Below are 72,089 nucleotides of genomic sequence, written 5' to 3'. Positions count from 1 at the left end.
TGACTAAGAAATAATTCTCAAAATATTGATAATTGAATGCTAATGATTACCAGGCGAAAGTAAAGACTTTATGGAGCAAATAATAGATACATGAAAACTGGAAATTACAAATGAAGGGCAACACATAGAAGAAGCACACACACACACACACACACACACACACACACACACACACACACACACACACATATATATATATATAAATTAACTCATTTTTTCCCTCTGATTTTGACCTTAATAGGATTAAAAATTAAGACATTTCATGCAAATGTAATATGCACAAACTGCAGCACGATATCTGAGGTGTGTTATAGGTATATTACCTCTCCACTTCCTCGATAATCTTGATTTTGCCTACACAGTATATATATATATATATATATATATATATATATATATATATATATATATATATATATATATACTGTGTAGGCAAAATCAAGACTTCAAAACAAGGTGTTGATGGCAACAAAAAGTGTATTTCATTTTACGTTACAATTGTTTCCATGTCCAGTTCGACAATTTCAAGCATATCGTTTGGAATTTTTCAAAAACTAGCATTGGAAACAATTGTAACGTAAAATGTTTTTGTTGCCATCAACACCTTGTTTTGAAGTCTTGATTTTGCCTACACAATATATTAATGCTCAATTATGAAATGTGATAATTTTGTAGCTTACTTCTTAAGTCAACCATTTTTGGCTTAAAACCCATTCGTAAATGAAAATTTACTGAATTTCACGAACTCAGTATATTACATACAAGTCCATATATATATATATATATATATATATATATATATATATATATATATATATATATATATTTATATATAATGACCGCCAAATTTATGGAGTGTTTTTTATTTTCGTAACAGAGTCTGTCTTTAAACATCTACAAAAAATCAGATAATTACCTAATCAATTAAACAATTTCACCAATTAACTAGTAAAGAATGCACTTTGTATGCGTGTAACGTTTTTTCATATTTGTTTTATAAATATATTTTTGGGGACTTCATACTCTCCTTCCCCATTTGTCCCTTGTCTGACCCCTTAAAGTCCTAGCGATCCATAGGACACAATCATTTTGTGATAGGAGGGTGAATGAGTGTCGAAAAACAAAAACAAAAAAATCACAGAGTTCCTTCGATATCGACGGTTGAAATTCGAAATTTTAATGTGTTTAATTTTTTTAATCTTTTGCGTTCTGAAGTGTGAAATTAATTGAATATGTTATCAATAATTATCATCTTTCAGATTAGGATAAAAATATTTTTTTTGCGAAAACTTTAAAATAGGCATAATTTTAAATCTTTAAAAATAAATTAAAAATTTTATTTTACAATGTGCAAATTTTCCATGTACCACTACATAAAGAATGCTTTAAAGAATCGATACCAAAATAAATAAATAAATAAATAAATAAAAACAGGAAGTGAAAATGATAGGTATATATTATGTTACGATAAGTCTATATTACATTACGTGAGATTTTTTCAAGATACGGTAGCCCGTTACGGTTTACAAAAAGTTGTTATCTCCGTTTTTGAGACATGTGTTGCAATATTTTGGGTTCTATAATGGGGTATGATCCCACACAGTCAGACGATTCTATTTATAAACGATGCTGCTAAGAACTGACGAATCAAATTAATTCACGTTCTGCTACCAGCCAATCAGAAACCAGAATTGCTTCATAAATATTAAACCTTTTCTGGAACAATTTCACATGTTCTTTCCCGGGTTTCGACACGGTAAGAATATTTTGTTCTGTGGAACTGTCTACTACAAACAAGTCACCTCCCAGGATTTGTGTGTAACAGCGAATCATCTGAAACTGTTCTGAAACTCAAAATGACTTACACTTCTAGATTTCCGTAGATGATGGTTATGACATCCCAACAAGGTGCATCCCTCCAGAGGGTCACCAAAAAACGACCCTTTTAAGGGTCACCAAATTCTAATGAAAGTCTTTGTCAACTTGATTTATGCAATAATGGATTGGGGAAAACACAGCATGATCTAGTTTATGGATAAAGAGTGTGGTTCGTTAATTAATATGGATAAAGAGTGTGGTTCATTAATTAATATGGATAAAGAGTGTGGTTCATTAATTAATATGGATAAAGAGTGTGGCTCATTAATTAATATGGATAAAGAGTGTGGCTCATTAATTAGAAAATAAGAAAGGAAAAATGATTTTAATCATGAAATTAAAAACTGACTAAAAGTGATGTTAAAACAGAAATATTATGCCAAAAATTTATGTTTGATATAAAAATAGTAAAAAATCAGTTTTTCGTTACTTTTATCAAGTATTAGGAAAAATTTAAAGCTTGATTAATCAATTATTATGAAGGAAAAATTATAAAACTAAAAATAATATTTTACCATAAATGGCGTTTGTATTTATAATCTAATTTAATTATTTAAAACATGTATTTGCCTGTCTAGTTACGTTAAAAGTCATGAAATTGCTTAAACAAATATTTAGACCCGACTGTATTTCCATACCTAAAATCCAAGATGGCGGCGGTAGGAAAAATGTACGAGTTCATGATAACAAATGCAATTATTAGAATTTATTAAAATATCAGGTAATTATATTCTAATATTTTTGCATATTCTTATAGCCAATGATAATACATTTTATTTAGACATAAAAAGTTAGTTTAATTAATTCGAAAACCTTTAAAAATATATTTTTATGTTTTATTTACATTCTGCGAAGACTGGGTTAAACGTGTTCTTTTTGAAAATTTAAAACTTAAATTCTATTAAAAATTATAGAAAAGTATTATATTATTCTGCTTTTAACATAATTAACAACAGGGGTTTATCTTTCTGATAAAACCAAAAGTTATTAAGAAATAACGGATGTTCATTAATTTTAATAAGCTTTAGAAAAGGCAGTCTTCGATCGATTTGTGATCACTATTTCTCTCTCTCTCTCTCTCTCTCTCTCTCTCTCTCTCTATATATATATATATATATATATATATATATATATATATATATATTGATTACGTCCCCAAAATATGGGCGATTTTCTAAGGAAAAAATCTCCAAGGTTGGAGACGCTATTAACCGTATTATCGTCTAAAAAATCAACACACACACACACACACACACACACACACACACACACACACACACACACACACACACACACACACACACATATATATATATACCTTGAATTGTCTAATATATCTAATATATGCGTGCGAATCGTGCGTTTATTAGTTATTAATTCTTTTTATTCTCGCTGCCTAGAGGAAAAGAGACAAATGGAGGCAAAAGTGGTTCCGTAACTGGGTTCTCATCTCTCGAGCGCAGGAATTGTCACCTCCTACACTGATGATTGCGTAAGCATGAAACATTAGTGTCTGTACTTATAAAAGAATAATTAATTTTTACTTACAAATATATATATATATATATATATATATATATATATATATATATATATATATATATATAAAGGTATACTAGGTTTGATGGCTATTATGTATCGACCACGATAGACAGATAGATATATAGATGCACCCAATTAAATGGAAGTAAAGTAAATGGACGGGGCGAGACATTTAAAAGAGACTCAGAAAATAAGAAAAGAAAAAGAGACAGCAAATGAAAAAGAAATGGAAATAATGAATGCCACCACGAAACATGGCGTCACACGGACAATTATTCAAGAAGAAAGCAAGTCATCATATTCTCTTTCTTTTGTTTTTGCCATTTTTTGTTACCGTGGCAGCCCTTCAATTAATTTATTTTTCTTTTAAGAGCTGGTGGCGAATTTCTGAAAGGTACAATCAGTTGTCAAAGTGTCAATCCACACGGTATGACTATCAGCCAAATTTCATGCACTTGACGCCTTGGAAAAAGGAAATCTCGCTAGACTTGCGCCCCCACCTCTTCCAACTAGCCTTCTGTGGCACACACAGATACATTAATAGATACAATTGTCCTCGAAATATTATCGTTTAATCTGGAAATAAATATCGAAAAACATTCCCTCCTGGAGTCAGATTGTCATCAACATTTGGTATGTTTTTCAGCATATGAATTACTGCTAAAAACTGTTGCGTGGCCTTTAGTTATTTGGCAGCCATTTTAGACGCCATCTTGGATTTTTAATTTTAATTTTTTTTTATCGAAATCGAACCAGACACGGCGTGAAGCTACTTAATATAAGGAACTAACAAGAACGAAATATGATTATCTCAAAGACAGGAGATTTCTATAGACTTTAGTCTGGAAAATACCAAGGTTAAATGTAGGCGGCACATCGGTGACCAAGAAGGGAGTTCCACAATCTTGTATTTCTTGGAAAGAAGCTACTGGAATAGGAAGTTGTATTAAAATGACATATAAAACAGCGAATGGATGAAGATCACTATACCAACGGGTAAAATGAACTAAAACAAACACTTCTGAAGAATACATGCAATGATAGTATTTATAGAAACTACTTAAATAGCAACATATCTTTTAAGCTATTTTAATGCTATCTATATGAGCCATTAAAAACATCAGTTGGCCATCTTGTATATCTTGTATATGGTGTCAAAAATAAATGGAAAAGATTTTTGAGGTGTGTATTTACTTTAATTTTTCAATTTTCCTATAATTTTGTTCTAGATGAGAATGGGAAATCCTATCCGATGTGAGAAATTCGCCCACTGTCTCATATATTACAATCGAGAGATCTTTTTTTAATATTATAACCACATGCAAAAGGTGCAATTGTTTGTAGCTCTCTTGCATTTGTTTCATGGAGTATATTTGCCAGGTAGATTTTGAAATAGTTTTCCATGAGTCGAGTTTCTCCTATAATTACTAGAAGGATGGGGATTCTCCTAAGATTTCAGTTTCTCTTTATATCTTACACAAGATCTATGTAACGTGGTCGTAACATTTTAACACGGACCCAACACCGTGTACGAAAGTCTCGCAAAGAAATAAAGAAAATTCATTTAACTCGAGTTTTTTTTTTCAGTTGAAGTAAAATTCATTTGTTATCGGTCCACACTAAGCCGCCTTACACGTATTTCCTAAGCCAGCAACATTATAGTAGCCTTATTGCTTTTCATCTCTGTGAGTCAACAGTTTTTTTTTAGTCAACTGTAAGGCGTGTAATTCGTTTAACAGTTCACGGCCGCTCGGAAATGTAGCAAAAATCCATAGGATTAGCGCGTCTTTCATGTGCTTAAAAATCGCTCTCACATAGTGCTGATACTTCCTTATTCTCTGTCATTGCTGATCCTTGGCTATGATATCACCTCACTCTACGGCCTAGTCATTTACATATGTGAGGTACTGCTGTTGCTATATACATGTCAGTATCTTCATTACAATTTAGATATTTCGTTATCTTTTCCCTCTCAGCTCTGTTTAACCCAACAGGTTACCAGGACACTAGTTTCAATTAAGGTTGCGACTTTCTTCCTCTTGTCTCATATCACAAGGTCAGGCTTAGTAGTTTCATTATCGAGCTGCGTTGTTGTAGGAAGTGCATAGTTATAGTGAATTGTATATGATCTATTCGCAACTGTTGTTTCTGGTACATGTGTAACGTGATGTTAGTGTTACTGTTAAACTGTGTCGCTGCAGTCTGGCACCATCGCAAAGGAATACGAAAATCTAACTCGGCATTTTTAAAAGTGCAAATAAAACACATTTCATCATTTTTCCAAAGTCTCTTCCCACACAGGTGTGCTTTTCTCACCTGGCGACAAGCAGCTAGTGTTTTCTCGGTCTAGATTATCATACACATATATTGCCCGGTTCGCACTTTGCCTCTCTTCCGACTATGTAGAGTATTTTTCTCTTCTTTTCTTGTGATGCAAGCTCGCACACACTTGCTAATTTGCATACGTGCTTTAACGGCTGCTGCTGCTAATACCCTCGTTAGCCAGCTACCCTTCGGCTGCTGCTGATATTTTCACACGCGCTCTGTTACATATGTTGCTGCCGTATTTCATATTCAACTTTTAATCATAATTTATCCATAATCAATATTTTTCTAGAGATCAGTATAATCACGTTGGCACACCGGTTCTCATTCGATAATCGAAGATAATTAACGTCAAGATTGGTTTATAGCAGATAGGTGATTATTTGTGAACACATGAAGCTTTATATTGAGAAATGATGACACCTATTTGCGGAAAAGTGAAAAGAACCCCCCCCCCCTAAAAACTAACGTCGTTATAAGCATATCGCTTGAATTAGTTACACGATCGACATGGAACTGCTTTTGAACATAAACATGGACCCATGTATGAGAATGATCTTTTTAAGTTTATATGTTAGATATTGGGATCCTATGCCAGTAAATAGCAATTATGTAAACTAGTATAAATTTGGGAGAAGTGAAATAGACCCACCAGCGACTAACATGATTGAGGCAGGGTTTTAAAGCTCAACTCCCTAAAGAAATGAGCTAGAAACTTAAGTGTAGGGGATGATTTCGCGGCGCACTATGTTTACGGCTTTTATGATAACGCCGTTCACTTTCGAATCTTTTCAACACTAACTCTATTCCCATTCCTTCACCCGCTCTCCGAGTGTAGATGCCTCCAATGTGTGATCAATTCCATATCTCTTTATATCCTCCTTCAAACAATCCTTATATCTCCTCTGCTTTTCATCTTTCTAGCTCCCACATGTAGTTATAAATAAAACATTTTCTTAGATGTCGCTGGTTGCGCATCCTTCCAATGTAATCAACGACTTTTAACAAAGTTTCTATACTATAGCAACTGGGTCTTTTTCCCCCGGACATTGATGTTGTCAAACTTGATGTTGTCCCCATTGAGAACTGAGCCTTCAACCTCCAGAAGAGTGTAATTTACAATTAAATTTCATCAAGTAACTTATCTATAACGCTGCATAGTTTGACAGAAAGATTCCCGAGTTCGACAGAAAGATTGTCAAGCTTGACATGATACACTCGAAGAAGGTCGCTGTTTACATCGACCGAAATGTTTTAAAAATTATACTCACTAGTGACTGCCAAAATTCACCACAGAATTACCCCCCTATATGTAACACGATGTAACTTTATTATGAATTAATATTATCAATATAACTTTTGTACCATTTACAAGAATGGCAAAATAAACTAGTAATAATTAAAAAAAAAATTCTCATCGTACGAAAATAATGAAATTGCGAGACGAAAATCTGGTTTCATAATTGGCGCTTTAAAATAACGTTCCCATGTAGTAGACATTCCGAAAGTGAAAACATACCCGTGTTTAATAAATCTAGCAAAAATCAACTAATGGTCAGATTTTCGCGAAATTTTCGATATTATCCATTTTAGAATGAAATTACATATAAAATGAAGTTTCCGTAAAATATATGAGAGGAAATATTTTAGTGCGTGTCTCCCCATACTTATTTTTTTCGAAATTCGAACAAAATATATTTAAATCTATCGAAATTTCTATTTATTATGAAACATAAGAGTTCAAATAAGTAAAAAATATTTATTTTTTAAAAGTTTAAATATACGTATTGAAAAAGAACCTTACCTTGAAGTTGCAATTAAAAAATTGATATAAATATAATATTATTATGCTTTTTTTTAAATACCGTTTTTTTCTAATTAATATATATTATAATCAGTTGAATTGCCAGGAAAAAGTAACTTCTTAAAAATTAAGTGATTTTTAAAAAATTAAAACGATTAAAATGGCATTATTTCAAAATGTCCGCTACAACATCGATTTTTTAATTAATTGTGAAAAGTTTTTTTTTTTTTAAATATAAAGTTATAATATAAACATGACTCTTGCTACATATTACTATTGCGTTAAAATCCAGTTTTTGTACATGCACTGCGATATTCTTGTATGTCTTGTTTATGAAATAAAATACAGAAGCCGGGACTGAACAAAAATGATTGATTGAAAACATTCACTTCCGCAGTTGCGTTCGCCATTCTAAAACTTCACAGTTTAACTCGATTATTCTGTTGGTGTTTACTAAAAAGTAACCAAATTATTAATTAAAAGTAAGTAATTAAATTATTTTTTTAATTTTTTTTCTTGTGTCTTACGTTTAATTTTAAAGTTTATTAAACTTTTTTTTTTCCAATTTTAGATACTTTAAAAACGCGTTAACGTTTGTTTTTAATTTTAGTAGAAATGAACTGGTCGGAGGCACCAAACTGGTAAAAAGGAAAATTATTCCCAAGTAGCATTCAGGGGTGGAAAAATGGTCTTTCGTATAAATAATTTAAATCGTTCCAAAGTATCGAAAACTTAAATCAACAAATAACGTGTGTAGTGAACTAACAAACTATTTTATTGTCACTTCTGCTCTTCCGTAGATGTCAAAAAAGTCACGTAACATTTTATTTTTGTGTTATGTTTTCTACCCCCCTCCCTGAAAAACAGATTTTACTTAATTGTTTGTAACGATAATAGTGAATCCTTTTTTTACATTTCGATAATTTAATCTCTAAGTAAACTATTTGAATGTAAAATAAATTCTTATTAAATTAAATTACAGTAGTAAATAATAGTTAAAAAAATCGTTCGCCGTAGCTCGCATCAAGCACATCAATTGATGCCGTCAAAAGATCATGTGTACATTTTGGAAAAGTTCACATAAACATGGTAGTGCCTAATACTCAGAAAGAAAATAGTACTCCGAAATAATCCAAATATACGATCACGTTCAATAAAACTAGGACACCTGTTGCGAAAAAGTTCCACATTTCTATAGTTCAAATCAGTAGATGATTATATTAAATAGAGCGCTATAGAAATGGATTAAGCAAATAAATCAAACACAAACTTATGTTGCAATTATTTGGGACTTTTGAAATTATTAATGTTTATTTGACTCGAGTGTTAGTGTTTAATATGCACCCCAATACTGTTAATGCTGACGTTATTGCAAAAGAGCTGGTATGACTTTAACTCAGCTTGCCCATTTTGTAGTCGCATCGGTAAATATTACCTCGATCAAATCTCCACATGTTCGACAGACAGATTAGGTTTTTGCGTTAAAGTTGCCGATTTCGTTAAGTACAATACAACCTGGGATCCTGAAGTCATGATAAAATGCTGATAAAGGTGGGTGTGTCATTCTCTCCAGCCTATACGCCGTCCTGTTCCCCACCCTATTTCCTACTGAGTACGCTGGGTCGAGAAGGGGCAGAGATGGTTGACTGACAGCTCTCTCTATTATTATCTCTTCTTGTCCCCACATCCACTCCTGTCACACTTGGTGTGTCAAGTGATTGCATCACAGTCGTAAAAAAGCGATCATAGGCTGGCTTTCCGCTCCCCTAGAAACAAACATCTCCACCCTCCACGGACATTGGCATCAGTGTTCGAGGATTGACGAGCTCCGAACCGAGGAAAAAAATTTGGAGCAGAAAGGGGTAAACAAATAATAATAATAATAATAATAATAATAATAATAATAATAATAATAATAATAATAACAACAACAACAACAATAGTAATAACAACAACAACAACAAAAACAACAACAACAACAATAATAATAACAACAACAAAAATAATAATGATAAAAATAAAAATAACAACCTCGCCCTAGGGTTTATTTTCCGGCCCGACACCCAACCCCGTACGGTTTATTCTTACATTGGATCCGAAGACGAGGACATGCCCCAAACATTTTCTCAACGTTTCCCATTAAGGAAAAAAATTGCTCTTAAAATCATCCAAGCAAAAACCAGGTTTCCATTTCGGCATATTTTCTTACCAAAACACAGGACTGCTTGCGACTTTTCCTTCTTAATCTAATCTACCTATCCTCTGTTCCCCGTTCTCTCCTTATATACATATATATATATATATATATATATATATATATATATATATATATATATATATATATATATATACGTTTACATAAAAGGCACTTTGTGTGCGTATGTATGTGTGTGTGTGTGCGAGAAAGAGAGAGAGAGAGAGAGAGAGAGAGAGAGAGAGAGAGAGAGAGAGAGAGTTCCATATGAACTCCGAAACGGATAAGTTTTTTTTGTATACATTTCAGAAAAAAATATTTTATGTGCCTGGGAGTGTTCTTAGATAAGTTTTGTATCTGACTGCCCCCCGATACATGTCGACAATCGATAATCGGGAAAATCCGATTTAGGAAAGAACATCTATGAAATTCAAATAGGCAAATAAAATCTCATAGCTTAAAGGGAAATAACTAAACAGTACACGATATTCCTAAATAGAAAACAATTCTATTACTAATTTTAATAAAACATTTAGAACTAAACACACACACACACACACATATATGTGTGTGAAAATATGTTTTTTAATTATATTTCACCTTTTATTTATACCAATCCTTAAATTTATGAAGCTCACTATAATTACATTAGCATATAACAAATAAATGACTAAAGTCTATATTGCAAATTTCAAGATATTGAAAGATCTTACAATTAATTCCTTTAAGTACGTTGACATAGACAATTCTTGGCAGCACCTGTTGCGTAACAAAAATCATTTAATTATTATATCAATCAATGATTTTATTCTGCCCTTAACTCATCAGAAGAAGCAACACATATCAATTCATCAAAAGAAAATAAATGCATATGGCCATGATTACAATATCCGAAAAGTGAGAGAAGATGCAATGACCTTATATTTTTTTTCTTAATGGAAACTTCTCTCCCAATTTTCGGATTTTGTAATCATGCCCATATGTATTCATTCATTTTTTACTGTTAGAGTTTGGAATTTCTTCCCTGTTTCTTGCCTCCATGACTGTGAGAAGTTGCAGAACGGTAAAGGTAATATCTCGCTGCTCAACTTCCTACATAATGTTTATGCAGACATGATCCCAATTTGTAGCCTCTAAAGTGACAATACGCCGTCTTTTGGTTGAATAATGAAATAAAAATATATTAATCTGTAATGGCTTTCCAAAAAATTAACATGTCGTTCTTCGCGCGATAAGTAAGGATTACTAACCAAACATCTTAATTTGGTATTTGTACTGCAACCCTAAAGATTTTCTAGGCAACAAGCATCTCGATATCGATCAAGGCTCTTCCGCATTGGAAAATATACTGCTAAAAATGTGGCAGTTAAACTTTATTAGATTAATTTCTTTCTTCACTGTCTAATTTCTAGCAACTTACACCTAAAGGTGTAGGTTGCTTGAAATATATTATTTGTTATTAATATATAGTATTCATTTCTCTTATATTTGGCGGTCCTTCAGTTGCAAAATTATATAGAAGCTAGTTGTAAAGTCCAATTAAAATTCAAACCAAGAAAAAAAAATCATCTACTGTGAGGGTTATTTAATACTAACAGACCGCCCGCCGTAGCCCGGTCGTAAAGTACGCATAACTATTATATTTTAATGCATACAGTAACTGAGACATGTGCATGCGAGTAATATGTTTTTCTAAACAGTTCACTTCTTGTAAGTAAAATATTACTCGAGCTGAGATCGAAACCGAAAACTAAGGACGGTGAGTCAAGTACGATAATTACTAGACCAGCTTGACATGATCTTTAAAAGTGTTTTCAAACTTACTTATACTTAACATAAGGAATCTGTCACGTCAACGATTCACACATACTCATTCGTGAAACAGTTGAAAAACAGATAAAACTCAGATAAATCCCACATACGAATTTTTGAACTGTGACCCCTTAGTGATTAAATTTTTTTTCATATGTGTTAATACCCTATATTATTACATTATACATATACTAAATTTCAAGTCTATAGATAAAAATTCGTTGAGTATATAGGTTGAGAAGTGTCCCCACACACATTCTCACTTTTATAGATATATAGATATGATTTTTTTCTTTTTATGCTTTTTTTATGTTCTGTGTTCAAATCAAGATGAATATTTCAAATTTTCTTAAATATAATAAAATATGTCAAACAAATGTTTTCTTTATGATGATTAAGAGGAGTTTCGGCACCTTGCGACGTTAAACTGCCCGGAGGATTCCGACGGTAGTACGGTTCCTGTACTGCATAGATATCATGTTATCAAATCGATACTGTGTCATCATGTAAACCAAATTCGATCATGCCGCTAAACATTTGAGAAGTCCTTAAATCGGATTGCAAACATAAATCATTACAGAGTCAATACAATTTTACGTTTATGTCATATCATTTTCATTCATTATTAATATAAATTATTATTTTAAGTTATATTTAAAAGATGCAAAGTCAGTATTAGAAACTTAAGTTTAAAATAGCTCAAGATTAGGGTTTATAAATTATAAATTATAAATTATAAATTAGAAATCAGAAATTAAAAATTATAAATTATAAATTATAAATCAGAAATTAAAAATTAAAAATTATAAATTATAAATCAGAAATTAAAAATTAGAAATTAGAAATTAAAAATCAGAAATTAGAAATTATAAATTATAAATTATAAATCAGAAAATAAAAATTAAAAATTATAAATTATAAATCAGAAATTAAAAATTAGAAATTAGAAATTATAAATCAGAAATTAAAAATTAAAAATTATAAATTATAAATCAGAAATTAGAAATTATAAATTATGAATCAGAAATCAGAAATTAGATATTAGAAATTAGAAATCAGAAATTAGAAATTAAAAATTATAAATTATAAATCAGAAATTAAAAATTAAAAATTATAAATTATAAATCAGAAATTAAAAATTAAAAATTATAAATTATAAATCAGAAATTAAAAATTAGAAATTAGAAATTAGAAATCAGAAATTAGAAATTAGAAATTAGAAATCAGAAATCAGAAATTAGAAATTAGAAATTATAGTTAAAAAATTAGTTATTTTTATGATAATAGAGGTCAACCAATAATGAAGTAGTGACAATTTAAGATGAAGCATTTTTAAAAAATTAGAGTTAGGCTATACCTAATGTAACAAAGTTTCTAAACCATAAACACCTGACTCACAAACAAAACACATATAAGCCGAAAAAAATATGTAAATAACGTTGGTAAGCTATATATAAGTGATATAATTAGAACCATAATAATCAATAAAATGATATGATATCATCATCATCATCATCATCATCATCATCATCATCATCATCATCATCATCAACTGCTATGGCTCTCCATCTCTCTCTCTCCTTGTTTCGAGGCATTCATGAATTCATTGTTGCCTATAATTTTTGATACTACCCAGTAATTCAGACTGTCACCCTATGTTTCTCGCTCTCGTCCTCTGCTTCTTCTACCCACGATCTTTCCTGTCAAGCTAATCTGTTCTATTCCACTTTTTCTGCAGACATGGCTCATGAATCTCGTTTGTCTTTTTCGTACTGTTCTTATTAGAGATCTTTCTATGGTTGCCATTTCTAATACTTCTTGGTTTGTTTTCTTTTCTGTCTTCAAAATTCTCCTGAGGAACCAAGTTTCAATTGCTTCTAGTCTCTTCCTGGTGCTGTTAGTAATTGCCCAGCACTCACAACCGTATCATAGAAAAGACCATATATACGTTTGGAGTACTTTGAATTCGGTGTCTATTTTTATTCTTCTGTTGGTCATGATGATACTCTATTGAAGGTGACTATAATAATATGCAATATAAATCTTACCTGTCTGTTTAAATGTATGTGTGTATGTTTGTATGTCTATTTAAAACTTTCCACAGAGGCGATGGATTTTCACTAGATCAGTATCGTTTTGAAGCTCGGGCCTTCGGACGACAAATATCGAAACATTGGCTAAAACATTAATTCCTTCACCCTCAACTGGGCTTTTTCTACAAGGAGAGGTCGCTTTTTTCGCAAATATTTTCGAAAGTCATACCCCTCTTTTCGGATGACAAGCCTTAATTTAAACCTTCGTCACTTCCGGTTTGGCGATGGACTCATCGGCAAAGACGTCACGTTTTTTTTTCATTTCTTTTCTTCCTTCGCTGTACGGGTTCGAGCCTGCCTGCCTGCCTACTAACACTTTTTTTTTTGTTTAACAGACACCTCCAAACATCCGGGCAACGCCGGGAAATACGTAAAATACCAACGTTTAAAATAAATATCATTAAAAAAGGGGATAAATAAATATCTGAAACATGTTAATACAACAGACATTTTAAATGCCCCTCAGTCGGATTTTCATTGTTTTAAGCAATTATTACCTGCCTTTGAATATCTGAAATTGTTTATTGTCGCCATTGTTCATAATGTGACTATCAAAATCCAAGAAGTGAAAAAGACACAATAGAAAAAATACAATTTAAACAATAAAATTTACACCCTCAAATGTTCTCCCTAGTAAATGATATCGTCCCGAACCACGAATTACTAATCACATAAAAATCACTAATCCTGATCCCATCAGTTCATCCCTTTATTCTCCCTCTTAAAGAAAAAAAACATTATTTTCCCATTGATTTTATATCACATTTTATCCCCGATGAATAAATCTCGCCCCTGAACCCTAGCGCATCTGGGATCCATTTTTTTTACTTCTTGCTTACACACGAAACCGCAACTCCCCATGGCCAACATGCCTCTCCATATACGTGTCACCCTTACCCCCCCCACGCTTTAAAAAGGCCGTTTCCGACGAGCGAAACTGCAACCTTATTAATCCATCATAAAACGCTCTCTGTTTTCCCCTCCATTGCTTTCGAAAATCTAATCGTTTATACATTGACGTAGAATGATCGTGATTAGATAGAAACTCAGCCTGCCCTTGTACGAGTCTGTGGTTGGCGCAGGGGACGCAGCGTTTTCTTGAGACGCCATCAAAACGTCATCAAGACGTCATCAAAACAATAGGGGAGACATTGTTCATTTTGGAGATGCACCTCTATGGTAAAGATTAGGAGAGAGTTAAAAGATGTTTAGTTTAACAAAATTCCATTAATCTTTTAGTTTTGTTTGGTTGCTTTGTTTTACGGCATATCAATTCTTTTCGGGTTATTTAATGCCGAATCGAGTTATTTTGGAAATATTCATGTTACATCCAGTTATTTTGTAGAAGGTTTTTATTCTTCAAGCTCTTTGTATCTTCAATCACTAGCTTGTAGTGTTTGGTTTGGTTGTTTTATAGTGGATTTTATCGTTTTTGTACTTTACCCTGCAGAACATGAATGAGTTTTGCAATGACAGAAGGAAAAGGGTTACAGTATTAATGTTTGGTACATTTTAAGTTAGGAAACCAGTCAGGAAGCGGGGGAAGATCGAAACAGAAAGGGGAAATGGGAAGAAGGAAAAGGCGGAAGAGGTTGGTCGTTGTTTTTGTTTTCGGTTTTGCAGAACATAATAAAGTTTTGCAAAAGAAAGTAGAAAAACAGAAAGCATCAATGGTAGATGCATTTCGTTTCAGGAACCCAATATCTTCAGACAGCCTGATCTCGTAGCAGCAGTCATTAAACTGTTAAGCAAAAATTCATTTAAAAAACAAAACAAAAAAAAACAACATAAAAAAAAAAAAAAAATTGATTATACGAAAAATCAAAAATCAAATTACCACCGATAATTTTCCTGATTGTATATTAGGTTCTATAATAATACTTTTATTAGTAAAAAAACGAAATATGTTTTAATTTCACTCCAGTCATCTCCAAAAAAAATGCGGGAGTGCCTCAGGGGTCTATCGTTGGACATCTATTGTTCTTAATATTCATTAATGACCTCCCCGACAAAACTGCCTCTGAGATGGGCATATATGCTGATGGCACCACACTCTATAGCCGGTATGACAGGAAAACAAATGAACACATATCTAAAGAAATGGCAAAAACGCTAGAGGATGACCTCCAATTTGTAGTGGAATGGGGACAAAAATGGATAGTCACATTCAATGCTGCCAAGACTAAACTGGTTTCCTTCAATAATTACAAGAAACTTTCTCTGCCACCAATAGCAATGGCCAGTGACTCTTTATCTGAGAGTACATCTTTCAAACTGCTTGACCTAACGTTCACAGGAAACATGAGTTAGAACAATTACATTGAAAGCATTAGCAGGGCCGCTGCGAAGAAGGTAGGCTCTACGGTGCTAGAAAACTACTAACACCCGAAAGTATGCTGTACCTCTATAAGGCCACCATTCGCCCATGTATGGAGTATTGCTGTCACATTTGCGCCGGTGCATCTGCTACTAGTCTCTCGCTCCTAGACAAGTTCAAAAGAGAGTCGCCAATATGATAGGCCCTGAACTGGCATCTAAGCTTCTGCGTCTCTCCCATTGACGAAACGTTGCATCTCTCTACCTTTTCTACAAGTACCACGACGTAGACACCCTCGACAAACCCGACAGGCAGCTAAATACACCCCCACACAGTAGAGATCCCTAGATGTAAAAGGTCTTTCGACTGCATTAGTTTCTTCTACAGAACCGCTAGACTCTGGAATTCCATTCCAGGTCCCTGCTTCCCCAACTGTACTGAGATGCAGAAGTTCAAGTGTAACGTGAACCGACATCTTGCTGTCCAAATCCCAACATGGTGTCCCAGTAGTTGTTGCCCTTGATAGTTGCCCCCTACACCAAAGTGGCATTGTGCCTTGTTTGGGGTGAAAAAAAAACAAAAAACAAAAAAACAAAAAACAAAAAAACAAAAACAAATATCTCAACGAATCTTGCGCTTTCCTGACTGCTGGAAAATTGCTTCTGTGTTACCAGTTGACATGAATTATGGACGAAATTATATATATATATATATATATATATATATATATATATATATATATATATATATATATATATTGTATTGTAAGAAATTCCATTAGAACCGCCATCTTTCTTGTTTTCATTAGAGCCTACACAGTTCTAGTAGCCGGTACGTGATTGGTTAATTTTGAATCAGTCAAGTGAATTACTTGGCACCCTTTTTTGTATCATGCTTTTATTTTTCAGTCCACGTACAGAACTATAATTATACACACACGCATACACAATCATATGTGTACACCCACGCACACACACATATACACACGCACACACGCGCGCACATACACATACATACGTTTAATTTCTAGTTGTTTGTTTAGTTAAGAGAAATGCGTGTAAGTGTATTTTGTGTTTTGCCTATTTATGTGTATAATTATGGAGAGATGTTTAAGGCGGGGTTAAACTTTGTTATGAAATTTTTTTCTTGAGTTAGCAAGTAGAAGTAGTTGTCAGTTTGGAAGATGGGCATTATCTCGAATCTGCCTCCACTGCATGCGTGTATATGTTGTGATACATGTAGGTGTCTATTTTCCGCGATTTTGATGTTGGATCGGTGTAGGGCTACTCTATTACTAAGGTTTTTTGTAGCGCCTATGTAGGATTTATCGCATGCTGGACATTTTATTATATAGATTACGTTTTTTATATATCATCTGTTATCTATGCTACATCTTGTTTGTATGTATACGTGCACTTATGTTTGGGTGACCGAATCCATGTATGCATATGTGCATGGATTGGAAAGGAAACTTCAACCAATATATACATAAGGTGGGATGTATGAATATGTATGTGTGTGTGTGTGTGTGTGACTGTGAGTGCATGTGCCCATATATATATATATATATATATATATATATATATGGGTGGATGAGTGTATACACATCCGTATGTGTGTGTGTATTGATATATATATATATATATATATATATATATATATATATACATATGTATGCACATGTATGAGTGGGTAAATGTGTTCGTGTGAATATGGATATACGCGTATGTGTGAGCCCCTGCATATGTCTGTGTGTGTGTGCATGTGTGTGTGTATGTGTATGTGCCTACATAGTATGTGGATATTTGTGAGTGTATGTGCACATACATATATGTGTGTACATGTGTGTGTATGTGCGTGTATGTGTGTGTATATATATCTTCTACCTATTCTCCATCTTACTTGTGTGTGTGTAGATGCGTGTACGTATGTCTGAATGATTAAGCGCATATATACATGCGTGTTTTGGTTGGAAAAAAAAAGTTTATATATATATATATATATATATATATATATAAAATAAAAAATAAAAAAATAAAAATAATTGTTAGCGGTGGATGTATGCGAGTACGTGTGTGGGTGTGTGGGTGGGTATGTATATGTGTATATATGTATGCTCCTACATATATTTCTATGTATGTACGTGTGTGTATGTGTGTGTGCCTGCGTACGTGTGCGTGTGCATGTGTACATGTACATGAATATATATGTATGCGTATGTGATTGTGTGTGAGTGTATGCTATACATGGGGAAAGAAAGTCTTTAAAAAGAACCCTAAAGAAGCCATAAAAACCTTCACCATATGGACTAAAAAACACTCTTTGAAACTAACTTTGACCGGTCACAGTGAACAACTTACAGTTGGAGACAGGATGTCTAAACACTGAACACACGCATCGCACCACTATGAAAAACATATTTAATATCAGCGGAGGCATATCTACAAACTCCCATTTTAAAGAAAAACTTTTTACGAAAATATCTGAAGAGAGCACACCCTAAGCTCGAAACGCGTTATAAAAATATTTTAAAATAAAAATATGATGAAAACCTTTAAAAAAACCCACAATTGTTGATGGCTACACTCTTTTAAATATATATATATATATATATATATATATATATATATATATATATATATATATACCTTATATATATATATATATATACCTTATATATATATATATATACCTTATATATATATATATTACCTTATATATATATATATATATATATATATATATATATATATATATAAGGTAAAATTAAAGCCAAGAACAATGCGAGATTTATTTTTTTATATAGAGTAAAACTCTAAACAACAGTAATTTTTTTTTTCTGTTGTCTCGGCCAGACAAAGTTTGCACTCATGAAGAACACTCTTCCGCTGTCTTCTCTTGAAAAAGGACTAATAAGTCTGAAATATATTGAGATCTATAACACCATTGGATACAACAGAAAAAAAAAATTACTGTTGTTTAGAGTTTTACTCTATATAAAATAAAAATCTCGCATTGTTCTTGGCTTTAATTTTACCTTATAATTTTCTTCAACAATGCTTCAAGCAAACGACAACCTACTTATATATATATATATATATATATATATATATATATATATATATATATATATAAGGAACAAAGCTAGTTATGTGTTAATCAATGTTTTCTTTATTTCTAGACTGAATGAGATTAAGAAAACAAAAACACCAGTACAAATATTTGAAAATATTTTCATGTGCAAAGTGTGACGCTGTTCTATTTCAGAAACGGAAAAAGACGTTGGAAATTTAAAAAAAAGGAGGAGATCTTGCGTTGTTAAAGAGAGAGAGAGAGAGAGAGAGAGAGAGAGAGAGAGAGAGAGAGAGAGATTTTTTTTAATAAGGTCATATAGTCGTTAATATCTTTTTTAAGAGATATGGACGCAAAGGAAGTCTCTAAGTAAAGACAAAACGTTGATGAACACAACTCGGTTTGTGCCTTTTTTATTTCTCTATTTTGTTGGAATACTATTTCTATTTTCTAATGTTCTCATCATATATATATATATATATATATATATATATATATATGTGTATGCATATATATGTGTGTGTGTATGTATATATATATGTGTGTATAAATATAGGGCTACTTAATTTAATCACATGAATTACTATACGAAAGTATAAATTTATGCGTAAACATTAAGTATTTACTTCAACAGTGCTAAATATGTAGGTATAGCTAGGTAGTAAGTTATAAACTTGCCACATATATTTTATAGCTTACTATATATATATATATATATATATATATATACATATATATATATATATATATATATATATATATATATATATATAAAGTAATAGCGTTCATATGTTTGTCTGTGTGTACAACTCCTTATGATCAAAGAAATATAAAGTGTCTATAGTGTGCATTTACACCTCTCCTGGTAAAGAAATATTTATGCCCATTGTAGGATACTTATGTCAAAGGGGACATTTTTTGCGTAACTTCTAGATATAGCATTCTTCACGTCACATATACATCGACTGAGTTATGGTTATCAGCATCTCAGATTAAATTAAATCATTTTAAATAATTAGCTGGGTTATATTACTTATTCGACATAATAGCCTCGTTAATACTGTACTATTTAAAAATATAATTTAAAATCTAATTATTTAGTTTATTTTCATTTCAATTTATATTTTATTTAACTTAAATTTACTTATTACTATCGTAAATCTGAAACTTTTTAATTTTTATACCAGAAAACCAGGGAGAATAACTGATAATTTAATTCTTTGAGCACGTTATTAAATATTTTCTTTAACAGATTTGGTTTCATTTCGAAATATTCTTCTAAGCTGAATTATTATTTTTATTTTTAATTCGGAGGGTTTTTTTTTCGCTTATTCTTAATTTTTAAGTAGCCTTTTGGTACTCATGCAGAGAGTGATCCAGACGTAACTCAGAGTTCACCCGGCTTTCTCCGGAACATGACGCCAACAGTTGGAGTAAACCGAGCGTCGCTGAGGAAATAAAGCCGAGCGTCGCCGATAAAAGCATAACAAGAAAAGAAAACCTATCTTAAATTTTAAATTTTATTAACTGTAAAGAAAAATGTTATAATATTTTTGTTTTGTTTTGTTTTTGCTATGTATATATATATTTTAAGTAAATAATGTTAAAGATTTTTGGTCAATGTCAAGTTTCTTTCCAACTCCTCAAAAGACTTTAAAATGACGACTTTTATAGGTTTTCGGTAGTGCTGAAAACGAATATCACATTTTAATTTGGGCCATGATATGAAGAAATTACTATAGAACTTGTATAGTTCTTAACAGGTGCTTCTGTTACATGATAAGGGCTGTCCCCTGTTCATGTAAGTATAAAAATAGAGAGATTAGTTAAAATGAAAATAAGAGAAAGCAGAAATCGAACCCTGGACATAAGTTTTAAAGAACAATAGGTTTAAATGGAATGTCCAGTAAATTGTTAATTCGGATGAAATAAATAATAAATAAACTATTCAATTGTTAAAAGAATGTGGATAATAAAATATGGGTTAAATAAATTAGATAGGTTAAATTCCTTTGTGGAAACAAAACAAGAAAAAATAGCTTATTGGGAAATCAATGTCGGAAACGTGCAAAGTCGCGCATGTTGAAACACGTGAATTTTGCTCACGTGGCCGGGATGCATGGATTTCTCAATATAGGAAGTGGGAGTTAGTTGGTCGAGGAGGCTGTCAGGGAGACAGTCAGGGGAGACAGTCAGGGGAGATGTCAGTGAGAAAACTCAGAGACAGGCGGACGTCTGAAGCGAGACGTCACTTCAGAAACTAAAATGTGAAACTTTGAATTCTTAATGAGGAAATCACGACCGGTCGTAAGGAAATAAATTCATCATATGTTTTGTGATAAAGCTCATCTTTGTGTTTGTGATTTCTACAAAAAGGTAAATTGTATTGTTATTATATGTCTGTGTTATAAAATGTCATTACATACACGTCTCGACATCTCATATCCACAATGTGAATCTACATCATATCTACACTAAGACTGTCTGAACACTATCTCATCATTCTAAGAGCTTTCTTCATATCTACACGTCTAAGTAATGAACATTTAAGATATAGGAATAGTTATGAACGAACAATCTCTCTTACAACAACATCTCTCTCTCTAAAGATACAACATCATATGTAATAAGACAAGAACTCTCACTAAGACTCATATCTTTACTAATAAGAACTCACGTAACATACGCGCACAAGTGGTATCGTCTAATACTAATAATAATAACTATATAACACTTCTGTAGTTTAATTAACCGTTTTTCCGTAAGTAACGTGCCGACATTAACCATTAAATCAGAATCGTTTAATATTTCACATAAATTCTGTTTACATTAGGGGGCTTCACAGCCCCCTAATGTAAACAGAATTTTTGTGAAATATTTAACTGCTGAAGCACCTGTTAACAACTATACAAGTTGTATAATGAAAAAAAAGTATGTTTTTGTAAATTTACTGACAGTATAATTAGCGTCCTAAATTATGAGATGAAAAGATGAACGAATCTTAGTAAAAACTAAAAAAAGAAATTACTAGGTGACCAGAAAGTGGGTGCTCATTTTACGCTTGATTTATATTGGAAAGTGATCCCCCACTTTTTGAAAAAAAAATTCTTCATATCATGAAAACTACTTATCTACTCCAAATTTAAACGTGATAATCGTTTTCAGCACAACCGAAAACCTATAAAAATGTTTTTTGAGGAGTGTGAAAGAAACATGACAGTGACCGATTTTTTTGTTCGAGAAAAGTTTCGAGAAAAGCATAAATGATGTGGATCGTAGTCTGTGGTCACTCGTAAATAAACGTACCAACTTAACCGGATGTTCAATCGCCAAATGACACATACAAAGTGTTTAAACAAATCAATGCACAGCCAGTCTTAACGCATTCTTCAGTTCAAAAGAAAATACTTTTAAAATTAATTTTTAGGTAATACCCCCCCCATAGTAATACTAACAGTAAACGTTTTTCGAGCCTACAAATTTATTTAAAAGCCCAAACATCTTTTTCTTCCAAAAAAAGTAGACACAAAAGATGAAAAACACAGAAATGGCAGAGGAAAATTTCTTCTTCGCTGCAAGAACCGAATACGCTATCATAAAACTTACAACCAAAAACTAGCAGGAAAATATCGTCGATAAAAAAAATTAATTACATTCATAAATATTTCATTTATTATATTTTTAATTCCTAATCTAACTCTAAAATTTGACCATTCTCTTTCAAAGCTTATATTTAGGGATGTTTTTTTATCCTACGTCCACAAAATCAACAGATATTAGACTGGCCCCTGTTGATTTTGCGGTGGGAGTTTATTTCTCTACAGTTCTAAGAGGTTCAACCACCCAGGCTTTGTCTTCTCTCTTTGAGAAGGGGTTAGTTTATTGCTAATCGCTTTAGGCGACCTCACCGGGAAATGCAGACGGGGCTGCTCAGGCACTTTTTGTAGGCTAGAGTGCCCCTCCTCTGAGGCGCTGACTTCTCAATCCCACTTTCCAACCCTAGTGTCTCAGTTCTTGCAGTGGGAGAGAACTAAACCACTTAAAAGCTAATATTTTGTTATATACTAGCAGGGCGCCCGGCATTGCCCGATCGTAAAATACGCTTAAATATGATATTTGGATTAATGCTGATTTCATACTTATTATTGTGTTATATTGGACCCAATATATAGCAATGATTTAAAAAGTTTTAAAAAAAAAATGACTCGTGCGCCACTACTGAGAATCGAAATCAAAACTTTTAGCTCTCGATTTATTTTTGCCTTTGCCGTTAATGACTGAGCTATAAAAACATGTTTGCTGCAAGGCTAAAAATTAAAACATGAACCAATAACTATTACGTTATGTATAATGCCGGCCATTGACTTTCACCTGGCAAATTTCATTTTTTTTTTTAATTTTCACACTTTTGTATCGATTTTTCCTGGGCTAAAACCCAAATATAAAGTTTCGCATAGGTTCAAATACATTACATATGAGGTTTCATGTCTGTAGACCAAAAACTCTACGAGGAGTTTAGTAGGCAAATTTTTTAAACAAAAATATATACGTATACATAAGTATATATGGAAAGATTTTTGTATTTACTGTAAACTTTTTATCAAATATTACGTAAGTATAAATCATGTAGATATCTGCATGAAATTAATTACGCGTAAAAGTTAACTAAAGATGATCATTCCATAAGAAAACTGAAAAAAACTAATAGGGAAGTAATTAAAATGAATGTTTGAGAAAATATTCAAATTAACTAGACCTTTTGCTAGTGAATGCAATTTCACGACCCATATATAAGAAAGTTGTATTTTCCTAGTAATTGTCTGTACTTTTGAGATGAGGTGTTTTCATTTATTGAGATTGTCGAACTAACTTCCTCATCTTGGTTGTTATAGTCACAACGTTTCGGCCGTTTTGCCCTCCGGACTTCATCAGGTGTTTTGTATCGAACTAGTCCTAGTGACATATGGCCGAGTGGTCCTAGACGTTGTATCAAAGTTTACAGTTACCCAAACGTGCTGAGTTCAATTCTGTACGAAGGCAGTGAAAAGTAACATTCAAAACAGAGAATCAGCAACTATGTCCCAGAGCGTAGCTGGAGTCCGAACACGGTACCCCCGTAATAATAATAAAGGGTTGGGTTCGAGACTCCTAACAAACGGTTCACCAGTTCGATACAAAACACCTGATGAAGGCCGGAGGGCAAAACAGCCGGAACGTTGTGACTATAACAACCAAGATGAGGAAGTCAGTCCGACAATCTTCTAAATAAGTAGGAAAAAAAGCGAGTTTCATATGAATACATAAAAAAATTGTAGGACTATAGATACCGTTAACTTTAAACTTCGAATACATTGGATTGTTTGCCTTCACTTGCGTGGACGTTGACCGATTGTGTTTTAATATTCCAGTAAATGGCTTTTGAAAGATGTCATAAGTCTGAATAAACCAAACCAAACAACCAATATAATTGTTTTTCTTTTTTAATTTTTTCCCCTGCCAAGTGGTCTTGTCAAGGAAAAAATGACCGTACTGAACGACTCCTACGGTAGAAATCAGATTAAGCAAGTGCCGAATTCCACGCACTTCCGGCTTAAAGCGATACTAAATTAAACTTGACAACGTTTAGTACACTTTCCCCCAAAAACTATTAATACGGCATTGCGTTCAGTGACTGAGTTCTAAGCAGGTTATTTCCAAGGATACAATTACAGCCCACATCACATTAGAAAAAAAGTGAACTGAGTTATTGAGACAGAATCCAAAACATTTGGCGAATGATTTATCTTTTCAAATCTGTTACGACATAAAATACATCAGTGGATTGCAATGTACAAGACAAATTCGGCTTTATATAACGTAGTTCAGCATCATGTTTTTAGAAAAGAATTTTACGAATAGACCCAAAAAGAGGTAATAAAAATTGATTACAAAAAAAAAAAAAAAAAAAAAAAAAATCAATAATTAAATACATTCGGTGAACGTTAATTATATGAGGTTACACGATATGAGCAGGCACCTATTTGTATCTTCGCTGGTGGTTTATATATGCACACACATCTATATATGCATCTATCTATCTATCTATCTATCTATCTATATATATATATATATATATATATACAGAGGTATATGTATCTATGTACAGATATATTTATATGCGCATTATATATATATGTACATATATATATATATATGCATATACATATGTATGCATGTATGTATACAAACATGTATTTTTACAAGGCCTGTGTGTTGTATTCATCAAGACATGGACATTCTATCAAAGACACATTAAATAGCTTGAACCATTTCACCAGAAATGCTTGCATTTCCTAAGGACCGTTTTAATAAATTCACGTACTTGTGCATAATTTAAACACGACGTAACTCAACGTCCCATCGGGGTTGCTCGGTGCACAACGTTGACAGCCGACCTCCGCCGATTCTGAAAGTCTGCTGCTAAAAAGAAAATTAAAGAAACATGTAAACATAATAATTAAAACAGACAATAAACAAATAAGAAACCAAGAAACAACGACCTACAGTAAGAAGTTCTTTTTAAAAATGTTTTGTAATATAATACGTTTTTTTTGTTACTGTAATTGGCTTTGTGCGTTGGTATAATGAAAAGTTCAAAACAAAAGAGATAAGCAAATTTTTATTTTATTTTACTTTTTGTGTGACAATTGACAAAACTTTTTTGTTTAATAAAAAGATTAATCAATTATGTTCTATTTAAAGGCTGGTTCTTAAAATAGAGGGGCGTCTATCTCGAAAGCCGTTCTTAACATGGGGAGGTTGGATGGTGTTTTTTCCAGAAAGCAGTTAATTTTGATAGCCGCTCTTAACATGGGGAGGTTGAGGGGCATTGCGTACGCGCGCATCTCCACCAACATCCATTTTTCTCATATCTTCTTTTGGCGATGATGCCATTCTCGCAAAAGGAAACGCAGGTTCTTTTTTTTTTTTTTTTTTTTTTTATAACAGCAATTAATTATGTTTGTCCTTGACAATATGAGAATGATTGTTCCGTCGTCAGCAATTAGTTTTCCAAACTGGATATGTTCATTATTTATGTACACTTTTCACAAAAGGGTTGTTACAGATGTGTGCTGCTCAGTAAATTTACTGATTTTTATTTCCATCCAGTTGTTATCTCGAACAGTTCGTCTGCTACTTCGCAGTGCATTAATTGACTGATCAACGTCTTATGTCACATTACAATCACTCCCGATTGCACGACGTCATGTTCCGAGCAAAGCCGATCGGATGCTGAGTTACGCCTGGTTCAAATTATGCACGAGTACCAAATTCACAATGGTTAAAATTTAAAGTGTTGTATAATTATTTCTAAAAATATAAAAAAATACAATAACACTCCAAAAGAAAAAAAATATATATTATCTTCCGCCAGACCGTTGAAATAAGTGCATATGTACCAAAAAGGTATTTTTTTAAATATCGTATTCAGCTACATCCATAACAAGCAGCACTAGATTAAACGTTTTTGTTATTGTCGCGACCTAGTAATCACGCGATTAATATTTTACCAGATGAAAAATTGGGAGGCAAAAAAGTCACGAGAACCAAGACCGTATTTACATTGTCCACAAATAAGTAGTTTTCCGATTAAAAAAATCATTCTCGATTACCTACGTTATTTATGAACTATTTGCGTTTACATAAAAAAACGCAATATTATTGTATGCGAATAGGTAGATTTTAGAATATTAATCAATATAACTTTATTTTTTAATATTAGAATAAAACACTCAGTTGGTTAAAATCAAGGTGATTAAGCAAAGAGTTATTTTATAGAAACTACAGTTGCGAAATTAGTAAACTAAAAAAATATTTTTCTTGCATACATATTTGTTAACTATTTGTGTTATAAAAAGACTAATCTATATAATTATAAAACTCAAATGACCTTGTAACGGGCGTTGTAACCCAACATCCGGTTTACGGATTCCAGTTGCGCATGCGTACATAAACATAAACCCATAACAGCGTAAAAAAATAAACACAAATCACTGGACCGGTTTCGTTTGAACAAACGGCCGTCCTTAGAAAAGCGAATATCTTAAATCCCTATATGTAAAATGAACTCATTTTTCCCCTTTGATTTTGACCTTAATGAGATTAAAAATCAAGACATTTCATGCTAATGTAGTATGCACAAACTGCAGCACTATATTTGAGGTGTGTTATAGGCTTATTACCTCTCCACATCCTTGATAATCGTAGATTCCTATATTTTTTCTGCTGAGAGTTCACTGCCAAAATCTGTTAAAATCAAGTAGTAAAATCTTTTTTCTCTTATAAATTCCTCCTTCCCCACCACCACTTACACCGTTGCGGGATCATTCACAAGGGACAGTTACGAAGGAACGCCGGCTTGGGTTTTCTTTACTTCGTAGTTGCTTAAAAAAAACTGGAATGGAATTTTAACGTTTTAACCCTTTCGTTCTATGCTTTCAACTGGGTGAAACGCACCATGGACTTAACCGAACCGAAGGGTTATTTATGCCATTGTTTTTCGCTTTATTTCGTTTTGTAGTTGATTAAAAAAACTGGAATGGAATTTTAACGTTCTTTTGTTTTTCCGATTTCTTTCTTAAAGAAGTTTTACGTTTGTTCGCAGTTTTTTTTTGGATTTGGCCGTTTTTTTTTAAAGAAGTTTTTTCATATTTAAACAGGGTTATTACTTCGCTTATTCTGTACTTTAACCCCCTCCACTTACACACACACCTCCAAACAACAGATCAACGCCGGGTACCCCCGATAGTTTATTGAATAAAAAACTTCAAGATATGGGAAGCAAACGTAAAACGTGATTACAAATAATAAGTATAATCATCATATTCTGCTTCATATATACGATATATATTATATTAAATAATCAACGCGACAATAAAACGTATTGTTTTACTGTGTACGTTTTCAGCGTCACCATTCTTTTTTCGCGTTTAAATTATCCAAATAAACAATTGTTAATACTTTCTCCTTCTTTTTTTGCATCGTCCATTTCCGTATTGTGTTTAAGTTATTTCAACACAATTTGCTTACAAATAAATCTACTTTAAGCCGTTGACAACGATAAAAACATTTTACAACGGCGACTTACCCATCGCCTTCCACTTTTTAAAATTTATTTTCCATTTTTAAATACACCTTTCTTAAAATCATTCATACACTACCGACATAAATAAATAACCCCAAAATATATTTTTTTAAATTGCGTTACAAATAAAAAATCAATGCGACAATTAAACATAAACTACAGAGCATGGTGTCATCAGCAAATACTTTTACTTCGGCGACAATTTTATCAGGGAGGTCATTTCTGAATATCAGAAATAATAAAAGCCCAAAGATCGGACCCTGTAGCACAACCGCATTTATATAATGTTGTTTTGACGTACGACCACCAAGGACAGCCTAGATTTTACTCTTAACTAAAACTGATAGGTTATATTAAGTAATCGTTTAGTAATACCATATACTTTAATTTTCATGAGAAGACCTTCGTATCAGACCCTGTCGAAGGCTTTAGATTATGTCAAGTGTTATCGCCTAGCCTCCCTTGCTTTATCTAGTGCGTTGTGTATAGTTCAGAGATTAGAGTTAGGATAGCTGCAGTAGAATGAGTTAGCTAAATCCATAGTGTCAGGCGCAAAATTTTAGGGGTGGACAACTACTTAATTGATTAAGGACTGATATCCAATTTATTTATCATGGTAGAAACAAACATACGAAGGTATATATTATTGTGCGGCGTTCGTTAGAATCGATATTATTATTTTATATATAAGGTTATATGTTTTTGATATTTATATGTATAGATTCGCATCCGAATAAACAAACCTTCCATTATGAATGTTTAGAACACAGCCTAAAGGGTAGTAATGTGGGCTGTATTAGTTTAATTCAATTCAAAGCGTTGAAATGTGATGTCTGTGAAATTTAAACGATAAGAAATCGACACCAGTGAATAAATATTTCCCAAATGTCAATTTCTTTGCAGTATTTGAAAGATTTTTAGATGACAGAATAACGACACAACCTCCCATTTATTTGTGTGTGCGTCCATGTGTGTGTCTGTGTGAGCGAGTTCGTTCTCTATCGACTCCGAAACAGCTGGGCTGATTTTTTTTTTTTGAAATTGCGCACAAATGTACTTTAAGTGTCTGGAAGTGTACTTAAATGAATTTTCTATCGGAATGTCTATGATAAGTATGAAAAATCGATAAACGAATAAATCTGATTATAGAAGAAAGTTTGATTTTAACCAACGTTAATTTTAATTTAAGAAGTTTTATCATCACACAAACAGAAGTGCTATACGTATAAAATCAACAGAAGGTTCTTTGATATGACAGGGACGCGTTCGAAATGAATGTTTCTATTTAGAGCACAATTAAAACATTATACTTGACTTTTTCATTTTAAACAAAACAAGCAATTATAAAAAGTAATTTTATGAATGCAATAATAGGTTCTCTACAGTGCAATGTAGACTACAATGTCTTTTGGACATAGTCATTGCGGAGAGGCATGTGGAGTTTCTTTCCTGTCTACCACGGTCGGCCACCGACGAGAGGAATCAATCAATAAATTTGATTTAAAAATGGTCGATTTAATCGATTTTGCAGACAATGAAATGTATTGGAAGTGTGAAATATCCTTTGGTTCGAATTCAATTCCGGGAAACGCCGGGTTTCCCTGATAGTAACAGTAAAGATGCGGAGAAAACTAAACAAAAAAAAGTATACTAAAAGTAAAAATGAACAACATAAATTTGGATATGTTAATTGATACTGGCAGTGAAATTACAAATCTACAAAAGAACGCATAAAAAAAAAAAAAAACTTTACGAAAGAGAAATTTACAACTTCGCCAATTTTATTGACCTGGTATAAATATTTCAATGCACTATAAAAATTCTTTGAAGTTAGAAGATAAATTTGAACTAATACTATAATGGTCACAATTTGTGAAAAGAACCACGACTTTATTGGAAACGGTGTAATTTACGTAAATATTTATCAGAAGTAATAAAAATAAATTTTCAAGTTAAAAATCTATGCAGCGAGTTTAAATTAAAAGAAAATGTGAGTCTTATTTATTATGAAACACGAAAATTACCAGTGCCTTTATTATCATTGGAAGCCACAAAATGACGAAAAGTACAGGGTGGAACGATAAAGTTGTCGCCCTAAAAAACAACACTACAGTTTTAATTTAAAACTTTGATTCAATAAATCAAATCAGATAATTTGATTATGTAGTGTAGCTGACATCTATTCATTATAGCCGCCTTCAGCCTCAATCATCGCCTCGATACGTGATCGAAACTGGGAGCATGCCCTTTTCCACAAGCACCGGCTGGAGCTCGGCGAATACTCTATAAATACTCCGTGGATGGCGGCGATCAGGCTGGCTTTGATGTTGTGAGAGGTCATGTTGGTCATGTTCTCGACATATAATCAAGCGAAGTAGTCCAGCGGGTTCAGGCCAATGAGAGAAAAGGTACAAAATCGTAGAACTCCTTCTGAAGTCAAGCCTGGGTCTATTTGGACTCGTGGGCAGGCGCCGAGTCCTACTGCGATACCCAGGTTCTACCAGCGGCCACCTGATTGCACCAGAAGATCACCACACCCTTCAGCACATCCAGATACACTTTGGTGTTGACTTATAAGCCGACTTGAGATGTGAAGAAGCATGGTGTAACCTTTACTTGTGACCACACCAAAGACCATTACCGTTGTCGGAAACTTTGTTTTCATTACCCTGGCCACAACCCGAACAATTACAAAAGAGCTCGTTAAGCAAAAACACTCCGCGCTATTTAATAATACTTGTCCGAATGAAAACATACTGCCTAAATACAATAGATATATATATATATATATACACATATATATATATATATATATATATGTGTGTGTGTGTGTGTGTATATATATGTATGTATATATACGTATATATATATATATATATATATATATATATATATATATATATATATATCTATGAAGTGTGGCCACCAGCAATTGTAATGTTTTTTATACTTGTGTTATTTGATATTATCCTTTTTCAAATTATTGAAATAATTTTTTGAAATAAGGTTTAGTTTAATATAATAACTTTCAAAAATCCAAAAATCAATTCTCCTTAGTTGTTAAGTAATCACATTTCAAAAGGAAAATTATTACAATATTTTTTCGTTTGCATCAAACAAATCAACAACATTATTTCTTTGCTCATTTTCATTGTTCTATTGGAAGGTTTTCTAATTAAAAAAATGGGAGATTATATATATATATCTTTTTATCTATATAAATTGTTAATTATATATTACGATTTGTGTATACAGACTGATTTACATTTCAAGTAAATGATATATAAATAAGAGGCTTTACTTTGGGAACACCTCTCGTACGTTTGTCATATTTTTACGTAACGTAGAAGATGTTTGACATTGTTTACTAAAAATTTCAGCTGCACTAAATATAATATAAAGTTCCGATGAATATCAACATTTAAACGCTGTGTTAAACCTATAAAGGTAATTCAAAACGAATTCCTAGTTAAGGTTATGCTTAATCGCAAGCCGAACTTCCCTTTTTGGAACTTCATATATGGCACGCAAGGGTGCTGATTATCTCCAAATCTAATATAAACAAATACTTGTCACAAATTGTCCTATAAGTAATAAAACATAGTTTATCAAATAAATCAATTTTAGTACTCGCATAGTGTTCTTCATCCTTTTTAGACCCACAATAATTTCATCCTATTAACCATTATCCTCGTATGCCTCTCAGCTTTTATAAGTGATGCTTGAATGATAAAGAATGGAGCTTCGTTTAATTATGCTCGTAGCATTCACCACAGATGTATTGAAACGGCTCATGTGTTGAAGTTTCATACGGATATTAAGTTCACGAGCGATTCCCAGTCGCATTTATACTCATTTAATTTAGAAAAATGTGCACATCTGTATTACACGCACACGGGTATTAGAGTTGTCGTTTAAGGGCGATAACTCCAATTTCTTTTTGCTGAAATAACGAGGCAAATAAATAACACACAAGGTTTTTTTTCGAACACAAAAATACTTGTAAACTAAAACAATTATTGTATAAAAATGTACAAACATTTATTGAAAAGTCTGCGTAAGAAAATATAATTTTAAATAAACAATCTTTGAATTAAAGCAACATTGGATTATTTTTCCTGAAATATCTTTTTAATTAAAGTAAAATTGGATTATTTTCCCGAACAATTTAATAATTTAAATGAAACAGTTTTTTGATCAAGAAGCGTCACCTGGTGTCAGTTTAGTAAAATGCACAAGAAAATAAAAAGATGGCGCCAACCATGTAATGCATAAGAGAATGATCTTCCCGAAACAACTATCTTGTGAATTAAAGACAATAAATTGAAATAGCTACAAGAAAGTAAGATGGAATCTGGCCCAGACAGTATTAAGTAATCTTTTAAATCGATACAATGCGTGACAATTACGGTCTTATTCGGTTTGTAATAGTTTGGAAAGATTTGCAGGAGGATAATTGTTTCGTTGAAGTAAATATTTCTTGAGCCATACAACAAACCTTACGAGATGCCTTCAATAAATTTCTAGACTTTTTTTTATTAATAGTACATTTTTTATTACATGAAATTCTAGTCACCTTCTAAGTAATCTTGAACGACTGCAATGCACTTGTTGCACCGATCCAACAACTTCTGGAAAGCACTATGGAAGTTTTCTTGTGTATACATGTCAATGCCCCTCGTCACAGCCTCTGTTGTTTCATAACGACAGCCTATACGATTTTGCTGGAGCTAAAGGAATAACCAAAAGTCATAGAGAAAAAGGTCTGGACTATAAAGAGGGCGAGGAACTGTTTTGATGTCCATCTTGGTCAAATAGTCGGTGACAAGGATGAAGTTGTGGACCGGTGCATTCGTGCAAATATTCACAATTGTGGGTGCAGTTTCCACACTGATATCAAACTGCATTTTTTTGTCTCTAGACACACGACGGTCCTTATCCATGATATTCTTCATTTGTCCAATCAACTCCGGTGTTCTGACTTTCTTATTCTCCTACACTTCTCATCATCCCTAACAGACTCCTTGTCTTTCTTGAATCTCCTATGCTACTCAAAAACTAATGCTCGATTCATGCAAGATGGTTCAAAATGAGTCTGAAGCATTTCATACATTTCAGTGGAATCTTTTTTCAAGTTTAAAAAAATAATTTTTTGCATATCATTCTTCTAAAATGTCCTCACGTCCTGGTTGTAATTTAAAAATATACCAGCTATGACAATTAGGTTTTAGTAGAGTGTATTTCAATTCTCGCTATAGCTTTTCATTTGAACCTGAAATAAAAAAATAAAAAAAAATCATCCTATAAGATGTATAGCAATAACATACGGAATTTTAAAGATTCTACGACAATTTTAAATGCCTGTACAAAAAATGTCTGGAAACTTATTTAAGTTACCTCGTATCTACAACCTGTTAGTAAACCCAGCGAGACAAAATTAAAACTTTAATCTAAAAACGCAAAAGATATTGATGAAATATTATTAACAAAAAACAATTATTCTTACAACTAAAAGTTTCACTGAACGATTTCCTTATTTTTATCCTATTTTTATCATTGTTTGTGCTTTGATAGTTTTAAATATATTTGCCTTTCCTTACTTGACAACAACTTTCACTGATTAACACTTGATCCTAACTTCGGACCAATCAATACAACGTCATAGAATTCCAACTCATTTAGCGAAGTCGCTACGACACCATAAGCTTTCTTCAATGAATCGGAAACTTTTCTTCCTGGTGCGTACCAAGAAAACGGCTAAATTCAACCGGAAAAAGGGTATTAACACCCAGGGGCGAGGGGTGCGTTCAATCAACTGTAGCCACATTGTAGCCACTGGTACAGGTATCAGGGACCAATCGTTGAATCTTACACAAGGATACCCGAGAAAAGCATAAACAAAACACTTTCAACAAAGGCAACTTGAGCATGACAACCACGATATTTGTTTGAATAAGTGTAGGCACGATTCAATGATTTCCCCGATTCTGATACACTTGACGATTCTGTTATAAATTCTCCATTTCGATAAAAATACCGATTACGATCTCGATACTGATTCTAAAATTGCCTAATCACCTGCAAAATAGAATTTTATCTTATTTTTTGCTTGAGGGGGTAAGCTGGGGCTGCAAAGAATCATAAACTATTTTTTTTCATTTCGACAAACTTCCTAATGTTTTCCCTTCATATATTTCATGTCAGAATTCGACGAACTTATTGTAAGATCTTCATCTATATTTTAACTTGAGCCATTTTTTCAAAATTTTTTTCGGAATTGTTCCTAATGCTCCTACTATTATAGGTACTATCTTGAATTTTTCATCGCCCATATCGCTTTCAGTTCTTTGGCTAGCTTTCTGTATTTGTTCTGTTTCTCCTTTTCTTTGATATTTATCCGGTGGTCAGCTGGAACAGCAAAGTCTACGGTTTTGTAGGACCTTTCTTTCTTGCAGTTCAATCCAGCTTTGCGCGGGCCCTATGTATTGTTCATAACTTTATATGCATATGTATGTATATATATTAAAATGTTTGACTCATGTTCAGGTAACCTACATCTAAAATTTCAAGTGTTTAGACCAAAAATTGGCGGAGGAGTTTGTTAGAATCTGCAAAGGTCAACTCTTTTCACTTTGACCCTTTGGCAGCCAAAGTTTCGCTCAAAAACTGATGAAAAAGCTTGCTGCATGCCTGAATACCCTTTATGTAAATTTTAAATGTTTAAACCCAACGTTTGCTGAATAGTTTACTAGAAACCGCCAAGGTCAAATCTTTTGAACTTTGACCCCTTGGTAGTCAAATTTTCGGCTAAAAAACGATTAAGAGCTTGCCCTTTGTCTGAATACACTTTATGTTCAAATGTTTGGACCTAAAATTGGCTGACAGGTCAATTTTTTTAACTTAAACCTCAATTTTGACCTCTTAACAGTTATTGCTTTCGTCTCAAATCAAGTCAAAAAGTTTGATCCATGTCGAAGGAACTTACATTTAAAATTTTAAGTGGTCGGACCCAAAATTGTCGGAGGAGTTTGGTAGAGTTTTCAAAGGTCTAATCGTTGAACTGTGACCCCTTGCCATCCAAATTTCTGGCCAAAACCGATTTAAAAGATTTTCCCAAATCTCCATACCCCTTATGTCAAATCTCAAGTCTGTAGACTGAAAATTAACTAATTAAGTAATTTGGTAGGGAAATGTACACACACAGACAGACACACAGACAATTTCACTTTTATAGATATACTAGCAGTTCCGTTCGGCTTTGCTCGGGCCCTATTTACTGTTTATAACCTTATGTGCATATGTATATATTAAAAAATGTGAATATGTACGGTAATGCCTTTCTATATAATAGACTTCCTTAATTAACTATCATAGAGAAAAGTTGGTAGAGACCGCAGACGTCAAGTTTTTTTTAAACTTTGATTCCAATTTTGACCTTTTAACATTAATTGTTTTGGGCTCAAATTGAATTAAAATGTTTGACTCATGCCCAAGTAATATACATCTAAAATTGCAAGTGTTTAGACCCAAAATTGGCGGAGGAGTTTGGTAGAGTCTGCAAAGGTTAACTCTGTAACCTTTGAAATCTTGCCAGCCGAATTTTGGCCCAAAAATCGATTAAAAAGCTTGCTGCATGTCTGAATACCCATTATGTAATATTTTCCCAAATCTGACTCCCTCTTATGTCAAATCTCGACTCTGTAGACCGAAAATTGACGGAGGTATTTGGTGGGGAAGTATACACACACTCCCCCCCCACACACAGACATTTTCACTTATTTTAGATATATAGATAGATTACAACATCCGGTCTTCTTAGTTGGATGGGTTTATCCGTTTGTAGTTTCATTTGGTTAGTCTCGTTTTCATCTACTGCTGCCGGCTTATTCTTGTACAATGTGTCTGTGCGTTCGAGATTATTACTATTATTATTATTATTATTATTATTATTATTGTTATTATTATTATTGTTAATAATAATAATAATAATAATAATAATAATAATAATAATAATAATAATAATTGTTAAATTAAATTAAATTAAAAGAATCGTTGTAGAACCGGCTCCAATATTTTTAAAAGTGTCGATTATTCCGATACTAATTCCAATTAATCGTTCGACACTCGTGTGAATAAACAAGTCGATAAAAAAAAAGATAAATAAATAAATAAAAAACCAAAAAAACCAAAAACCAAACCAAAACAAAAACAAAAACAAAAAACAAAAGGAAAAAAAAAACACCCCTTATACTTTACATTTCAGTTCCAATTAAAACTATGATCCGCAACGCCTATTCGGTTACTCCCTTCTTCTCTGATTCTTCTCTTTTTAAAGCGAAGTTGTTGGCTTTCAGTTTAAATTGTTAAAAAGGCCAATTTATTAACCAAACAGGAAATTGTAAAGGCTATAATTATATATATATAGAGTTTAGATTTATTTGTGAAATTTCTTTGTTGGGAAGAAATAAATGTCATGTGCTTTCGTTGTCGACAGGTGAAATAAGCTCCAGTTGACGCTAATAAATAGATATCAAATGGAAGTCGACAAGCCGCCCAGGTAATATAGGACTACAGTGAGACTCATCTCCCTCGAAAGCAAATGATAGTCTAGTAAAGGTATGAAAGTGTATGTGTGAAAAAATTAGTGCGTAGCTTATGCATAGTGTGTGTATATATATATATATATATATATATATATATATATATATATATATATATATATATATATATAGGGAAAAATGTGTCGCCCTAAAGAAAATAACAATACCGCTTGATTTTAAAACTTTTATTGAAAACATCGATTAAAGTAACTTGATTATGTAGTAGAGCTGACATATATTTAACGTAGTCGCCTTCAGCCTCAATCATAGCCTCGATACGGGGCCGGAACACAAGCGTCGCGGGAGCTCAGTGAATACTCTGTGGATAGCGGCGACTGGGCTGGCTTTGGTGTTATGGGAGGTCATGTTGATCATGTTCTCGACGTATGACAAACAAAGTAGTCCAGCGGTTTCAAGTCTGGGAAGGAGGGGACAGAGAAGTGTACAAAGTCGTAGAACTCCTTCTGAAGCAAATACTGGGTCTCCCTGGATTTGCGGGCCGGCGCCGAGTCCTGCTGCCACACCCAGGGTCTGCCAGCAACCACCTGATTGCACCAGAGGATCAACACACTCTTCAACGCATCCAGCTATACTTTGGTGTTGACTTTCAAGCCGACTTTGAAGATGTGAGGTGTCATGATGTGGCCCTCACTTGAAACCACACCAAAGACCATTACCGTGAGTCATCCGATACATTGAGTTGTGCCCTTTGTCCGGATTTGCATTTGGGGGATCTGGCAATCGTCTTGTCATAAATTGGATTGATAAAGAGCATATGTTTTATAACGGCGCATTTTCGATCTCGTTCGTTGAACATTGTGTCATTTTCAGACAGGATAGTATGCTCCTATCGCTCTTGGGATTTGTACACAACTGGCCGACTAGAAGATGGTTTGTAATAAAAAAGAAAAAAAAAGAAAAAGAAACTGTTTTTCATCAAACGGAAATAGAATCATATCATCTTTTTTAGGGCAGCAATTTTATTGTTCCGCCCACTCTCTATATACATGAAACAGTACTGTATGTGGATGTATGAGAAATCAATCGTGGACGACTGTTGCGATAACGTAGTTACTTGCAATACTTATTGGAAGAGGTGAAGAGTCCTGGATTTCTGAGCATACTTGTCACCCATTACTCAGGAAACGACATAATCACGTTGGCACACAGTCAGATCACCAAATTAAGTAACGTTGAGCCTAGTCATCACTAAAATGGGTAACCAATTTGGGAAATCCACGCGCTGGATGTAGGAGGGCGTCGATACCTCCCTGCAAGAGTTGCAAAAACCTAACGTCGTCATCTCCCCTAATGAGGATAGAGATGCGACTGGTGACCGCTTGTGAATTTCATACTCCCATTAAATTCCCTTCTTCAAGGGAGCCGGTTAAACCCAAAGTAGGATTAGCGCCGTTTCACCCCCCCCACACACGCGCGCGCACACACACACACACACAGAGGAAACGCAATCGGTCGATATCAATTCTAATGTGAGAAATCATAGTAAATAAGTAAGTAAAAAAAAATCGAAAAAAAAATTGGAATCGGGGGAAGGCCGAGAAGATACAATGAATAGCAAAAATGAAAACGGCTGAAATCCTAAGAAAAACCCTCGAATGCGGAAACTAATCCACGTGAGCTATAAACGCTAACGGCTCATATAAAATCTGCAACATTTTATGTATAGCATAAAGATAGACAAATACCACATAGAACCATGGAAACTGAAACCACTAAATTGTAGGTTAAATGCCCCCCCCCCCCGAAAAAATATTGTATTGTCAGCACCGACTGGCATCTCGCAAAATAGTCGAGGAGGAAGATGAGACCGAGAAGTCTACATAAACTAGACCTCCACTCGATGAGTAAGAAGAGGACTGAAACTTTGGGGGCGTATTGTCTCCCAAATTCCAGTGAAGACCAATGGTCATTTCCAGCGAGAAGCCAATGGGAAGCGGCAGTTATGATAATGCAAATTCATTTGGAAAGGTTATCTAAAAAAAGTACTGAAAATCTGGGGAGACTTGTTGTCACTCAGATTCCAGATAACACAAGTTGTTCTTAAAGAGAAATCTTTGATGATGACTTGTGCGATTAGTCCGAGTGAGTAAAATGACATTTCCTCGTCTTAGCAGTTCGCAGATAAAGTGGAAGAAAAACTTGTTTTTCTGAATTTCGGGCATAAGAATTGATAATTCGTATTATTTGAATGATTCAGACTATTGCACTTATATTCAGTGTTATTTACACAACGTTTTTACAAGCAACTCTGGCGTTGTGGATAAAGTACTTGATAACATTCAGTTGTAACTTAAACTCTTCTAGGAGTTGGAGATTCAAACCACAGTGTGGGCGACACTTAAAATACAATTGCGAAATACGACTTCGACCAAATTATAGCTTACGGAACTAAAGGATGCTATTTCAATAGATTAAATATAGGGTTCCGTTCGAAATTGCCTGCAGATGCCCGAGTTCGATAGAACGATTTTTGACGTTTTTGATTTTTTTGAGATGGTTATTAGTATTATTTAGATTCATCGGATTACTGTGGTGCAGTAGTTAGAGAACGTGAAAAAATCAATTGTAAAAAGTGATATGCTCTTGAAGGTTGAAAGTTTAATGTTCAGTGTTGGCGACCCCAAAATACAGTTGCGAATTACTTAGTACCTTTATCCAGTCATGACTGACGAACAAGAGCATCCTACCTCCGTGAAGTAAATAAAGGGTTCCGCTCGAAAATCCGTCCAAATTCCCGAATTCGATAGAAATATTCCCGAGTTCGACAAGATACATACAAGATGGCCGGAGGTTACATCGACGGAAACGTTGTGAAAATAATAATCAAGATAAGAGCAGTAGTCAAATAATGTTATGAATATCTAATCCGATCCAATGAACACCACCTGTTTTTTTTATTCAATAAGCAATCACTTTTAACGATTAGTTTGAGAACTCCCAGTGAGTGTATAATACATAAAATAAAGATAACGCACCAGTAAACCTCATCGTAAGTTCAACTGTTTCGCAATTCTACGTTCTAGTACTTGAGCCAACATTGCCAGAATAAAAAACGCGCCCAGCATTTCTTCCTTTCCAAATGAATGACAAGAATTTTTACGCTGTGCTGTCTTTTTACGAGGAACGAGTTGAACGCGCGAATTTAACGTTAACGCAAAAGTAATGAAAGTGTCATTACTCTTCGACGCCGAGGAAGTCTTAGTATTTTCTTAGACACATAAAAAAGCCATTTTTGGGAAGTATTTTGCACCAGCCTCATTAAAAGTATCTAATATTTTCAGCACAGGAAGAAGTGGCTTCGGTACCACCTGACCAATTGCCAAATGGAAGACGTCATACTAAAATTGATAACACGTGGGAAAGGGCCCAATTATCCTGTTTGTGATGGAGAACTATTTAACATATTTATATGTTTAGTTGAAGCAATTACCTGGCATACGATGTGCCTTCAATAAGTTTCCAAACTGTTTTCGTATGAACACTTTTATTAATAGTACACACATGGAACTCGAGTCACATTCGAAGTAAACTCCTCCGGCAGCAGTGCACTTATTGTACTGATCGAACAGCTTGTGGAAAGTCCCATGGAAGTCCTCTTGTGTTAGCATGTCAACGACTCTCGTTACAGTATCTTTCATCTAAATTGTCTCATAACAAGAGCCTTTAACGTTTTCCCTGAGCTTACGGAATAACAAAAAAATCACAAAGAGCAAGGTCTGAGTTATAGAGAGGATGAGGAACTGCCTTTTGATCCCCATCTTGGTTAAATAATTTGTGACAAGGATGGACCACCTTCGGAAAAAAATTCGTGCAAATCTTACGCATTTTCAGTTCATCACGGAGAATTAAAAAAAAAATTTTTTTTTAATTCAATTTTCACCCCAAACAAGGCACAGTGCCACTTTGAAGCAAGGGGCTACCATCAGAGACTTAATTAGCAGGCGCATTATGAAGGGAGATGAGTAGAAAGATGTTTGTTCACATTACACTTGAACTTCTGCATATCAGTACAGTTGGGAAAGCAGAATCTCGGAAGGTAATTCCAAAGACCTGCATTCTGGGGAAGAAACTATTGAAGTAAAAGGCTTTCTTGCACCTAGTGATCTCTACTGTAAAGGGATGAGACTTAGTAGCTTGTCGGGTTTGTCGGGGGTAGTTACGTCGAGGAGGTACAAGTGTTTGCAGTTCGTACAGTTCTCATACTGAGATCAAACTATACATATATTGTCTCTATACACAGACGACGGTAGTTACTGACTTTAGGTAGCTGCTAGTCTAGCACAACTGATTAGCTTTGATACAGCGAAACAATATTGTGTGTGTGGATGACTATAATGTATATACATACTATGATATCGGGTCCACATGCTTTTGATTTGTCAATGCACCTGAAAAAAGGTGATTTTCAAATCATCTAGTGTGACAGGAGAGTCAGGGAGGGGATGGTGTGTCTGATCAAGTTTGAGACAACCGACTGGCAACTAGGTTAGCCTTCTCGGTTGCCGTGCAAACAACCTCATGATTGTGAGGGAATCGTTGACTGCCCATTGTTTACAACACTGTTGAAATGCTGGGCGCATTTTTTATTCTGATAATGTTGGCTCAAGTATTATAACGGAAAATTGCGAAACAGTGTAACTTAGGATGAGGTTTACTGGTGCGTTATTTTTATTTAATGTATTAGGAGTTCTCAAACTAATCGTTAAAAAAACACAGGTTCCTAATTTCTGTGCTTCGATGCGTTTTCTGGTGGTTTCGGTGTATTCTGTCTTAGCTGTTGCTATTTCTTTCTTACGGTTACCTCTACCTTTTATATACTTCCGTCTGTTTGAACTGAACTTATGTCGGTGGAGTCTGCGGTACGCATGCTGCCTTTGAGCAATGGCAGCTGCACACGTAGAAGTAAACCATTGAGGAAAGTGGGCTTTGCTATAAAATTTCCGCATGGGAACATGTGCTTCAATTGCAGTTTTGAACCATTCATTTGTCTTAATTGCGCACTGTTCACCTGGAACAGAAAATATATTTCCCCATGGGGCTTCTTTGATGAGATCCCTGATGGCTTCCCGGTCAGCCTTTTTGTACTACCTCGTTGTTTTGAGCAGTGGGTCTTCAGTTTTGGGTCGAAAATGAAGGGCGATTTCTACCATTATCACAGCGCGATCAACATTCCCGAATGGGCTGTGGGCATTTGTTATACAATCATCGAAAACTGCGGTCAGAAATAGATCTAGAAGTGAGGCATGTTGATCTTGCTGGTCTGGGAAACGTGTCGGTAATGTAACCGTCTGTGATAGGGAATGAGATAGAGAAGCTATGTGCTGTGCTACCAGCTACGCCCATGTAAATAAAGAATCCAAGCCAGTTACTGTGGTGGACATTGAAGTCACCAAATACATGTACTTATGCGCTAGTATCGAGAGAGAGAGTGTGTGTGTGTGAGAGAGAGAGAGAGAGAGAGAGAGAGAGAGTTATATCTACGCTGTCAGAGACTTTGCTTATTAGAGTACAGTCCTAGGTTGAGGGAGAGCGGTAGATAAAATACAAGTAGCTAATACTATGTTGCATGTTTAGTCGGAAGCACATAAAGACCTGATCGTCTGATTCTAGTTTTGTTTCTATTATGGGGTTAAATGTTAATAAGAACGAATGAACACAGGACTTTTAAGAATGAAACATGCATTCACATATATTACAGGCAAAGTGAATTGAGTAATACCATTCCTCAACGGTTGGGCGTGTGCACCCGACCTGGTCGATACCGGAAGTAACGTCACCAAATGAAGTAACGTCATGAGATACTCCATTAATCCCATGGAGGGGCGTCTCCAACGGTTTCTGTAGTCAGGGGGAGGGTGTTACGAATATAGACTCCAAGCCCGTGCATATGTCTGTCTGAGTCCTTACGGCAGAGAGGGAGATAACCAGGTATGTCAAAATGATTAGAGCGAATGGAGAAGTGTAGATTAGTTTGACTTAATGCTAAGATATCCGGGGTGTTTACTAGGAGAAATAATTCAACACTATCTAAGTTAGTTCTAAACCCGCGGATATTCGTAAATGCAAGCGTCAAGGCAGGATGCAGGTTTGTTTTTGTTTGAGTTTGGTCCTGGTTTAAGCCATTAAATTAAACTGGAATTCGAAATGGCAAAGTGTGAACTTCAAGATATGACAAAAAATGAAGCTCGAGAACGTGGAGAGCATGCCATTGCATAACTATAAAGAGATAAGAGTATTTGCCGAATATGCCATTTAGGAGTTCTAGAAGCAGAAACTTTCAAATATAGGGAAATAAAAAGAAGGACTATCTGAGGAGAATAACATAATTAAAAAAAAAGTTATTTAATAGAAACACGATAAAATAAATTTAAAAAACACGAGTAGTATTTTTCGTAATATATTATAGACCATTAATTATCTGGACAAAAGAATAACTGTTGTGCCTGGACTAAAAGACTAACACACAAATAACTATGTACAATGCATTAAAACCAAGCAATAATATTGACTAACTCTATGTAAAAGGATAACAGACGAAAGAAAACTGTTAAGTATTAATGTTGGGACGATTAATTGGAATCGGTAATCGTGCAAATTGCAGATTATGTGGGTATTGGAATCGGAATCGAAAAAAATGTGGATAGTTTTCTGATATCAAAAACTCTTAACTTATTTGTTACGTTTTTGTTAATTTTTGTTTAAAACTTAATTTTTTATTGCTTGTACTAATTATATAATCATAAATATTTATCGATTGTAATCTATTACAATCGACAGATTATCCCCCACACAAATAATTATTTATAAATATACATGTACATATTGTTGTATATTGGAAGGGGCAGTCCCCGGTTTTTCATTAGAAACAAAGTAATTAGTATCAAATATTATTATTGAAGGAGAATTCTGGAATCGAACGCAGTTATTAAAAGTTAAAACGAATGCATTTTTTTTTTGCTAGGTACAATTCCAGGACTGAAGGAATTATTCGTTGTAATGATGAATAATAGAACAATAGAAATAAAAACATGTCTGCAGAGAAAATCTGGGATTGTGTTGTCAGGACACGTATTGGTAGAATGTGCATGGAATTCATATGTAAGGTCTGCGTGCTGACGTCACAAAGAAGTATAGATTTAATAAATATAAATTCAAGTTAGACTAGAAGTCAGTCAAGAAGTCCGAGGCAGTTAGTCAGAGAGTTCGAGAGAGTTCGATAGAGAGGACCGGGGAGACTGACAGAAACTCCTTAGGAAGCGAAGGGGAGGAAAAGATAACAATGTAGCAGCGTTAGCAGGAATCAAATTACACTCACCAGCTGATGATGAATAGATGTCTTATATTTATTATGTAAGCCTTTTATTTTTCGTTTATCATCAACCGCAAGGTAATGTATTTTGTCTGTCATCGTCTTCTATAATGAATTTTGTATGGAAACTGTTTCCAAAGGTTGACTGTATTCCCCTCTTCGATAATCCATCTCCATCTCGCAACGACACATAGCGATTTGGTAACACGCATACACAAACGTATATACACTTTGTGTACACACATTAATTAAATGAATCTTTAATATATATACACACCTGATTACATGAACATTGAATATACACTATTACACCCCCGACCAGGTAACAATATAACATTGCTTTTTTTACAGTAGTCCGAAGATTCAAAACAAACGCCTCTATAGCTAAACATTTATAGATTTTAAAAGAATTGGAATCAGTAATTATACCGTAATGGGGAATTTAGAACAGAATCGGTAATTATATCGGAATGGGGAAAATTATTGGACTAATCTTATCAGTAGTAAGTATATATGATTATCTTAATAACCATAACAAAATAACTTGAGTAATGCCTGTGTTATCAACACATAGCTATACAGCACTTGAACATTTGAACCATGCATGCAAAGAAAGAAAAGCTTAAAACATCTACTTAAGAAGCATCTGGCACATGGTTACGCAGCTTACTCAACACCGAGTCTCAAGCAGGTTTGCGCAACATGTTAAAAAATGCGCAGATTATGGTGGTTTGGTCGTGTATACAGTAGTCCAATTAATCTCATCTCTCAAATAAATCTTGTATGGCGAAATGACCTTTAAAAGGATACTCACTAACCGGCCATAGCTACGCGATGGTGTGAGGCGCGATATGGAAGCTGTGAACAACAGAGTATCATCGGAGACACTGGCAGCCAACAAATCTAAATAGAGAAGGACATTGATAAAACAGCTGAGTTAGAAGCGAAGAAACTTAGACAAAGGAGTGGTCTAACAAAAATACATCGTCGGATCTAGTGGATAAAGGACAGAATAGATACACCATCTGTACCGTGTGAAACCACGTAGTCTCCTGCTCGAAAACAAAACTCTGACCCCCAACGTTTTATTTTTCTATGGTCTTATTTATCTCCTTTTCTGACATTATCGGCTGAAAAAAAAGGTGAGCACACGTTCACAAGTACCATAAATAAATAAATAAATAAATAAAATAAATAAAAATTAAATAAAATAAACAAAACACGAAAAAACAAAACGCGGACATATTCTGCAAATATCGGTTACACACACACACACACACATCCACACACACTCACACACACGCACTCTCTCTCTTTCTCTCACTCACTCACACACTCTCTCTTTGTGACAACATCGACTTTCTGAAGGCTAAAGCCCACATAATAATCATTCTACCGAGCCGTGTTCGTCAGCTGACTTTGGCTCATATCGACCTACTCTGAAGCACAACTTGCGTTCTGCTGTGTCAAGCGAGAAACTGTCCTCAACTCAAAAACTGTCGCAAAACTCACTGCTTTGTCTAAAATCTGACCGTAATAATAGCCTCTTACGTTAACGGGCGACACCCTGATTAACAATTCTATTCCACCTTTCTTTTGTGTGTCCTGGTGAAGAAATTTCTTTACTTTTTTCTGATGATATACATTTTCCCCTTTTTCTGACACTTGGGGGATTAAACGTTGATAGTATCACAGCCACATCGATCTTTATCGTCAGAGATACCGATGCTCCAGCCAAACAAACAACTAGGATACTGCTCATGATTAATGCTAACAGACCTATACTTACTACTAAGAAATATATTTTTCTCATTTAAACTCTAATAGATACAACTAGTTAGTAGCAAATAAATATTTAAGAATAAAAAAAAACATGTATAGTAATACCAATAACTGCAAGAGCACTAGGTAAATGTTTCCGATATGTGGGGGAAAATCGAAGAACTTGCCAGCAAAGGAAGGATTGACACGATATAAATGAGACACTGCGGAAATATTAAGAAAAGGTGATCGCCAGCAGAAGTCAATATTATATTATCTGGAAATATTATATTAGGACCCTTCACCAATAGGTAGCGATTGAATTAACTAGTGCAAATTTTGGAGAGGATCACATTAGTACATGTCGAGATAACCTGGCAACAAACGGAAATGAATTAACAGCAGATGATGAGATAGTAGCAGAGCCCAAAGTTCAGCTCCTTAGACAAAACGCGCTTAATGTCTTAACTAAGTCTAGGGGTGCATCTCTCCTAGTGAATTAATGCGCCTCTAGATACCAACCTGAAAATTTCTTATGACTCGGCACGTTACACACAGCGCCAAGCCTTCCCAAATGGTTACCCATCTGGTACTGGTCAGGTCATCGTTTCTGAACTTCGGTGATATGGCGGGGACCGATGTGTCAACGTGATTGTTCTGTATATCATATGAATGTACACACTGATAAACCTAGGAGAAGGGACATTATAATATGACGAAAAATTCCAACATATCGTATATTTCACCGTCCTAGTAGACCACAGAAAAACGAAGTAAATATAGGGAAATGGTAAGATAGCCGAAAGGGATATGGAACGTGAAGAATGTAAAGATAGCACCAATAATCGTCGGAGCACAAGGAATAATCCAGAAAAACTTCGAAAAAAAGAATAGGAGAAATTGGAATCAGTGGGAAGACTAAGAAGATACAACAGATAGAAATGGTGAAGACCAACTCACATGAGCTGAGAACTTTGGTGGCTGATGAACAAGTAAAACAAAATGTAGAGGAACACAACATGTAACTAAGAAAATTGAAACTGCAAAATTGTAAGTTAACTTCCCCACAAAATATTCTAGTATCAGCGTCGATTGGCACCACAGAAATATTTAAAAAAACGTCAGGGAATATAGAAAGACTGAGGAAATAGAAGTAGACTGAATTTAGTTCATTGCTTGCGAGAAATCAATGGCAAGCGGCGGTTGTTGTGATAACATCAATTAATTTAAGATTATCGAAAGAGGTATTGCTTTACGTAAAATTTGAGTATACTTGCTGTCAATCAGAGTCCAGTGAAAAGCACATTTTGTTTGTGGTGAGAAATCTCTGATGATGACTTGTGTGAAATCTCCTAATGAGTTTTAGTAGTAGTAGTCGTAATAATAATAATAATAATAATAATAATAATAATAATAATAATAATAATAATAATAATAATCAAACAGAATGCCTGGAATGCCTGAGACACAACAGAGAACGGCAATGATAAATACAATTGAATTCTTAAAGAAAATCTTCGAATCCGGAAACAAACTAACATAAGTTAACCGCAACAGAAATAAACGCACCAAAGGGAATTGAAACTGAGGAAGGCATCTGATGTTAAATATATTAAAATTAAATTAATAAATCATCAAATTAAATAATAAATAAATGAGCAAATAAAAATAAAGAATAAAATAAGCAAATAACCTTCGAATGATACTATACAAAATAGCTGAGGAGAGAGAGCACTATTCAGACCTCCACTGAAAAAGTACAAAAAAGACTGAATTTTGAGACCAACGCCTGTTACAAACGAAAAATCAATTTGTCAGGCAAAATAATTTGCAAAAGTTTCGCAAGTGGAGAGTATTAAGAATCTGAATAGACTTGCCACCAATCAAAGTGGGCATAAGCAGTGAGTAATTTATCTACCTATCTTTGTATATACGCACGCACACACACACACTTCCATATATATATATATATATATATATATATATATATATATATATATATATACAATTATTATTACGTACGCATTAGGAGTTCTCACACAGGTCATATTCAGAGATTACCCACTGATCATAACTGGTGGTGTTTCCTGAAGGCAGCAAAGCATCCCAAATCTCCAGTGTGCTCCACATGCTCCGATAACCTTTGCAAATAACTTTGCGTTATCGCAATAACTATTGCCATATATATATATATATATATATATATATATATATATATATATATATATATATATGTTTCACAGCACATACACACATCCAGTGAAGTCAAATTTTGGATAATGCCCATTTTCTAAACCGACAACTACTTTTACTTACTAACACATGGAAAAACTTCATAACAAAATTTACTCCCGTATTAAACAAATCCCAATAACAACACATATAAAAAAGCAAAACACAAAATACACTTACGCGCACACATTCTTATGCAAATGTGCACACCCACACACAAATTAAGACAAGCACGATGAGGCACACGCACGCACGCACTCACGCGCACGTACCCTGCACGAGCACACACACCTACATCCAATATAATACCGATTCCCCAAACTAAGTAAATGACTAGAAACATAATGCACTATTCTTCCCACATTCAACGAAAGAAACTCTCTCTAGACTAAGACAGTTTTAATGATTGTATGTATATGTATATGTGTTTATGTATATATATACGCATATATATATGTATATATGTATATGATTGTGAATGTGTGTATATGTGCGTGTGTATATATATGTAAACTCTTATTCTTATCTTTCTATATTTATAATTCATTTTTCATTTTATTTATACATATGCATGTATATGCATATGTATAAATGCATGTATGTATATGTATATATGTATGCATGTTTATATTAGGGACCGACCTTCTGCCTAATTAGGCCCTCATGATGAGACAAGTAAATAGGAACATATAAGACTACACAGCGCGGCGCAGCCATACACATACACTTACATATATACACTCACACACACATACCAAATCAAGCATATCAAAATATTTACACACACAACACGTCCACACACGCACACACACATACGCACACACGCACACACACCCTGTATTTCTCTCCATCTCTATCTCCTTCTTTCCATATTACACGCGCAGACACACACGCATGCGCACACACATAAACGCACCTACACGTGAAAAGAAGAAATCACAGATTTTAATCCATACACACACATACACACATGCAATGCACAACCACTAACACTTACACAAACGCACGCACTGACACACACGTCAAAAAGGAAAACATCATAAAAATATTCACCAACTAGACTTAACACCTCCTACCCACCAAATGGACGTATCACTGACCGATTGAACTCATAACCTATCCCACTGGAGACATCAAGTCTCATATTCGCATTTCTTTCAAAAGCACAATCGTGCTAGCTGAACTAAAATGATCTCAAAAAAGAAATCTCATAAACTTTTCATCAAAAAGCAAACTTTTAGCTAAAATCGTTTAACTAAAAATATCTGAAGATAGCTAAATAAGGCTTGAAACGCTTTATGAAAATATTTAAAAATATGAAAAAATGATAACAGTCTTAAAAACTGACAATTTTTGTTGGCTACACACTTTTAAATATATATATATATATATATATATATATATATATATATATATATATATATATGTATAATCACCCACATGCAGTACTGTTTCGCTGTTTCACAGCTCATCAGTGCAGTTAGACAAGCAACTACCTCAAGGCAGGATCGAAACCCGATCGTCCAAACGACAGTCGGAGCTTCTAACCGCATTTTGCTAATTCCTACCCTCTGATAAGAAGGAAAGTATTTCTTCGAAACTCCGCGGATTAAGGACTATCCACTTATCAAGTGTTTCCTTTTCTGATTAAATATGGTTTTAACTCTTTTTCAAAGTGTTTTTTTACATGTTTTATTAACTGTTTGCTCTTATATATATATATATATATATATATATATAAAATATATATATATATATATATACACACACAAATCTAACCAGGTAAGACATGCCATCACCATACAAAAGTCGGAATATATAAGCACCCCAAACCCCAACCACCTCACATTCAGACCCATAGTAGCAGGACCATCATGCCCAACAAGCAGACTTAGCAACCTAATAGATATACTATTACAGCCCTTCACCAATCTAGTCAGAAGTTTTGTAAAAGATGACACACACTTCCTTAGTTCCCTACCACAAACAGTAGACGATGGGACTATACTAGCCCCAGTCGATGTTAGCCGCCTATATAGCAATATCCAACACAATCTAGGAAAAGAAGCTATCGCATATTGGATTGACAAACACACACAGACTTTACACCCCAAATTCAATAAACAATTCGTGATTGATAGCATCGACATAATCCTCAATAGCACCTCCTTCAATAAAGACAACTACATCCAAATACTAGGCACAGCAATGGGTACTAAAATGGCACCGACATATGCCACCCTTACACTCGCCTTCTTAGAAGCGACCCTTTATGAAAGGATAGAGCAAAAGTACGGGCACAATATAAAAACACTCTTCATAAAATCTTGGAAAAGATACCTAGACGACTGCTTTATTCTCTGGACAACCTCATGGGGTGATTTCAAAGAATTCCACACTTTGCTACAAAATCTACACCCAAAAATAAACCTCTACACTAGAACAAAACCCCACAGAACTACCTTTCCTAGACATCCTAGTAACAATAAAAAACAACATAATCACAGACATCTACCACAAACCCACAGACACTCAACAATATCTCCACTTCAAAAGCCACCATCATAAATACTGTCTAAAATCAATACCCTAATCCCTAGCACGTAGAGCCTGCACCATAGTAACAGACATACACCTCCGTTGAACTAGACTGAATGAACTACAAATAACACTGCGGAAAAGAGGATATCCACTACCACTAATACAAAAAGGTATTGAACTGGCTGAAAAAATTCCAATAGACCAACTAAGAACCCCAAAAGAACACAACAAAGAACACATTTTAGCATACGTCTCTACACACAACACAAACAACCCAGAACTATTCACACAGATAACAAAAAACCTTATCCTCCTCAATCAGAACGACAAACTAAACAACATACTTAAAACAACAAAAATAATAAAAAGCAAACGCCAACCCAAAAACTTAAAACACATCCTAACTTCCTCAAAACTCGTCCCACACACTACAAAAGGGGTTACAAAATGCAACAAACCGCGATGTGGAGTATGTGACATAATAATAGAAGGTAACACATACACATTCAAAAACCCAGCACAAACATTCAAAATGAAAAAGGATCTAAATTGCACCTCCAGAAATGTAGTATATGCACTAAGATGCACAACATGCAACAAATCCTACATAGGCGCCGCCAAAAATTTCAGCAATAGAGTGGCCTTACATGAGAGCAACATCAAAATTGCAGATAACGGACACCTCTATGTTTCAAAACACGTACACACATGCAGTGGAAACAGCTTCAAAATAATGCCAATCTTCCAAACAGACAAGTATTTTTATTTACTTACACAGGAAAAAAACTTCATCACCATATTCACTCCTGAACTGAACAGAGCCTAATATCAACACACAAAAACATGAAATGCAAGGCACACTCGCATGCACATCCATATACATATACATATACATATACACACCCACACATAAATCAGAACCGACACATTAAAATACACACACGTGCGCGCATACAATCACACACAAACATAACAGCCCTATCTCTAATACAACACACTGAACAATACCAACCATACTTAACCTCGGAACCAACAACACTAGGAAACACCTAGAACCATAGTATAATATTCGTTACAACACCTCGCTCCCTCCTCAGTCCGTGGAGGAGAACCCCCTAATGACTGAGACAGCTATCATCCCTTCTATCACCCCCTCCCATACCTATACCCCCTCCAATTGCCCACCCCCTCTGGGGAACTAAATCTTCCCCACACTAGGAACCGATCCTGGGTCTCGCCATACCCACATGGGGAGACAAATAAATAGAAACATTAAAACATCCCCTATACATATTTTTAAATACACCCCTCTATCTAAACAAACATAATATAAGGGTACCCGAAGAGACTGAAACTAAAAATCACAATACTAAAATCCAAGAATCCAAAAAATAAATATCAAAATAGAATGAAAGCATCCCTACCCTTACTTCAGAAGAGCCAGTCCCCCCTCCCCGCACATACACATTAGTAAGGACCTTGGATCACAGTCACCTCCCTAGGGAAGCAAATAACCTCATAATACAATAAAACAGTACACACATTCTCAAACCAATAAAAGAAAACACACACACACACACACACACACACACCCTACCCTAAAGGAAAAGGAAAAAAACACAAGCAGAAAGAGAGAGTGACTACAGCCGAGGTCAGCGGCGTCGACAAGCCCAATAAAAGAGTAATAAAAATTGAACAGGCCAATGAATAATAGACATTTACACGCCTCAGCCCCTTGGAAACACTTCAAATGAACTACGAAAATGCCATTTTTACATCTCCAACGCATCTGAAAATAATTTCTGACGAGGACGCTTCACAGAACGTCTGAAACGCGTAAAAACGATTTCAATGATTTAAAAACATTATTACAATGATCCAAACAGAATTCTCAATGAAAAAGCAAGACACGGAATAATAAAATAATGTTAAAAAATACACATTGTTGGTGACTACCCCCTTATTTAAATATATATATATATATATATATATATATATATATATATATATATATATACATAATTAAACTGCTGACGTAATTCTATCATTTTATATGAATAGAGTTAGATCAGTGGTTCCCAATCACTGTTCCACATAATGATCACCAACACGCTATAAAAGAGATAATAGCTAGGAGCCATTTAATTTTATTTTGTTCCATAAGAACATTTCATTTGTTAATCACGATAAAACTGCTCTCAACTAAAAATTGGCAAATTTCTGAAATCCGAACGTAGCGCGCATTCTTTTTTTTTTTTTGCTGTTGTTTATGTTAGTGATGGGACGATTTATAGGCATATCAAGAGTTTTTTTCTAACTTATCGGGAATCGACATCAGAGCTGAATAATTCAGATTCGATTCCGATACCAAAACAACACGAGAAAAATTGATTTATATGAATGTAAATTCTCCTTAAATGACCATTTTTTTTATTTTATTATTTTATTGAAAAAAAAAATAAATAAAACGCTTTATGAATAGAAAATATTTATTTTTTTGATAGGTGTGCCGAAAAAAAAAAGAAAACAAAGAATGCGTACACTGGCGGAAACTATTTTCTAAAGTTTTAAAATAGTCATCGTGGAATTGTTTCTTTGTGCAAATTTTACACAATTTCCTGTGCAAAGGAAGGGTGTTATTCAGTGCAAATAATAAGGTAACAAACGAGGAAAAGAAAGGATATATGTTCAGAGACAAAGAAGAGAATAAAATAATGAGAGAGAGAGAGGGAGGGAGAGGGGTGAGAGAGAGAGTAGAGTAGAGTAGAGTCTGTAGGGACGAAACAGAAGAAACATGAAAGGGTAAAAGGGTATTAAGAACGTGACCCTGGCGAAGAGTTGTGTTTGTCCTTAGCAAATAACTTTTGTGGACACAAGATTTGGAGCCAGGGTAAATAAGCAATAATTAATTTTGAGGTTCGCCAGTAAATAATCAAGAACTAATACATTAATAGACACGTGTATACATTCTTATATATATATACATATATATATATATATATATATATATATATATATATATATATATGTGTGTGTGTGTATATATGTGTGTATATATATGTATATATATGTATATATATATGTATATATATATGTATATATATATGTAATATAATGCAATTATATTTCATGCTTTATTTATGCAAATGCTTTAATTTATGAAGCTTGATGTAACTACAGTGCACATGCAAATAAATGACAGACGTAGGCAAGTAATACATATATATATACATATATATATGTATATATATATGCATATATATACACATATATATGTTGTGTTCTTTGCTTATGCCCCTCCTAATATTAGCGAGCTTTTTCTACTTCTATATTTCTTCACCTCACGTTGCAAATTTTTTATCTCCTCCATTTTAAACGATATTCATTAATGTTTTTTAATCGTATTTGCTGATGTTTTCTCTCCTTGAAAATGTATCTGTCGAAAGATGCCGCTAGTTTACATTTTGATATTTTTTTTACTTTTCAATTCATTCTTCTTAAAGCGTTTTTATCAACGTTTTCTTCGCCCTCCCCCTCTTGTTCTTCTAGGCGAAGTTTTCATATGTACACTTTATTAGTTTTTTTCTTCTTTTCAATATATTCTTAAAACGTCTTTATTAACGTCTTCATGGAATATTAGAATGACAATTCTTTTGATGTAGCTTTGTCTAAGAATATCATATCTATTATAACTATTATAATAAAGTCGTATTCCTGTCTGTTCGTTTGTTAATTTGTTTATAATTTCGTTAATACAGACAAAAAGTACATTATTTAACAAATAGATTGTAATACGGGAAAAGGTCTCATATACTTTTATTGCTGCGTGGTTTCTATATATACTGGTTATTCAAAAGAAATTAACATTCAAGAGGTTATCTCATTTGCGTATTACATCAAAGAAACCCTATTTCATTAATTAGCTCTCAATTTTTATGGAAATTTGTAATAGATATATTTGAAGCATTCTGTTTAGAAAAATATATAAAGTTAATTTATTTTATTTATTATTAATTTAATTTAGATTTAATTTATTTTTTTAATCATTAGTATAATCAGACTCAGCTGTGTTTAAAAACGGATGCAAGTGTCTATTTAACCTATGGGTTATTTCCCTTTAATCTATGAGATTTTATTTCTGTTTGAATTTCATAGAGGAAGATGACTATGTTTTATGCTTCCAAAAATCAAAAATATGGTCAACTTTAAGGAAAATCGTAACAGCTTAGGATATTTGGTGTATCGTAAATAATATGCGACTAAACCCTCTGCCAGCATTTATTTTTACCTGGCAACGCCGGGCATGCACAACTAGTTATAATAATTATATATGATCATTAGTGTAATGGAATGAGAACAGAACCTGTAGTAATTTGAACGTGTAGCGGTTCAACAGCGAGACAAAAATCAGCTAACATAAAAAGGGAAAATTCGATTGAAACAGAGCCCAAATAATTTTCTGGCATGAAGGAGTAAATTAAAGATTGTCTCTTACAAAATTATTTTATTATTTGTCTTGAACTATGTAATATCATAAAGTGTAAATTATTTGTCTTGAACTATGTAATATCATAAAGTGTAAATTATTTGTCTTGAACTATGTGATATCATTAAGTGTAAATTATTTGTCTTGAACTATGTGATATCATAAAGTGTATATTATTTGTCTTGAACTATGTAATATCATAAAGTGTAAATTATTTGTCTTGAACTATGTGATATCATAAAGTGTAAATTATTTGTCTTGAACTATGTAATATCATAAAGTGTAAATTATTTGTCTTGAACTATGTAATATCATAAAGTGTAAATTATTTGTCTTGAACTATGTGATATCATTAAGTGTAAATTATTTGTCTTGAACTATGTGATATCATAAAGTGTAAATTATTTGTCTTGAACTATGTGATATCATAAAGTGTAAATTATTTGTCTTGAACTATGTAATATCATAAAGTGTAAATTATTTGTCTTGAACTATGTGATATCATTAAGTGTAAATTATTTGTCTTGAACTATGTGATATCATAAAGTGTAAATTATTTGTCTTGAACTATGTAATATCATAAAGTGTAAATTATTTGTCTTGAACTATGTAATATCATAAAGTGTAAATTATTTGTCTTGAACTATGTGATATCATAAAGTGTAAATTATTTGTCTTGAACTATGTAATATCATAAAGTGTAAATTATTTGTCTTGAACTATGTAATATCATAAAGTGTAAATTATTTGTCTTGAACTATGTGATATCATTAAGTGTAAATTATTTGTCTTGAACTATGTGATATCATAAAGTGTAAATTATTTGTCTTGAACTATGTAATATCATAAAGTGTAAATTATTTGTCTTGAACTATGTAATATCATAAAGTGTAAATTATTTGTCTTGAACTATGTGATATCATTAAGTGTAAATTATTTGTCTTGAACTATGTAATATCATAAAGTGTAAATTATTTGTCTTGAACTATGTAATATCATAAAGTGTAAATTATTTGTCTTGAACTATGTGATATCATAAAGTGTAAATTATTTGTCTTGAACTATGTAATATCATAAAGTGTAAATTATTTGTCTTGAACTATGTAATATCATAAAGTGTAAATTATTTGTCTTGAACTATGTAATATCATAAAGTGTAAATTATTTGTCGTGAACTATGTAATATCATAACGCTATACACCCTTACTATAATCTTCAAATACTCCAAATAATCTTAATGTAACCAAGTCGTTATATTTTAACACGGATCCGACGTTGTGTACGGAAGTCTCTCAAAGAAATACAAGGAAAGAAGTTAAGAAAAGGCATTTATTTACGGTCCCTTTATCACCAAACAGCCGACACGTATTTTTCAAGTCAGAAATAATATAGTAGCATCCTTGCCTTTTCTTTCTGAATCAATTAACAGTCCTCCAGTCCGCAGTTAAAACCAGCTCGCAGCTCGCAGCTCGCAGCTCGCCTAGGTCACATGGTCGTCCAACAATTTTTGTTAAAAGTCCGGATTGCATCTTGTTTTTTTTTTAAGTTCCTGTCGTACCGACACGTATGTAAAAGTTATGTAATGTTACCACGTAGTTAAAAGTCTATTTCGTGCCGGCAGTACTTCAAAGTGCTGTCGCTGGCACGTGGTTAAAATATTCACTCTCCGCCATGTGCTTTTTTTTACGTCTCTTTCTTTTTCTTCTTTGTCTTCCTCTGTTGTGACGTCACCGCGCCCAACGGCTTGTCCATTTGCATACGTATTATTTATCTGTTTCTACATACGTGTCAGTGGCTTCGTTACATATCTTCCAATGCCCAAAGAACATTTCACAAGAATTTATTAAAACAAGCTACACACAATAGTTCAAGCAAAATATATGAATAGATAAATTCAAATAAAATATCTTAGTGTATAATTAGTTCGGCCATTTTATTTTACTTTTCTTTTTCGTTTGAATGTTCTTATTTATTTATTTTATTTTCTGCGAAGAAAAGATTTCCAACGTATTTTTCTAGATATTTAAAGACAACGTTTTAATACGTCCAAAGTGGAAAAACTTAGTCAACTGTTTACATAGCGAGAACGTAATTTTTTTGTGTCTTCCGGAATTACACTTAATCGGATCCGAAATGCTTCAGCTTTGTTGAGCAAGATTAAAGTTTTTAATGTGAACAATATTTTACAAACCTAATTAAATCGAAACAAGACCGTATCCGGGTGTCGTTGAACAAACACTCTTTGATATTAGTTGGTCTTACGTCGGTAATTTCCCCAAATTTGAACAGAGTATTTTTCTCTCTAAGTAATAAAGTAATTTTTTATAATTGTTTGTTAATTTGATTTCATAATTTGTTTGTTACTTTTTTTCGGTTTTGTGCGTATTTTTTTGCATCATTTTCTCATTTTATTTCATTATTTTCAATCTTTCTTACTTACTATATCGTCGAACTATCATCATTTCTCTCCTTGTGCTCGTTTGATAGATTTTCACGCCGACTGCCAAATTAATTTTCTTTTAGTTAAAACTTCCTCTTCAAAATTCTCCTATCAAACTAGTTAGCATGACATCTTGCTTAGTCCATTGACCGATTTAGTTTTACGGTCTATTTGACTTTTATCTGCTCAGCTTTTTGTGACGAGATTATTTGTGACAGTTACGGTTGACACCTTACCTAAAGTCTTTCAAACTTAAATCAACTTTCCTTTTTTTTTCAAAGGAGTACAGTCTTCTCCACCCTCCTTTCTTTCTCCTCTCATAGCTATTCGTTCTTGGGATTTTCTATAATTCTTTTGCATCAAACCCGCAACAAACTACCAAATATTAAAAGAAAAACAAACTACCACATATTAAAAGAAAAAAAACTACCACATATTAAAAGAAAAACAAATAAACTACCACATATTAAAAGAAAAACAAATTACCACATATTAAAAGAAAAAAAAAAACTACCACATATTAAAAAAAACAACAACACTCCGGATACACGCAACTTTTGTTACTTGTTTATTAAGGTCAAAAAACGCTTCTTTTCAGATGTAATGCAGCCGGTAAGAATGCTCGACTCAATTGACGACTTTGAAATGTTTGCCTTCATTTTAAGCTATGCACCTTGTCTGGCCAGATTCATTTGAGAGTTTTCACTTTTTCTTTTTGCAACCTTTTTTTTTCATTCATCTATTTTGAATATTTTTTTTTTTTGCCTTTTCACAGCCTGTCCACGTTCTTCAATGTTTGCCGTCTGGCCGTTTTTCAGAGTTTTAGTATTTTATTATAAGGAGCTTACTCAAGACAAAAGGGGAAAACACACACTCCCCCCCCTCTCTCTCTCTCGCTGCGTTTATAGGTTCAGGCTTATGGATTTTTTTGTCAAGTTTTTAACGTTAGCGTATAGATCTCTCTTTCTTTGGCGGAATTCTATTTTATTATTTAAAAAAAGTTTGCATTTATCATGTTGTTAATAAGTATGTTTTACACTTAATAATCGGTTAATAATTAATAATTAAACTATATTTTATTTGTAATTTGATTATGACAAGGCATAAAGCAAGGGGTTACCAAGAGGGAAATATGATTATCTCAAAGACAGAAGATGCTTATTGCCCTAAGAAAAACACTTGAAGAGAAAAAGAAATAAATTAAGAATTATTTCGCAAAAAAATTGTAATTATGAAAAAAAAAATATTTATTTGTTAAAAAATATTTTCCTCCAAAAATGTTAAAAATCGGATTATAAAAAACAGTTAATTATATTAATCGTAAATAGTTAAACAAACTTTTGATAAACATTAATTAATATTGATGTTGAGCTTCTTCAGACCGTTGGGTAGTGAATGAAATACTTGGTAAAATTTAGTTCTAAAATTACACTTTTTGGAGGTTGAAAATTCTATGGGGAGTGTGGGCGACGTAGATTCTCGGGTTCCACAGAAAGAGTTCAAAATACACTTGAAGCAGAACGAAAGTTACATTAATTGAAACTTTGTGAAAATAACATTCCAAATGAGAACTGTAGTCTGTGGAATTCAAATCATACGAAATTATTATATGCAAAAAAAAAAAAAAAAAGAACCCCCGACTTATACTATACCTTCGATAATATTTAGGATATTCTCAGTAAGGCGTAAGTGTTAACAAATAATTATTTTTAAATACTTTAAATTATTATGTCGGGTTTCGATCCCAGAAAAGTAGAAAGTGAATTTTGGGTTTACTTTCGGCAGCCTCGTAACCCTCGTTTTTCTTATTTTGTTTTTTAGTACTCCTAAATCATGAGCAATATTTCTGACAAAGAGGGAAGAATCGATTCTATTTAACGCGTATCGTTGGCAAGTTTTTGTTTTTTACCTTGAAGTTGAATTGTTTTAGCTATTAACATATCAAGTGACTTCATACACTGTCTGGAGTAATCTCGATAAAAATGAACTACTTGCACAGACTAAACAACTAAAGCACAACTGTTTATGTATGATGATACACTGAGTGCGTAGCTATTTGAGGACATATTGTTTAAGTTTAATTAGCATTCACAGAAGCTGAGGACATTGAAAAGGTTGCTGCAAAGAAGATGAGTTCCCTCTATCGTGTTAGAAGACCATTCACACCTGAGTGTACCCTGTACCTCTACAACCCTACCATTCGCCAATTCACATACTATTCTTGTTCAATGTAGACTGTGCATCTACCACTAGTTTCTCCTTCTCACATAGGGCTCCAAAAAGAGTCTTCACTCTAATAGGCCACATTTTGTCAATTAAGTTGCAAACCCTGTCCCATCACTGCAATGTTGCATCCCTCTGCCTGTTTTACAAATATTTAAATTAAATTTACTCCCATGAACTCATTGCACTTATGCCCCCCTCGACGTAAAAACCCGTCTAGCAAGCAAAATCACACCTCTTCACTGTTGAGATCCCTAAATGCCAGAAACCTTTTTACTCTAATAGCTTCTTCTCTCAAACAGTAGGATATTGGAATGCCCTTCCTGCTACCTGTTTCTCTGACTCTAGTAATATACAGAAATTTAAATGTAACGTAAACCAACATCTTGTTAATATTTCCTAAACATGGCCCCAAATAGTAGCCCCTTGTGTTCAATATGTTGTGTCGATATGCCTTGTTAGGAGTGAATGTGAGTAAAAAAATAGTTACTCTTGTGGGAACTCATCCATACACAATGTATGAACTTTCCCGAACTGCACCAAGAGGTATCACTCTCGTGATGTGTGACATATATGTGTTTTTATACATTCCCTTAGTGCTATGTTTACTAGTCAGCCAATCATATTTTTTATTATTCACACCTTCATTTATCGTAGCCAATATGCTCGCGTTTATAAGGCAAGGTTAATTTAACCTCTAATTCACTTGTTTCTTTGTTTTTGTTTTGCGGGTTATCTGGTTCTCTTTTATTGATGTTGGAAACTGACCTCGACAATCAGTCCCCACAGAAACTGAATCATTTCAATGGCATTTTCGTTGCTAGACAGATATAAATGTTCTGAGTAGCACAAGGTGGTACACCTTCTCGGATTTTGGGTAGAGTAAGTCTATCGCTTGTTGTCTGAGGCGCCCAAACCGGGGAATTTTTGTATACCTGAGTGTTCCTTTTGGGGGCATTGGTTCATCCCAACTTACGACCTTGTGCCAAGCCCCTTCACGGTAGGAGAGAAAGAAATCTTGTACTAGACTATATTAACGCTAAGTACTATTGCTCTCGTTCTTTCTGTATTCTGTCTTAATGTAAACGCAATTGCTTTTTTCTGAAACATATTCTTGTCCGAGTCTTTATTAGTGAACCTTTCAGGCCGCAGCAGTAATAAAATTCACCGCAAATAAGAATCATTATATTTATTCCTGTTCGCAAACCACAATAGAGTGAAAACGGGCATTGATCTAAGAATTCTGAGGAGTTGTAGCCACGAACATCTAGAGGAATTTGAATACATGGAATAACCTTCAAAACTGTACAGTATCGTAGGTATTTTATACAACACTTCAGAACTACGCAAAACGCTCAAAAGACAACTCACAAATTAATCCAATATTAAACAGAAATTAAACCTCATCGATTAATACTAATAAAATATAAAAGATTGAACTAAATAGGCATCGAAATATCTCAAATGACCTCATTTACAATTATGGATATATATATATATATATATATATATATATATATATATATATATATATCCGACAACACATCTAATGTAAAAGCTAGCGTATACTCCATTCTTTGTCTAGATCCTGATAAGATCTCCATTGGCTCAACTCAGCGAAACCCGGACGGGAATTTTTGTGTACACAACACAGACATTAAAGGCAATGATATATCTAATCTTATTTTTTTCTCATATTATGGAGAATGGGAATCGCTTTGACTTTAGAGACGCCAATTTAATTAAATCCTTACAACATAAATCTTTACGTTATTTAATTAAAACCGGTCTAATAACCCATTTCACCAATGAAACAAAGGAAGCGCATCTAACCTGTTTTTACTCACCTACCACAACTATCATTGGTGAAAAAAAAAGAACTAAAATATTTCGGACATTGGTTTCTAAATTAGTTCCTTGGTGTTTTAAATGATTATATTTCATTATGAGTGTATGGTATATACATGCGAACCCATATATTTTTTATTTACATGAATTTATATATATATGTATGTATATGTGTATATACATATAGATGTGTGCGTGTGTACACATATATATATATGTAAGTATATTAATCTATAGTAATAAGCAGTGATCTGTAGCAATAAATAGTAATTTATAGTAATAAATAGTAATTTATAGTAATAAATGGTAATTTATAGTAATAAATAGTAATTTATAGTAATAAATGGTAATTTATAGTAATAAATAGTAATTTATAGTAATAAATAGTAATTTATAGTAATAAATAGTAATTTATAGTAATAAATGGTAATTTATAGTAATAAATAGTAATTTATAGTAATAAATATTAATTTATAGTAATAAATAGTAATTTATAGTAATAAATGGTAATTTATAGTAATAAATAGTAATTTATAGTAATAAATAGTAATTTATAGTAATAAATGGTAATTTATAGTAATAAATAGTAATTTATAGTAATAAATGGTAATTTATAGTAATAAATAGTAATTTATAGTAATAAATGGTAATTTATAGTAATAAATAGTAATTTATAGTAATAAATAGTAATTTATAGTAATAAATGGTAATTTATAGTAATAAATAGTAATTTATAGTAATAAATGGTAATTTATAGTAATAAATAGTAATTTATAGTAATAAATGGTAATTTATAGTAATAAATAGTAATTTATAGTAATAAATAGTAATTTATAGTAATAAATGGTAATTTATAGTAATAAATAGTAATTTATAGTAATAAATAGTAATTTATAGAAATAAATAAGAATTTATAGAAAAAAATAGTAATTTATAGCCATAAATAGTAATTTATAGTAATAAATAGTAATTTATAGAAATAAATATCAATTTATAGAAATAAATAGTAATTTATAGTAATAAATGGTAATTTATAGTAATAAATGGTAATTTATAGTAATAAATAGTAATTTATAGTAATAAATGGTAATTTATAGTAATAAATAGTAATTTATAGTAATAAATAGTAATTTATAGTAATAAATAGTAATTTATAGTAATAAATGGTAATTTATAGTAATAAATAGTAATTTATAGTAATAAATGGTAATTTATAGTAATGAATGGTAATTTATAGTAATAAATAGTAATTTATAGTAATAAATAGTAATTTATAGTAATAAATAGTAATTTATAGTAATAAATAGTAATTTATAGTAATAAATGGTAATTTATAGTAATAAATAGTAATTTATAGTAATAAATGGTAATTTATAGTAATAAATAGTAATTTATAGTAATAAATAGTAATTTATAGTAATAAATAGTAATTTATAGTAATAAATGGTAATTTATAGTAATAAATATTAATTTATAGTAATAAATGGTAATTTATAGTAATAAATAGTAATTTATAGTAATAAATGGTAATTTATAGTAATAAATAGTAATTTATAGTAATAAATAGTAATTTATAGTAATAAATGGTAATTTATAGTAATAAATAGTAATTTATAGTAATAAATGGTAATTTATAGTAATAAATAGTAATTTATAGTAATAAATGGTAATTTATAGTAATAAATAGTAATTTATAGTAATAAATAGTAATTTATAGTAATAAATGGTAATTTATAGTAATAAATAGTAATTTATAGTAATAAATATTAATTTATAGAAATAAATAAGAATTTATAGAAAAAAATAGTAATTTATAGTCATAAATAGTAATTTATAGTAATAAATAGTAATTTATAGAAATAAATATCAATTTATAGAAATAAATAGTAATTTATAATAAATAAATAGTAATTTATAGTAATAAATTTTAATTTATAGTAATACATAATAATTTATAGAAATAAATAGTAATTTATAGGAATAAGTAGTAATTTATTTCTATAAATAGTAATTTATAGTAATAAAGAGTCATTTATAGTAATAAAGAGTAATTTAAAGTAATATATAATAATTTAAACAAATTAATAGTAATTTCTAGACATAAATAGTAATTTATAGAAATTAATAGTAATTTATAGAAATTAATAGTAATTTATAGAAATAAATAGTAATTAAGGAAATAAATAGTAATTTATAGTAATACATAGTAATTTATAGAAATAAATATCAATTTATAGAAATAAATAGTAATTTATAGTAATAAATGGAAATTTATTTTAATAAATACTAATTTATGGAAATATATATTAATTTGTAGAAATAAATAGTAATTTATAGAAATAAATAATAATTTATAATATTACATAGCAATTTATAGAAATAAATAGTAATTTATAGTAATACATAGTAATCTATAGTAATAAATATTAATTCATAGAAATATATATAAATTTATAGAAATAAATATTAATTTATAGTAATAAAAAGTAATTAATAGAAATAAATAATAATCTATTGTAATAAATAATATTTTATTCTAATAAATAGTAATTTATAGGAATAAATATTAATTTATAGCAATAAATATTAATTTATAGTAATAAATATGAATTTATTGAAAAAAATATTTAAATAAATAAATAATTATTTATAGTAATAAATATTTATTTATAGAAATGAATTTTAATTTATAGTAATAAATATTAATTTATAGAAATAAATATTAATTTATAGTAATAAATATTAATTTATTGTAATAAATATTAATTTATAGGAATAAATATTAATTTATAGAAATAAATATTAATTTATCGTGATAAATAGTAATTTATAATAATAAATAGTAATTTATAGCAATAAATAGTAATTTATAGTAATTAATAGTTATTTATAATAATAAATAGTAATTTATCGTGATAAATAATAATTTATACTAATAAATAGCCATCTATATAATAAATAGTACTTTATAGTAATAAATAGTAATTTATAGAAATAAATAGTAATTTATAGTAATAAATAGTAACTTATAGTTATAAATAGAATCTATAGTATTTATAGTAATAAGCAGTAAGAATCTACAGCTTAAACAAAAGTTTATGGCTACTAAAATATGCATACGACACTAAAAATAAAATGTCGAATTACTTATGATCTCTACCAAGTTATTACTGATGGAACCAGAGCATGCTAACCCCGCGTTTTAAATAAAAAAAAAATGCCGTCTTAAATTCCAGCAGATACTCGAGTTCGCAGAAAGATTCCATAGTTCGACAAGATATACCTTAAAATGTTCGGAGGCTACAATATTGTGCGAATAACACCTAAGATGAAGATAGTTCGAATAATCGAAACGATACGACTGTAGTATATGTTCTATCGTGCTAGAAATACTACGTAAGCAGAGGTATTATGCTTGTACCAGTAGAAGAAAAATGGCCTGTAGTCTGGCCACCATAACACTTCGAAGCAACAACGTGAATATGTTTTTGAAAATCATTGTTACTTTTATCAGATAAATGTAGAATAGCGAAATAATATTTGGATTCTTCGGACAACTGTTCTCATTTTGAGTGTTATTTACATGTAACATCCGACCTTCTTTAGGTGTATCTTGGCGGACTCGGAAATCTTTTTGTCGAACTCGGGAATCTACACAGAATTTCGAACGGATCTCTTTAGTTTAATACATAAGGGTAACATGCTCTCGTTCCATCAGACATAAGTAATTTACCCGCACTAAGGAGTGAACCCTCAACCCCCAGAAGTATGTAACTTCGCAACTGAATTATACCAAGTAATTCATCCACTAACGGTTTGGTATTTAGGAGACTTAAACCTATCTTGTTTCCTAGATATACGATCTTACTATATATTCCTATTTATTACGGCATAATTTTACCACACACTCATACACACACGCATCTATCTATCTATCTATCTATCTATCTATCTATCTATCTATCTATCTATCTATCTATCTATCTATCTATACACACACATATATACATGTATATATATATATATATATATATATATAACTACTTCATTTATTCACATAAATTTAATATACGAAAGTATAGATTTATGCGTAAACTTAAAGTATTTACTTCAAAAGTGCTCAATACGTAGGTAGAATTCGCGCATAAGCCTGACGAATCCTATAGTTGGATGAAACGCAGAATATTCAGTGTAGCTTAATCGCCATATATATTTTATAAATTACTATATATATATATATATATATATATATATATATATATATATATATATATATATATATATATATATATATATACAAGCCTTAGTGCCCGACGTTTCCTGGGTGTTTGGAGGTATGGGTTGAGCAAAAAAAAAAAAAAAAAATGTGGTAGTTGGCGGGCAAGCTCGAATCCGTGCCGCGAAGGAGAAAAAGAACGTGAAGAAAGAAATGTGACGTCTTTGCTGTTACGTCCATCGCCAAGCCTAAAGTAGCGAACGTTTAAATTAAGGCTAGTCAATCGAAAAAAGGGGATGACTTTCCCAAATACCCACAAAAAAGCGGCCCTTCCCTGTAGAAAAGTGCCCAGTTAAGGGTGTAAGAATTAATGTTTTAAGCCAATATTTTCATATTTGTTATCCGAAGGGTCAAGCCTCAAAACGATACTAATCTCGTGAAAATCCGTTGCCTCTGGCGAAAGTTTTAGGCATACATACATACATACATACATACATACACACATACATACATACATACATACATACATACATACATTTAAACAGGCAGGTGAGATTTATATTATAGATGTATGTTCGGTGCTGGGTTGGCTTGAAAAAGCAAGTATTGAAACGAAGAGTGAGAGAATAGATCTAATTAAGAAAGAAAACCTCTAACGTTTGCGGTTAAAAGAAATAAGTGGTTTGTCAACCTTAAAAACTAGGTTAAAATTGCTTACTCGTTCTAATGGTAAACACATAACTTAACATCGAGTGGTTTCAACGTAACAACACACACAATAATTAAGTGAGAGAAAATCGTTTGAGAGAGAAAGTAAGACGTTTAACACATCATGAGCAACATTGATCAGTTTGAATTATTTAAATTATTCGCACTACTGTTTTCATCTTGTGTGTTAATCCTACAACGTTTCGGTCGATTTGACCTCTGACCTGCTTAATGCGCAGAATTTAAAACTGAACCATTTATTAAATCTACGAAGGTAGATTATTCTAGTAATATGTACTATATTATTATTATAATATTATTTTTCCAGATATTATCTCTTCCTTTTTTGGGATGTAGTGTAGCATATTGTATGTTAGCATGGTACTATCGTTCCAGGCATTATATCACTTTTTTGGGGTGGGGGTTAATATAGTATATGGTCGTATGTGGCGGTATATTATGTTTGTTCGGCATATATTCTAGCAGACTTATGTGACCGGATTAAAAACTTGAGGTCTGGAGTTTCTAATCCTTCGAACCTACAGCCAGCTTTTGCAACACATTAATGTCTCCATGTTAAAATAAAACAACGAAATTATCGTTGAATGCTGGAGTAGCTTTCAGAGTAATTAAGATTGTTTGTTATAATTTTTAGTGTCGCGTTTATTGAGGACTAGCAAGGTTGTCCAGCGTTATCCAAGGGAAAATGTGACCTATTTACAATTTCGGCATTCCAGCATATTTCTCGAGGCATTTCGTTCTTGCGTTACTTCCGCTGTTTTCTAGACGGTGATAGCTGATTTGACGTCCCCGACAAAAAGATTTTCCAACAGATATTTTAACTGAAGGAAGTTATCACATTCTTCTTCTTCTTCTTCTTCTTCTTCTTCTTCTTCTTCTTCTTCTTCTTCTTATTATTATTATTATTATTATTATTATTATCAAACTCATTTTCATTGAATTAGTTTATGTTTAGTATTATTAAAAATTCTGCGGCAGTATGATGTACTGGATTAGTACTTATTATGCATTATGATATATATGTACTATTATAAGATTATTTTTTATCATTTATTATTAACATTTATATATTTAAATAAGTGAAATATTGTAAACGATTCTTATTTAAAGATGTGTAATATTTATGTTTTGTAAATTGTTAACCTTTTTTATATGAAACATTCTTAAAACTAAATAAACATTTTTTTACAGAAAATTATTCTTACGCTAAACTACTTTTTCTACTACTACTACTACTACTACTACTAATTTGGATTTTAAAGAAAATCAAAATAGTACCGATAATAGTAGGAGCACTAGGAACAATTCCGAAAAACTTCGAAAAAAGAATGTCAGAAATTGGAATAAGAGGAATAACTGCAAAAGTACAACGACTAACGATAATAAAAACGACTGAAATATTAAGGAAACTCCTTGAATACGGAGAATAATACAAGACAATATAACGAATAAGCGTTACAGGGAATGAAGAACACCGAAACTGCATATCTACAAGTTCTACACTTCCATCATGCATCCCCCCCATTGTTTCATCACCGATCCCCCCAATAAAAAAAGTGATACCAAAGAGCTGAAAAGAGCCAAGACGGACTGAAAGACCGAGGAGCGAGCGTCAACCAGACCTCGGCTGGACAAGCGCAAAGAGAACTGGGACCTTGAGGAGGCTGAGTGCCACTCAAATTCCAGTATAAACCAATGGCCACTGCCAGTGAGAAATCAATGGTAAGAGGCTGTTGCGATGATGCAAATTCATTTGCAAATGCTATCGAAGGAGATGGAGAGAGCTGGATGTCTGGGGAAACTTGTTGTCACTCAGCTTCCAGAGAACACCACAGGTTTCCAATCAGATCGTTTGTTGACTTGTGTGAAAGCTCCATGTGAGCCAATAATAATAATAATAATAATAATAATAATAATAATAATACGTCGAGGATGACAAATAAGTTACCGCCGTCTATTTAATGAACCAGTTCTTTCGCCAGAATTCTTGTAAACTGGTACCACAGAAGCAGTTTTCCAGCAGTCAGGAAAGCATGATTTGTTCTGTCATCTGTTGTAGAGTTTGGAGAGAAATGGAGCAACCTCAGCGGAGCATTTTTTTAAATAGTACAGCCGGGATGAGATCAGGTCCACTTGCCTTTGAGGTGTATCAGCTTTTTATAATATCATGTACTTGAGAAGGGGTGATTTTCAGATCATCTAGTATGGTTTCTGTCTGCGAAGGAAAATCAGGGAGGTAGTGGTTTGCTGGGCCGAAAGTAAAGTTTGAGGCAAACTGACCGGCAAGTATGTTAGCTTTCTCGGTTTCCGTGCAAACAAGTTCATGATTGTTGGATAGTGGGGAAATTGTTGATTTCCCATTATTTACTACACTGTTGTATATTTTTCAGAAACCACGAGTTCCTAATTTCTGCGCTTCAATGTGTTTTTTGGTGGTTTCAGTATATTCTCTCTGAGTTGTCACTACTTATTTTTGTTGCAAAGATTTTAAATTTCAAAATTCATAATGATCCGTTCATTAGTTTGGGAGAATACTAGTGACATACATTTCTATCCAGTTACAATGGATGGTGCTCATGATGATGCTAATGATGATGATGATGGTGTGCTGGTTTCCGCTCTTTTCAAACTCTACAATAAATACTTTGCCCAATCTTGCTTTCTTGACAGATGGATATTTGCCCTGTTGTACCACTGGTAAGAAAAATCGATCAGTGGAACTTTTTTTTATCTCACAAAAGAGTCACCATTTATAAGAGCCCAAATGCCACTCGAGGATAAGGCTTAATAAATGTAAGTGTTAGACATTGCCAGGGCAACGCCGAAGGTCTGCTAGTCGATAAGTAAAATTATCGTTATTAAATTCATAAAAATAGAGAAAAAAGCGAAATAAATATTTACAGATAAAATTATTTATGTTAAGATGTTTTAATCGAAAAGAATGTTAGAACACAAACAATAATTTAAAAATAGATCCGAGCTCTAGAGTCTGAGGTAGCATTACGTGTAGGTCGCATAAGCTGACGTTGAGTTTAGGGTAGAGCTTGAAAGACACGTATGATGTTTTAGTTAAGTGTTGGGAGTCAGAGAGAGAGAGAGAGAGAGAGAGAGAGAGAGAGAGAGAGAGAGAGAGAGAGAGAGCAGACCAAGTCGGTAGCCAAAGGGAAAGAGACGGTCTTCAGATCGAGATTGCTCAACGTAGAAGGGATTAGATAGGAAGAAACGTTGCAACTGTCCGATGGGGAAGCATCTGTAATAAAGTTGCTGAAAAGACAACCCGAGATTTGTTGATTCATTGGAATAAACCTTCTTTGCAGCTTTCGTCAAACAAAATCCATGACGGACCAGGAATGTTTCTCCGATTGTCCCGATGTTAAACCTCCAGAAGAACTGCTGTTTGTCCATTTCTATTGTAAATGTTACATGCACGCTGGTAAAACGTATCTGCTAATATATCAGCCCTGTTGTAAGTGTTATACATGCGGCAATTCAATTAACGATAGAAAAACTATATCAGACAAATATAAGTATATACACGCGTCATATAGATCACCGTGACACGTGTATGCAAACGTATATACGCTTTGTATACACACATTTATTAGAAAAACATTTTATTGCACTTGCCGATACACGAATATATATATATATATATATATATATATATATATACATATATATATACACACGAATACACACACACATATATATATATATATATATATATATATATATGATGAAAATAATGGAAATAGTATTCCGACAAAATAGAAAAAATAAAAAGGAACAAACCGTATTATGTGTTCATCAACGTTTCGTCTTTATTTCGAGACTTCCTCTGGATGAATGAGATTAAGAAACCAAAAAATATACCAGTACAAAATATTTGAAAATGTTTCACGTGCACAGTGTGACGCAGTTCTATTTCAGAGAAACGGAAAATTGATGTTGGAAATTCAAAAAGAAAAACAAAAAAAACCCACTCATTTCATTTCTGTTACAAACTTATATTTGAATTTATACAGATATATCTTTTTCCCAATAAGAATATAAACTTGCGTTCATAGTTTTAAAATTAAATTAACGACTATATGACGTCACTAAAATTTCCTTCTCTTTAACAGCGCCAGCCCCTCCCCTACTTTTTGAATTTCCAACATCAATTTTCCGTTTCTCTGAAATAGAACTGCGTCACACTGTGCACGTGAAATATTTTAAATATTTTGTACTGGTATATTTTTTGGTTTCTTAATCTCATTCATCCAGAGGAAGTCTCGAAATAAAGACGAAACGTTGATGAACACATAATACGGTTTGTTCCTTTTTATTTTCTCTCTCTCTCTCTCTCTCTCTCTCTCTCTCTCTCTCTCTATATATATATATATATATATATATATATATATATATATATATACATACATACAAGACGCGTACACGTAACATATACCTCCCAGTATACAAGAAAAGGTAGGAGTTTCTTAGTAGGATGCAACTTATTTAAGGTGGCAGCTCAATAAGGACTTGTTTGCATTGGATTTGAAGGCGACTATATTCTAATCACCCGGGAAGCAGGCTACTCGAGCAGTGTTCCACACGCGGGCAGTTCTAGAAAAGGAGCTTTGTTTATCGAATCTGCGTTTAGATTTAGGCACAAATAGAGCGTGGGGAAAATTGTTGATTGTGGTTATAGCTAGTCCAGTGTTTTTGTGAAAGTTAGGCAAAGGCGAACCATAGATTGGAGCTCAGACGAGCACTTGCTATGAAAATAACGATAGGGCAGAGAGAGAGAAAGAGAGAAAGAGAGAGAGAGAGAGAGAGAGAGAGGGGGGGGGAGGCTCGCAACATTCCCCTTTGTTTATCAGCCAATTTTCGCACTTGAATAATATTCGAGTCGTTAATAAATGCAACAATATTCCGTAAACTCATTAATACTAAAATTCTTTCTCTGAACGCATATGCCATGCATTGGATAAGACATATCTAGCTAGGGCCGTAGCGCTTGATATATCCAAAGCCTTTTACAAGCCCTGGCATGGAGACCTTTTTTTTAGTAAAATAAATGCGTACAGTATTTTAATTTAATATATGATCTTTCTTAGCTAAAAGAAAGATCCAGGTTATTAATGTGAGTGTGCGTTAGGATCGATCCTTGGATTCTAATTATTATTGATTTTCATAAATTACCTCCATGACGCGATTGTATTTGAGATTTTCTGATGACATTACTCTTTATTCTAAATATGTGGGTAGGAGGAACGCTCACATATCCAAAGCAATGACATCTTTTATCTACAGACTTAAAATTTGGTATATAGGGTATTCAGACATGTGAAAAATCGGTTTTTATCCGAAAAAAGAGCTGCTAAGGGGTTAAAATTGAAAATTGGTACTTAACTCATCGAATTTTTATCTGTTTGTCAATTTTTTCACGACTGTGCATGCACGATCATGAAACATGTCAGTTTCCTTATATTAAGAATAACTAGGTTTGAAGTACTTTTTTAAGATCGTGGAAAGCTTGT

This window comes from Euprymna scolopes, chromosome 18 (assembly GCF_053919585.1).
Source record: "Euprymna scolopes isolate OS-2025 chromosome 18, ASM5391958v1, whole genome shotgun sequence".
In the NCBI taxonomy this organism is placed as follows: Eukaryota; Metazoa; Mollusca; class Cephalopoda; order Sepiida; family Sepiolidae; genus Euprymna; species Euprymna scolopes.
Note: the sequence above shows the minus strand (reverse complement) of the source record.